Here is a 57,699-nt window from a genome sequence, read left to right as displayed (position 1 = left end):
ATCAAATATATATAAATAATCTATAATCCAGTTTTGAGTTCTCTCCCCAGACGCCTTAACGCCCACTCACATCCTGGGCCATCTGACCTCAGGAAATCACATGATAGGGTGGGGCCAGGTTTCACAATGAGCTCACCCGAAACCCTGGCTGATTAGGACCCCCACCCGCTTTCACACCTTGGCTCATGTGATTACGTAGAGGATCATCAGGGGGTCCTTTGTCCCTCTTTGGGGGGAAACTCCCACTGGGTTTAAATCTGGGACTCCCCACCAACTGACCTTAGAACTGAAGAAGCTTCTCAGATGAGAGGTGAAACGTCTTCAAGCAACTCAAAGAAGTCCAGACGCTTTTCTTTGCAAGCTCCTTAGTCTACAATGACTAAGAACCGTCACAGACAACTCAGTCCTATATTTTAGGTTATTCTGAATAAATCGTTCATGCCCTCTCTTTGGAAAGAAGCTGTTGTGGTTCCTGGTCCTAAATCTAGTTGTCCAAAAGTTCTAAACGACTTCAGGCCTGCTGCCCTCACCTCAGTCTTTGAAAAAATCATTAGACATGTGTTTATGGAAGACACTGAACTTCAGCTTGATTCAATGCAGATTGCACATAAGCCCAATAGAGGAGTGGAGGACGCGCTTTTGATTCTACTTCACCTGATTGTCAAACACATAGAGAGTAAAGGACTTCAGTTCATCGATTTCTCTGCTGCTTTCAATAACACAGCCCCAGATTTGAATCAAAAGACTTTTAGAGCAGTTTGAAATCCGGACAAACCTGAGCAAGTGCAGTCATATAAATATCTTGATGACAAATGCTATTATTTTTCTGTAAAGCAAATTGACCTAAAAGTAAAGTAACCTTGATATGTCAGGATGTAGATGCCCCACCCAAAAACGTCATCCAGCCCTGAAACATCGGTACTGCTCAAAGCAGCATTGCTGTCCACACGTCCATCAGAGTGTTTCTTTGGACTTCATGGTGTTGCTGCTCCCAGTATTCTCTGAGACAACCTCTGAGGCCGTCACAGAGCAGCTGTATTTGTACTGACATTACATTACACACAGGTGCACTCTATTTAGTCATTAGCACTCATCAGGCAATGTCTATGGGCAACTGACTGCACTCAGACCAAAGGGGGCTGAATAATAATGCACATAACAATTCTCTTCACTCTGCTGACAAGAGATTCAACCCCCACTATGAGCACCTTCTAAAGAGCACCATTGAGAGTATCCTCACCAACTGCATCACTGTGTGGTATGACTCCTGCACTGGGTCCTGCAGGAAAAATATGACAACGGGTAGTGAGAGCAGTGGAGAGGATTGCAGGGTCCTCTCTTGCCTCCCTCCCCAGGAGATCTACTGCGCCTGCCTCATTCGAAAGGTCCTCTTCATTACAGGTGACTCCACTCATCTCTTCAACAGCTTCTTCAGTTTGCTGCCATCAGGAAGGATACTGAAGAGACCTTTTGACCTTTACATTTTCGTTAATATCTTTAAAACAGAAGCAGCACAAACGACAATTTTAGCAGCACAAACCAGCACAAACGTAGCACAGTTGATTGACACCAGTTTTGTTTGATTTAATTAATGTGGGGGGGCTGGTTGACCTCTGGGGACCTCTAGAAATTTTCTTGAATATCTTTAAAATGATAGCAGCACAAACAAAAATTTTTGCAGCACAAACGTAGCATAAACGTTTGATACCACTTTTGTTGGATTTGAAGAAGGTGGGGGGGCACTTCATGTCAGTCGAGGGAAAAACCAGCAAAAGAACTCGAGCAGCCGGGCTACGTAAAAGGTGTAGGGGGGCGTGTTTGCGGTCACGTCCAGCGGGTGTGTGGGCGGGAGCGTTACACAGTCGCTCCACCTCAAGTCACTACTGCGCAGACTCTGGCTCCAAATTTGCAAGATGGCAGCCTCCACAAGCGGGATATTTTGCTTCATTTTTGCACAATGGGAGGAGGCGGTGTCGCGTCGTCCATCTTTTCTATAGTCAATGATTTACTCCAATAATAACCCCGTCACGGCGAAACATGAAGCACAATCTAACTGGAGAACCGGGGACCCTCTCCCCCGACGTGTTTTTCTCCCTAATTCAAAGCTTTCTTTTAATGACATCGTTAACATTTCTCAACAAAAACACATGAACGTGTCACTGATAATTCAACAATAAAATCGCTTCATGTTGTGGCCATCACACAGTGTTTTCCAAATTGATTCACGATCTGAAAGTGCGCAGATTTAACGTACATAAACCTTGGTTGGGTTTATTATTTTATTTCACACGTAAAACACATTTATAGTTTTATCCACCATTCCTGTTAGTTTTGGCTGCGCTCGGTTCCAACCAATCAGACTGTCCTGAATTCATATTTGAGGTGAGAGACAAACGACTGGAGGTCCATTGTGCGTCAAAACAATGATTTTATTAAAGCACATATATGTGGGAAGCCGAGCACGATCACTCAAACAGCACCGATCTTCCCAGAACAATAAATGGGGTGTCATATATATAACATAGTTGATGACGAACATTATGCGTCAAAGCAGATAAATAACATGCATCAATTCCAGTAATTCCATATTCTAAAAAAGAACAGTTCCGTCCTCTGTTCCTCGCCACCGCCAGATGCTTCCTGTTATTTCACTTACTGCACTTCAGAACAGAACATGAGCATGCCATTTACAAGCAAAACAAGTCTTTATACTGTGTGCAGGCAGACTATGTGTCTTGACCTCAGTGCATGACCTCACTCGACAAACAAAGACATTTTAGAAGTATACTTCCTGACTCTTTTTGAGTCATCTGTTACCAGGCAAACTCCAATGCAGCAGGCTGCTGAACACACACAGGCCTTTATTCTATTCCTATATAATATGTGGTGAATTGGAAGCATGTATGCAATCCTGTCGTGGCTCCAGGTCACCTTAACTTCCTGTTGATCGGCCAGACGTCGCGCTGACCGAAGCTTCAGACCATTAATTAACTTGACCGAGCTTCAACTCTTTAATTAGCACAAAAATGCAATATGTGTATAACATGATTACAGTTGCACCTGCAATGAAAGATTGTTATGTAATTATGCTCACACCTCAAATACAGACTTTAATGTAACATCAACAGTTTCAATAAATGCTCTGACGAAATGATAATGATAAATGATAAGTGATGCAACAGTAATAATAATGGTTATGAATAGTAACGGTAAAATAATATTCTCATCTCGACAAGACCAATTTAGGCTAACGGCGCACTAATCCCATAACTGCATACCCATAATCCTCAACTGCCGTTGCTATGGAAATGAAGACAATCAGCAGCTTGACGCTACCCGTTATTCCTGTATTTGTTCTAAAATAATAACCAGCGATAATTATCATTATAATACGAAAATAAACTGTCCCAGTGTTTAATGGTGTCATTACAAATTGGTCATTTTATTTTTTTTAATTATCATTTATTTATTTTCTATTTTTTTTTTTTTTTACAAATTGCAATATCTATCTGCAGCGCGCCTTTGTCAACAGATTTTAAGCAAGGCGATTGGATGGCTTTTACTGCAATGCATCTTGGGAGTCGTAGTAAATGTATGTTTCAACTCACGGTCCTGCTGCCAAGTGGTTTCTCGAGACGAGGCAGATCCTAGCTAAGTAAGTTGTGATAAACTGTTGGTAATTTGCATGTTCACTGAAAATATTAATCAGCTGATATCAAACTTGAAATGTTTTCATAGAGCAGTCTGTGTACCAAGAGAACTACTTCTGCAAAAGTTTATTTAATGTTTCCTTTTGTGATGTATTCTCCTGTGTAAGTCACTTGCTTGGCCACCCAGCTACCGTTAGTACTGCTCTATTTTAGCAGTGCATCTTTTCTGTAATTAATTCAGTATTTTTAACCCTATTCTCGCAATTTACTCAATATTTACGACTGTAATCTCTTAATTGTTTTCTTTTTTTCTAAATATGGTGTAATACTGCCTATTATTATATTATTTATTTCTTTGGTCACAAATTATTTTTGTAATCATTTCACCAAAACAGACCTGAAATAATCCCTACATGTTCCATTTTCATTTGCAGAAATGACAAAGCCAAAAACCAAACCATGCCCTTCCTGTCAGGCTGCAAACACCTGCAACAGGAAGACATGCAGTGGATGCCTGGGCAGCCTGAACGTAAAGGAGGGATTGAAAAAAAACAAGAACAGTTTAAAAACAGCAACTGGGCTGCCTCTGTTAAAAACAACAGAAATGCGAGCAGGGTGGTTAATTCAGCCCAGTTGTCAGTAAGTTTAAAAGTTCTGATCTAATAAGTGGTTGGTCTGCTAGACAATTCTTTATTAATCACAGTTGTCAATGTTTTCTTGTATATCATGAAGTAAGAAACTAACAAGACATGTATATACACATAAAATATTAATTTATAAAAGAGCATAAATAAAAAAGTTATTCACATCAGAATAACATCATCACACTAAAGACATCAAACTAGAAAAAACTTCAACTATTTTAATTTAAGCTACTTCTGATTTTTAATTTAATCAGCTAGTAACTGAGAGACACAACATTTCAAGATGGATTTGATCATACATTTACAGGTTTGGTCGCCATAAATACTTTTTAACTATCGACAACAATAAAACAACAAAGATGTGAAACTTAAAGGTTTGTTATACATCCGTTTGCTTACATGAAAGACTGGCTGCATGTTTTTCTTTGTTGTTCTTGCAGGTTTCAAAACTACACGCCCTGGACTACCAGCCAGTTCTGTTTCTTGGACAGTTTGACCGTAAGGGCCGTATAGTAGGGGACGTGATCACTCACATCGAACCAGCGGAAGGTGCTGCACGTGACATCCTCATGAAGATGAGGAAGCTTTATGAACACCTTCTGAGAAGTAAGATATGCTTTGTCCATTATCTGTAACCAGGTGTCCTTATCAGGTAGCCTATCCTAGCTGTCTTTGGGTGATACTCATGGTACACCCTAGATAAGTAGGCAGTTCACCACGAGGTACATAGAGACAAACAAGATGGTGAAGACGAGGATAGTTCAGAGTCACCAGCTATTCTATTCAACTCTACTCTATTCTGTTCTATTCTATTCAACTCTACTCTATTCTGTTCTATTCTATTCTATTATTCAGCCAAGGTTCAGACCAGTAACCTTCTTGCTGTGAGGTGACAGCTGCCCTACATGTCCTGTGGCTAACATGAAAATAGTGTTATATCTGCCTTATTACCTCCCCATGTGGTGTTCACATCACCAAAGCTAGCCATCGTGAACCTCTGCTGTTACCTGACTTAACAATTTTGTATTTGTGTGTGTGTGTATATTATGGTCTTTCACACTCATGTTTATACAAATGCAATTGTACAAATCTTCTCGAACACCACACCTGATAATTCTCTTTGAGATTTTCTAGTATAACAAGTACATGTAAACATGTTACCAATATGAACACAAAGATTCTTATACACTTATATACTTCTTAAGAGGTCACCTGATTACCTCCCTGAGGTCGTTAGCATCACCACTGTACAAAACTCTTAAGTCACAGTACTAGGTTGAAGTGTCAAATGTTGTGCACTACAAATTCAGGAAAGTCGTGTCATCAGAGGATAAAAGTCATTAGCTCTCTGGATTTATAGTCACACTCATTAATTTATTAATGTACAATGTAGAAAAGCACTACAGATGTCACACTACCCCCGAGGGCACTTGTACTGAATGATTTGGGTCAGTGAGGGTGTGAGATGACTTACTTGATGCCAATATTTACAAGTTGTAACTTTAGTAAAAACCTAACTGAAAACATGCAAATTACTACTTATTATGTGTTTATGTGTGCTGTACATTTTCAACCCCTTTTAATGAATATTTAGTATTTAAAATTTTGCAGAATTACAAGTTTCACCTCCTGCTAAAAGTTCTCCACCAGCAGCTGGACCATCCTCTGCTGACAGTGTGGATGCTGGACCAGTCCCAGACCCAGAGGCTCTAAACCAGCAATTTATTCTTCATTTAGAGCCTGAACCAACATCTTCCTCTGTCAGCCTCCTGCATCCTCCTCTTCATCTCTGCTTCCTCCTGCATCCTCCTCTTCGTCTCTGCTTCCTCCTGCATCCTCCTCTTCATCTCTGCTTCCTCCTGCATCCTCCTCTTCCTCTCTGCTTCCTCCTGCATCCTCCTCTTCGTCTCTGCTTCCTCCTGCATCCTCCTCTTCGTCTCTGCTTCCTCCTGCATCCTCCTCTTCGTCTGTTCTTCCTCCTGCATCCTCCTCTTCGTCTGTTCTTCCTCCTGCATCCTCCTCTTCGTCTCTGCTTCCTCCTGCATCCTCCTCTTCATCTCTGCTTCCTCCTGCATCCTCCTCTTCATCTCTGCTTCCTCCTGCATCCTCCTCTTCATCTCTGCTTCCTCCTGCATCCTCCTCTTCATCTCTGCTTGCTACTGCATCCTCCTCTTCCTCTCTGCTTGCTACTGCATCCTCCTCTTCATCTCTGCTTCCTCCTGCATCCTCCTCTTCATCTCTGCTTCCTCCTGCATCCTCCTCTTCATCTCTGCTTGCTACTGCATCCTCCTCTTCATCTCTGCTTCCTCCTGCATCCTCCTCTTCGTATGTGTTTCCTCCTGCATCCTCCTCTTCCTCTCTGCTTGCTACTGCATCCTCCTCTTCATCTCTGCTTGCTACTGCATCCTCCTCTTCATCTCTGCTTCCTCCTGCATCCTCCTCTTCGTATGTGCTTCCTCCTGCATCCTCCTCTTCATCTCTGCTTCCTCCTGCATCCTCCTCTTCATCTCTGCTTCCTCCTGCATCCTCCTCTTCATCTCTGCTTCCTCCTGCATCCTCCTCTCTGTCTCTGCTTCCTCCTGCATCCTCCTCTTCATCTCTGCTTCCTCCTGCATCCTCCTCTTCATCTCTGCTTCCTCCTGCATCCTCCTCTCTGTCTCTGCTTCCTCCTGCATCCTCCTCTTCATCTCTGCTTCCTCCTGCATCCTCCTCTTCATCTCTGCTTCCTCCTGCATCCTCCTCTTCATCTCTGCTTCCCGATCTTGCTTGCCCGATCTCATCTGATCTCGGAAACTAAGCAGGGTCGGTCCTGGTCAGTACTTGGATGGGAGACTGCCTGGGAATACCAGGTGCTGTAAGCTTTTGCACTTCCACACACAAACTGCAGAGGGCACTTCTGCTCCTGCTTGTGCTTAGAGGCATGAGAAGTTAACATTTATGGGTGATAAAATCCTTTTTCTATATTTTTAACATGAGAATATCAGTTTTCCATCTTGTGTTCCAGAGTAATCGGACAAAAGACAAACATAGAACAAGGAAAAAAGAGGCCAAGTGTCTCACCTATAAAACAAAATTACTGTTTTCTGAATAGTCTCACACAGATAAACATTTGCAGGGAATACCTTTTCCTTCAAAACAAACGTCACAGACTGTGTTTTTCTTTACTGATTGTATTTGAGTAGAAACTCAGATTAAAATGACATCAGTGCTCATAAAATGATTTAACTGTAAGAGTAGGTGTAGTGGATCACTTTGCATAGATCTAGATAAAAGTGCAGTAAGCAAAGACTACAGTGGTCATTGAGCAGCTGTTCCTATAATGTGAATCTGGGATAAAGGCACAGATTATTTGTTTGCCTTTGTTTCCTGGTTCTTTCTTTCTTATCCAAATGGAAAAAGAGAGCATAAAAGTACTGTTTACAAGCAGCTTATCTATCTCATTGTGCCCACTATCATAAAATCTTGGTTGACTGAGCACTGAGCCATCTACCACTCGAAATTGAACCTGTGTGGGACAACAACAAAGTCCAGTATACTAAGTTTCAGTAATGTGCAGTTTTTTCTGTGGAAGATGTAAATCTAAATAGATGTCCTATTGTATGCATAATATACCACTGAACTTTATAAAACAACTTCTAAAAGCAAATTTCGATTTATTTTAGATTTTCTCAAATCCAAACAGTGCTAAAAGCATACACACAGTCAAATATTTTTCATACGAGGTGCTGAAGGTTCTGCAATGTTCTGTCAGTGCGCCCCAGGGCAGCTGTGGCTACAATGTAGCTGCCATCACCAGTGTGTGAATGTGTGAATGACTGAATGTAGTGTAAAGCTCTTTGGGGTCCTTGGGGACTAAGTAAAGCGCTGTACAAATACAGGCCATTTACTTACTCAAGTGTGTGAATAAATTAGTCAGTTTTAAACAGTTGCAATTTAAACAGTAGAAGAGTGGCACTATATTTATATATTTATAAAGAATTTCAAACAACAATTAATTGATGCTCAAAGCAGGTTTATTTAATTAATATCCAGATTTCCAATTAGTTCCCAATTCATTCAGCAGCAAATCACATCACCAGTCACTTCAAGGCTGTATGTATTATTGTAAGGTAGACCCTACAATAATACATACAGAGAACCCAACAATCATATGACCCCCTATGAGCAAGCACTTTGGCGACAGTGGGAAGGAAAAACTCCCTTTTTACAGGAAGAAACCTCCGGCAGAACCAGGCTCAGGTCGGGGCGGCCATCTGCTGCGACCGGTTGGGGTGAGAGAAGGAAGACGTTTGTTGTAGGTCTGATTGAAGGACTGATGTGATGGTAAGTTGTCTGCTGCTCCGCTTTGAATATTGAGAGATTAGTTGATGGATTTCAAGCCAAATTGTGCCCAAGTTTAAGACCACATTCATTGGTTGTTTTTGTTGATGTTATTGTTTTGGGCTTTTTTTCCACAAGAATTTTCTAGCTCCCCTAGAATTCTGGCCACCCAAACGATGATTGCTGCTGAGAGAGCACAAGGTTTTGTCCCCCTGTACTATTCATGTCAGTGCAGGGGGTTCTCCTTGAGAGGCCAGGGTCGAAAAAGGGATGCTTCAGAACCTCCGAGGGTGTTATGCGCTGATTTGCATCCAAGGCCAACATTTCTTTGATTAGCCTTACAAATAATGTTTGGCCATTTTCCAGTCCTCGCCTAACCTTCAGCAGTTGTTCGAGGTCATCGAGACGCTTAAGTTTTATATATCGAGTTTCCTTGGATTGATAATCTGTCTCGTATTGAAATTGTTCTGGGGTCTTAAATGTCCAGCGCTGTTTGTTGTAGTTATCCTCGATGAAATAGCAGTCAGTGTACAAGCCAGACTCTAGAAGATGATCTGGTAGCTGACCCTGAGTTTCAATTATGAATTTCAAAACATCATAATCGTCTTCCCCAGGATAGAGAGGCACCCCTGTAGCAAGCTCCACAGCTACCAGCCCCAGAGACCACATGTCGATTGCTTTGTCGTATGGAATGCCAAGCATAACCTCAGGTGCACAATAACCAATTGTCCCCACATGGTCACCAGGAATCACTGCAGAAGCAGGACATGCGATGCCAAAGTCTATGAGTTTGACTTTGACGGGAGACTCACTGCGGTTCACAACCATGATGTTGACAGGTTTGAGGTCAGCATGCACTATTCCCACAGAACCCAGGTGGAACAGAGCATTTGCGAGCTGATGCAAAATTGGCCTGAGTTCTCTCATTGGGAGACCTCGGTTATTCCGGTCCCCAATGTAGTCCCACAGGCTTTGGTCGAGGAGTTCGAAATTCAAGCAAATGCGCTCTCCATCGAGGAAATAGCCGTTCCATTCGACAATGTTGCACCTGTCTGGATCCAAGCGTCGTAGCTGCTCCAGGATGAAAATTTCCAGTTTTGCCTGGAGCAGAATTTCAGGGTCGCTCTTGTTGACTTTAATAGCAACCGTTTTGTTGTTTTTTGTATCGCAACATCTGGTTACCAAACCAAAGCCTCCTTCTCCAAGGAAGGCCTCTACCACGTGGTGATCTCCTAAAATGGTCCCTTCTGTTATTTGAAGATCATCTTCAGAGGCAGATGGGTTGGCTGAGGTGTTGATGTCTCTTTTTTGAGGAAATTCAACTGAGTTTTGGAAACTGCAGCTGAATTTTTGCGATCCATGACTTTTCCAGCTTGAAGGCTGCTGAGAGAGCACAAGGAGTTCTCCCCCTGTACTATTCATGTCCGTGCAGGGGGTTCTCCTTGAGAGGCCAGGGTCGAAAAAGGGATGCTTCAGAACCTCCGAGGGTGTTATGCGCTGATTTGCATCCAAGGCCAACATTTCTTTGATTAGCCTTACAAATAATGTTTGGCCATTTTCCGGTCCTTGCCTAACTTTCAACAGTTGTTCGAGGTCATCGAGACACTTAAGTTTTATCGATCGAGTTTCCTTGGATCGATAATCTGTCTCGTATTGAAATTGTTCTGGGGTCTTAAATGTCCAGCGCTGTTCGTTGTGGTTATCCTCGATGAAATAGCTGTCAGTGTACAAGCCAGACTCTAGGAGATGATCTGGTAGCTGACCCTGAGTTTCAATTATGAATTTCAAAACGTCATAATCGTCTTCCCCAGGATAGAGAGGCACCCCTGTAGCAAGCTCCACAGCTACCAGCCCCAGAGACCACATGTCGATTGCTTCATCATATGGAGTGCCAAGCATAATCTCAGGTGCACAATAACCAATTGTCCCCACACAGTCACCAGGAATCACTGCAGAGGTGTTACATGCGATGCCAAAGTCTATGAGTTTGACTCTGACTTGAGACTCACTGCGGTTCACAACCATGATGTTGACAGGTTTGAGGTCAGCATGCACTATTCCCACAGAACCCAGGTGGAACAGAGCATTTGCGAGCTGATGCAAAATTGGCCTGATTTCTCTCATTGGGAGACCTCGGTTATTCCGGTCCCCAATGTAGTCCCACAGGCTTTGGTCGAGAAGTTCGAAATTCAAGCAAATGCGCTCTCCATCGAGGAAATAGCCGTTCCATTCGACAATGTTGCACCTGTCTGGATCCAAGCGTCGTAGCTGCTCCAGGATGAAAATTTCCAGTTTTGCCTGGAGCAGAATTTCAGGGTCGCTCTTGTTGACTTTAATAGCAACCGTTTTGTTGTTTTTTGTATCGCGACATCTCGTTACAACACCAAAGCTTCCGTCTCCAAGGAAAGCCTCCACCATGTGGTGATCTCCCAAAATGGTCCCTTTAGATATTCCAAGCTCATCTGAGCCGAAGGATGGGTTGGCTGACATGGTGTAATGTGTCTGTTTGCGCTGTGGATTGGTGAGAAACAAAACTGAACTTGTTTTGGTTTCTCTCGTAAATTGCTCTCAAAACTTCTCGAAAGGGTTTTAGTTGCTGCAGGTCAACGTCCGTTAAGCATAAAGTAACAGGTGAGCGCTCCTATTTATGGGTTTTGGGATCAAAGCAAAGTTATGACGTCAGAAAGGATCAAAGCAAAGTTACCGCATCACAAGCGATCGAAGTGATTCTAATATGTGCGCATGCGCACATATGAGAAGCGAGCGAAGGGATTCTAATGTGCGCATGCGCACACGTGCTTGCTTGTGTAATATTGTTCACACTAGACTTGACCCTAATCAATTTAATATCAGTCAACCAAAGAAAATGTTAGTTTTGGAAAATTTTAAAATGACATAACTGACAGTTAAAACATTTTTTGTTCATGTATTTGTATTGTCTTCGGGGGTTTTTTTTTGCATACCATGTCAAGCTTTTCTGTATATAGTCATGTCGTAGATTTCGGAGCAAACAAGAAATTGAATTGGATTTTAATATTGCAGTGCTTGGATTTCGGATTTGGTGCTTAAAACTTCTTGAAACTGTAACCGTATTTCATTCACCACAAATAACTATCTGATTGAATTGTTTTCTTATCAGATAGAGAAATAAAACGAGTCGCAAAGTCTAAAAGCAACATTTCTCTGCCTGGGCTGTACCTCTGCACGTTAGTCTGTTTCAATGTGTGACCCCCCACCCCCTCCCTGATCAGTCGGGGGTGAGTGCGCTAATGTGCCTGGAGGCCTGTGACGGAGTTACACCGTCCCGAGCCGCAGACAGCCGATCTGGGCGCATACACGCACCACCATTAGTTTCTACAATCACCGTGGCCGCGCGTCTTTTCGTCGACCGGGCAGATAAACAAAAGGGGTGAGGGGTATATGGTGAGCAGCGCAGAGGGTGGCCAACATATTTTCCCACTTACCTTTTAATAAAGCCGGTCGCAGAGACGCGCTGTGATCGCCGATTATGCGGGGTTATGCAAGCCGATGGCATAGTGTTCCGGGGTTTAAATAATGGGTTCGCGCGCGCTTGGAGGGTCACGTGAACTGCATTATTTTTTGGTTTGTTTTGTGTTATTGTGAAACACTGTAGGCTGCCTGGAAATGGCCATAAATGTCTGTATATACATATATGTATTGTAGGAATACAGCAGGAAATAAGCTGAGGGGGAAAGACTGTTTGATAAAAGAAATAATAAAGAGATGACCATTACGCCTAGTGGGAGGGGCTATGGGGTATAAGAGAAGGCGGTCAGGGCCTACCTGTGTTCTTCTCTCCAGAGAGCTGTTACCGAGAGGGTAACATGCAGACTGTGTTTTGTATATAGATGTTTGTTTGTGATGACTTAAGTCAGTTCTATTTTCTTTGTAAATAACTTCTTGTGCACCTGGGAGGCCGGCAGAATAAATTATCCTCACTGAATGCTTTCTGACTACGCCTGCATTTGTTCGGGAGAAGTTTAGGAGAGGACCCCGCGACATATGGTGTCAGGAGTGGGATGGCTAGTCGGAAGAGGAAAACGCGCCTCCCAGTTAAGCGCACAGGGCTGCGGTCCCAGCAGCATGAGCTTCAAGTGGAGAAGACAGCAGAGGAGCTGGCATGGGACACAGTGCCGGCGTCGTCTTCTTCAGCAGAGGAGGAGGAGGAGGTTTCCGGCAGGATTGGTCCAGAATTGCCTACAGCTTCGACCTCAGCACGTGACCCAAATGGAGAGCTGATTGCGATAATGAGGGACTTCCTGGCGGGACAGCAAAGGAGAGAGGAGGTTTTTTTGGCAGAACTCAGGGGGCTGAGGACTGTTTCCCCTCCCAATGCGCAGCTGCACTCAGATTTTGCTGGTCAGCAAAGTCCAGTTCAAGCACCAGCCAGAGCAAGCACCACAGCAGCGGCCACACCAAGCACTGCAACAGCAAGCAGCCCCAGAATGGTACTGCCTACACCTGCACGTCAAAGAGGATACCGGGATCCCCCAGCAGAGGTTCCCTCTCGTCAGTCACAAGCAGTGACCAGCAGCCTCGACCAGACAGGCTCAGAGGGGATGCGATCTGCTGGGCCAAAAATTCCACCCTATCAGATGGGGGAAGACATTGAGAACTATTTGTTGCGTTTTGAGCGAGTGGCCAGAACCTGGAGATGGCCAGAGAGTGAATGGGCCTGTCGTCTAGTTCCACTGCTATCAGGGAAGGCGTTGGAGGCCTACACTGCAATGGATGAAGAAAGAGCCCATCGTTATGAAGATTTAAAAGCTGCTTTGCTAACCAAATTTGACATTTCCCCTGAAACGTATCGGCAGAGGTTCCGATCCAATACAGTTCCACCTGGTGAGAGCCCCACAGAGACCTATTATCGCCTGAAGGGCCTCTATCGGCGCTGGATCCGACCAGAGCAGCATACGAAAGAAGAGATGGGAGAAGCTATCATCTTGGAGCAGTTAATCCGCGTGCTTCCAGGGGAGGTGAGGACCTGGGTGAGGGAGCATGAGCCAGCAGATGGACTGACCGCCGCTAAGCTGGTGTCACAGTACTTTAATGCGCGTAAAGGAGCACCACCTGCACGCTCATCTGGGACGCCACAGCGACCACCACTCCCATCATCGGGTCTTCTGAAGAGGGAGAGCAACCCAGAGCCACCCGAAAACCCCAAGGCATCCAACTTACGAGGGGCGGGTAAGGACTTTCTTTGTTATTATTGCCAGCAGCCAGGTCATAAAGCCTCGGTATGCCCTATCCGGAAGGCTAAAGTCACTGGTGCCTGCTATGCACCCCGGCTGGAGATGGAGCCCACAAGGGTCCCGCCAGTGGATGTGCAACGCTATAAAAAAGTGAAGGTCAATGGTCAGCAGGCTACTGCTTTGCTGGACACTGGTAGTTTTATGTCTTTAATTAAGCATAGTTTGGTACCAGTGAACAGTGTGGACTATAGCAGACAGGAAGAAGTTTTATGTGTGCATGGTGATAAACATCCATACCCAAAAGTGGAGGTAACAGTGACTATTAATGAACAGCCATACCTGTTATCAGTGGGGGTGGTACAGAACTTGCCTGTAGAGGTTATTCTGGGGATGGACTTGCCTGTACTCATGGATTTGCTGCAAGAAAAAGAAGAACAGTGGACAGAGACTGAGATGGGGGATAAGGGGATTGCTAAATTAAATGTGTCTGGCCCAGTGGTCACTAGAGCCCAGGCGAAGGCTGGATGCCAACCCTTGCCAGACTTTGACAGTAGTCTGTGCGAGGGTGGCACTAATGGGCCAAGAAAATCCCGCCGCCAACGCCGCTTTGAGAAGCAGCTATGGTCAAAGGGGCCGGACACTAAGAACATGAAATGGGATGTGCCAGAAAATATCACTTTGTTGCAAAGGGAGGATGAAACGTTGAAAGTTTTGTTTGCCAATGTGACTGAAGGGGGAACTGGGAAATGGGGAGGGAAAGAGAAGTTCATTGTTGACAAAAATGTGTTGTATGCAGTTGACGGTGACCACCAACGGCTTGTGATACCTTCTAGTTGTAGACCCCTCATTATGCACCTAGCACATACCCTCCCCTGGGCAGGTCATTTGGGTCGCCAAAAAACCTATATGCGAGTTAGCTCACGTTTTTTTTGGCCGTCAATGTACACAGACATACAAAAATATTGCCGTACATGTCCTATCTGCCAGAAAACATGTCCAGCTCGCAAGTCTGACAGGGCACTGCTACAGCCACTTCCGGTCATCTCCACCCCCTTCCGTAGGATAGCTATGGACATTGTGGGTCCTCTGGTAAAAAGTAGTCGGGGTCATCAGTACATTTTGGTGGTGTGTGATTATGCGACTCGTTTCCCAGAAGCATTCCCCCTGCGTGCGCTCACAGCACCCAATGTTCTGCGTGCACTGGTACAGCTGTTCTCCCGGGTGGGGATACCAGATGAGATTTTGACCGACCAAGGGACTAACTTTACCTCTAGGTTGATGCAGCTCTTCCACAATCAGCTAGGCATCTCTGCCATCAGGACGACACCTTACCATCCACAGACAGATGGGTTGGTGGAGAGGTTCAACCAAACTCTGAAGAGGATGTTGCAGAAGTTTGTGTCAGACACTGGGAAAGACTGGGACCAGTGGCTACCCTTCCTGCTGTTTGCGTACAGAGAAGTTCCCCAGGCTTCCACTGGTTTTTCACCATTCGAGCTACTCTATGGTTGGGATGTGCAGGGGCCGTTGGATCTCCTCCGGAAGGGTTGGGAGTCTCCTGCTTCTACTCCAAATGATAAAGGAGTGGTGCAATTTGTGCTGGAAATGAGAGATCGGTTGGGGAGATACCATGAAGAGGCTGAGGTCAACCTGCGAGAAGCTCAACGAAGCCAGAAGACTTGGTATGACCAACAGGCCCGGCAACGTGAATTTCAACCTGGTCAAAAGGTGTTGTTACTTCTCCCCTCATCCAACAGTAAACTGCTGGCGAAATGGCAAGGGCCATACACAGTTCTTCGCCGAATGGGGCCAGTGACCTATGAGATTCATCATCCTGAAAAGAGGAAACAGAAGCAGACTTACCATGTGAATCTCCTGAAAGAATGGGAAGAGCGTCCCCACCAGGCCCCTGCGAAAGCGCTGATGGCAAGAGAAGTGCCAAGAGAAGGGAAGACAGAACCCGAGCAGGGAGCCGATCCAATGTCTCCGGTGCTGACTCATCTTACCCCACAGCAGGCTGCTGAGCTATTCCAAGTCCTTTGGGAGACTCCATCTCTGTGTTCAGTTAACCCCGGCAGGACCACCCTTGTCGAACATTTGATACACCTAAAGGATGGCCATCCCATCCTCCAACGTCCATACCGGGTTCCACAACACTTAGTGGATAAACTGCGACAGGAGGTGGAGAAGATGCTGGAGCTTGGGGTGATAGAGCCGTCCTGCTCAGAATGGTGTAGCCCGGTGGTCATCATCTTCAAGAAAGATGGCTCACTACGCATCTGCATTGATTTCCGGAAGCTTAATTCCATTTCCGAGTTTGATGCCTACCCCATGCCTCGAATCGAGGACTTGCTGGAGAAGATCGGAGCGGCCAGGTACATCACCACCTTGGATCTGTGCAAAGGTTACTGGCAAGTACCACTGGAGGAGTCTTCTCGACCGTACACCGCCTTCCGGACACCTGCCGGCCTGTTCCAGTTCACGGTGATGCCATTTGGCCTACATGGGGCACCGGCCACCTTCCAAAGGCTGATGGACAAGTTGCTACAGGGGTGTGACCCCTATAGTGCCGCCTACCTGGATGATGTAGTGATCTTCAGCAACACCTGGGAGGAGCATCTGCAGCACCTGTCCGAAGTCCTGGGAAGAATCCATAAGGCGGGGTTGACCCTTAACCCCTCTAAATGTGAGTGGGCACGGCAGGAGACCCGCTACCTTGGCTACCAAGTGGGCAGAGGTGAGGTGCGCCCGCAGATGGATAAAGTGGAAGCTATCCAGAACTGCCCTCGGCCACGCACCAAAAAGGAAGTCCGGTCTTTCCTGGGGTTGGTTGGCTGGTACCGAAGATTTGTGCCCCAGTTTGCAACTATTGCGGCTCCCCTTACTGCATTGACCAGCAAGAACCAACGGAATCCGGTCATATGGACAGCGGAATGTGAACAAGCCTTCCAAGGGCTGAAAACCTGCCTGTGTACGACCCCAGTTCTCAGGAGCCCAGACTTCAAGAAGAGATTTCTGGTCCAGGTGGATGCCTCCAAAAGCGGCCTGGGAGCAGTGTTGGCCCAAGGGGACCCTGGAGATGAGCATCCGGTCCTATACCTAAGCCGCAAGCTGCTGCCCCGGGAGACCAACTATTCAACGGTGGAGAAGGAGGCCTTGGCCATTAAGTGGGCACTGGAGAAACTCAGGTATTATTTACTTGGAAGAGAGTTTGAGCTGGAAACTGATCATCGAGCGCTCACCTGGATCCATTCCATGAAGGACCATAACAGCCGACTGACACGCTGGTACCTTTCACTGCAGCCTTTCAGATTCATCATCCGTCACAGACCAGGCAAGCTCAATGTAGTGGCAGATTATCTCTCCAGGTTGCCGCACAACGCCAACCTCCGGGTGGAAGGGGATGATGTGACGGAGTTACACCGTCCCGAGCCGCAGACAGCCGATCTGGGCGCATACATGCACCACCATTAGTTTCTACAATCACCGTGGCCGCGCGTCTTTTCGTCGACCGGGCAGATAAACAAAAGGGGTGAGGGGTATATGGTGAGCAGCGCAGAGGGTGGCCAACATATTTTCCCACTTACCTTTTAATAAAGCCGGTCGCAGAGACACGCTGTGGTCGCCGATTATGCGGGGTTATGCAAGCCGATGGCATAGTGTTCCGGGGTTTAAATAATGGGTTCGCGCGCGCTTGGAGGGTCACGTGAACTGCATTATTTTTTGGTTTGTTTTGTGTTATTGTGAAACACTGTAGGCTGCCTGGAAATGGCCATAAATGTCTGTATATACATATATGTATTGTAGGAATACAGCAGGAAATAAGCTGAGGGGGAAAGACTGTTTGATAAAAGAAATAATAAAGAGATGACCATTACGCCTAGTGGGAGGGGCTAAGAGAAGGCGGTCAGGGCCTACCTGTGTTCTTCTCTCCAGAGAGCTGTTACCGAGAGGGTAACATGCAGACTGTGTTTTGTACATAGATGTTTGTTTGTGATGACTTAAGTCAGTTCTATTTTCTTTGTAAATAACTTTTTGTGCACCTGGGAGGCCGGCAGAATAAATTATCCTCACTGAATGCTTTCTGACTACGCCTGTATTTGTTCGGGAGAAGTTTAGGAGAGGACCCCGCGACAAGGCCGTTTTAATGAGTGTTTGCTGGAAAACGAAAAATACAAGAAGGATTTGTACGTTTTCACAACGGGGGAGTTTGCGTAAGTACTAGTAAATAATTTTCTCGAGTGTGTATGTTACACATGTTATTTGTTTAAACTTGGTATTATTATTTTGCTAGCTAGCAAACTCGCGGGATAAAGGATTGAAGTGCACTCAGTGCGATACAATACGGTGGCGCTATTCTAACAGTTAGTTATTGCAGGGTAACTTGTAGAATATGCTGTGAATTGAACCAAGATTACACAGCAGTAGCAGTAATACGAGTTACTTCCCTCAAGTGAAAGCGTTAAACGTTAGCCCGATGCTTAACTAGCCAACGTCAGGCTTTCTGATTGAAGGCTAAAAGCGACGTTGTCACCAAGTAAACAGAATATTGATGATATTTTTGTGTATCGCTGCAGCCTTTTCAAGTATTAACCTGGTGTCTTTGGGAACAGCTTAGGGGGAAATGACGGTAATATGACTGAACCGTATGGGAACAAAGAATAGGCACTTTTTTGTGCTACCGAAGTTTCCTCGCTTTCATTCAAAATCTGTTTATCATTAAACAATTGAAACATAATGGCTTCAAGCTGACATTGAGGCCTGTGGGGCACAATCAGCCACTGAGACAGTAGACAAGTGACTATTTCACACTTTAAGGCTGCCTGTTTATTTAAGGGAGATGAACAGTACATTATAACTGTACATAATAATATCAATGATGATAGATTAAATAAATGGGTTTTTGAAAGACGCTTGTGCATTTTTAAAGTCTAAAGTGTTGAATTGATCTGAGTATGTCATCTGTTCAAAGCCTCTCCCAGTCAGTGCTGTTCTCTATGCCTGTCTTACTCTACATGATGTTATTAGTACAAACACTTTAAAGGTGATAATTAGGTCTACAACAATAACACAGACTGCAATGTAGTTAAGCGTCTTACAGTTAGTTTTGAATGAATGAACTTAAAAAACAACACAAGCAAAGATCGGTCTCCTCCTGTTTTTTGTGTCACATAAGAAAGAAGCATCAATATCTGATGAGAAGACTTATTAATTTGGCCTTTCACGTGGTCTTATTCAGGTGATGCGAAGTGAAATATGCATCCTTTTTATGGTAATGTGCTGGAAAATGTTGAAAATGGACATTAAACGTGCTCACAAAGTGCTTGAATTTGACCCTGAAAGGTGTATGAAGCCAGAAAAAGTCACACTTGGAGTAAAAACCTCTCATAGCAAGTTAATCATATTCAATTGATTTGATGCTTTCAGCACAAAATGTAGCCACACAGTCAGGACAGCGTCTGATTTACCTTCATCGGTAAACGTGTTTATGCAGTACATAGTAACAGTGTGGCTGAGTCCTCTGGTTCAAATCAGTTCCAGTACATTTGGAGATGTAAGTCTTAACCTTTCACATGCATCGGGAAGGAAAAAACATTTGATCTTCACAGTACTGCCGAAGTGCAGCGATACATTGTGAGGTGCACATTTCCATTTCTTATACAGTACCGAGCAAAAGTCTTGAACCACCCCCTTATTTTTTCGTGTTTTGCCAGGTCAGTCTGTGTTAACGGTGTTATTAACTGCATTCTTCAACTAAAGAAGTGAGAACAAATGATGTGGGCTTTTGTTTTTTTGCAATAGGCTGCAAGTAAATGTGTACAGATACAATTTAAAATTGGTTCTTTGTTAAGTTTTCTGGTCCTTTCCGTGACTTAGGTGTCTGTTTATGTTTGAATGTTTCAGAGATTAGTGTGAAGGGTCTTAACAGACAAAAAGTGGTCAAATACAAGCCCTGGATTAAAAATCAGAAACACTTTAAAAAGCCTGGAGAGCTATTCCTTAATACCACTTTAAAGATTACAGGGAAGTCCGGATCCCTGGAAGCAAATGAGGGATGGCTCAAGACTTTTGCACAGTGCTGTACATGTCATGTTCCCTGTTTTATAGCTCAGCTCAAACTGACACGTTCTCACTAACTGCTTCTCATTTTCTCCACAGTAAACTTTGACCACTTCCAGATACTGCGGCCCATCGGGAAAGGAAGCTTTGGAAAGGTAATGCAGCCTCCATTTTTCACGCCACTTGTATATTGTTTGCCCTTAATTACCCACCACGGTCGTCATCTCTAAAGAATCAGTGCAAGCGAAGCGAAATGTGCTGGGATTACACTTTAGTTCTCGTGTGCTGCTGTTATTTAATAACAGTTATAAATGCAGCTTATGTAATTATTTCTATAAAGTCAGTTAGAGGAGAGCCGATTTCTATTTCATCTCACTCAATCTAGGTGGGAATTTTGACCCCACGTCTCAATTTAATTACACAGCACATTGAATGTCTGGATGAGACTTCAGTAATGAATTCAGGACTGTGTGTGTGTGTGTGTGAGATACACAATTGGGGCTGCAGAGATTGGAATAGTTTACCTTCATTTTAAATATCACTGCCCTGTGCACATTGTCGGCTTTAAAATTCAAACTTAAAGAGTTTGTAAGTAAACTGGCTGAGATGAGACAGACGATGCACCGGGTCCTCGTCTGAGTGCTGGCTTTCAGTTGTGCTGTCTCTCTTGCCCAGCCATGCACACACAGACACTGTGCTACACTTACACAGTGAGACAGATGCTCACAGAGACGTCCAGATACATTTTGTCCTCGCTGGAGGTCATCTTGTGTTTTTTGGCCCACTGTGGCCTCACACCGAGCTCCTGCTGTTTTTTGAACACTTTAACAGCTAACAACTTTTAGCTTCCTGTTGAACACACTTAAGTGGGGGAGGTGTTATTATTAGTGGTAAATGATTTGTGTATTTTTGGATGCACCTCAGAGCAACAGGAAACATGACACGACACGCTCCAGTAACCTGCAGTCTTTACAGTGAGGACACACAAACATTAACCCTCTGCTCCTTACAGAAACTCTCTAAATCCTGTAAGTTTCTTGACTGCCACTTGGAAAGTTGAAACTTCAGCTCCCTCCACAGATTTTCTACAGTACTGATGTCTGGAGACTGACTAGACCACTCCGTGATCTTATAGCACTTCTCCATTAGTACATACTCAGATCAGCTTGCTGTGACTCATTTTCCATTACAATCAAGTACCACCTAATGTGCGTGGGGTCATTACAGCAAAGCGGCCCGATGTCCATGTTGTCATTTATGAGCAACACGAATGCCACAACAAAGGAAGACGTCGCAGCGATGATGTATCTGTGGCTTTTTGTCACACTTGGAAACCACGGTGTTGTGCAGCTATTTGCCTTGTTGCAGGGTTTTAAAAAAACTGCAGTTTTGATTTTAGTGAAAGACACCGTCTCATGACTCATTGAGTGCCGCGACTGACGAGCCAATCCGTGGCCTGCAGTCTGACGATGTCACATTTCCTGACTGCTTGGAACCCCGACTAAGTCGTCCTGTAGCCCACATCATAATGTTTCCATCTCTCTGCTTGACTGCGGGGATGCTACTTTTTGCATCACACTCCTATTTCAAAAGGTCAGTTAAAGCCACATAATTGGAATTTCGCTTCATCTCCCCACAGCACTTTCTCCAAAGTCTTCCCTGAATCATTTAGATGTTCACTGGCACTTGAGATGGGCCTATACATGTTTCTCCTTGAACAGGTAGCTACCCTATGTTAGCCTAGCTTTCTATCACTGATGCTCTGTGTGTATGCTGCTGCCTCTCTCTCATGTTACTTAAAAAATTAACCCCACAGCTTCAATAACCGTATCTAAAAATCTCTCAGTGAAAGTTACGGTTGTAGGTTTGGAAACATTTTGGGGTAGCCAGTGTTAAATAGAGACAGGGCCACATTCTTTATCTAGTCATTGTAATGAAAGAAGCACATTAAAAACTATATGAGAGTTTGCTTTTAACAAGCATGTAATGACTCTACTTAGTTTAGGTAGTCTGTTCTTCAGTCTTAGGGAGTCAAACTGAAGGTAGCATTTTGTGGATGTTTTCCCTGCTGCCCGATCCCATCAGTCTCTTAAAGCATCATTGTTTATGCGCCCTGGTGTGACAGAGGTTTCATGGCGCTACAGGTTACCTGAGCACATCAGGTATATTACGGTTGAAAACGAGTGCCCGGCCTTCCAGTGGGTGTTCGACCCCTCGTGCACAGCTCAGGAGTCTAAACGACCCAGCAGTTATGGACATGTGTGTTTTTGGTGTGCTGTCCCTCGTTCTCCCTGCTTGCAGGTATATCTGTGTTTGTGTGTGGATGCCGGAGTTTCTGAGAGCACCTGTTTACAGGCACCTTCAGGCCTGGTGGGTGTGGCCCTGCCAGGTGGTTGGCCACCAGGGACGTGCAGAGAGGTTTAAAGGGGCGGGTGCTCAAAGTTAAAAAGGGGCACATTGAACCAGGCTGAATAACAACAACACACATTCATCAAGAATCTAATATGGGAAGGGCAGGGCTGTGTTGATCTGAGACTGTAGACATTAAAGAGTCCATAGGAGAGATGGTAGCTGATTAAACAAGGGTCATGAGATAATAACAAAATGCAAAGATTGGTGACAGCGCTTGGAACCATAAGGCAACAAAAAACTATGAGAAATAATTTAGGCTCTGCCTGTGAATCACTCTTTGCTTCTCTTCTTCCTTCCATCCCATCATTTCATATATCACTCTCCACTTGCTATGTGAGAACAAGGCACAACTTGCTATTGCAATAAACTATAATCTAATTATCCACACCTAACAACTCTTGCACTTAATCTATAATAAAATGATGACAGAAAAATGTTATAGCCCTGCCTTTAGTAGCCTCACACAGCTCCTGCTGTTTCCTCCTCATGTCCTTACCAGGCATGTCTGGACAATGTTATATCATGAGTAATAATTTAAAAAAATCCATCTAAATAAAACACACACATGCACACACACACAGTGACATTTTAGACCTTCTTCAGAATACTGTATATACTATGGGCATCATGGTGCTGATCCAGAATCCTTACATTATTATTTATTACTAGAGCTACAATAATAAAGCAATGAGGAGGGGGAAGTAATAAATATGAAATAATGTATTTAGCTGGAGGAGGTGGCTGGGGAGAGGGAGGTCTGGGCCTCTTTGCTTAGGCTGCTGCCCCCGCGACCCGGCCTCGGATAAAGCGGATGAAGATGGATGGATGAATGGATAATGTGTTTATGATGATTCCATTTGTTTCACTATCCACTCTGTGCAGGGGCAAAGCTTATTACATTTTTAAACTGTAGAGATACAATCATTTTACTGCTGTAAAATCCAAATTTTGTCTTATTTAAAATATAAATCTAATATAATCTGCTTCTTAATGTATGTTCTTTAAAATACAGCGTGTGTTTTTAATATATTATAATTATTATGTGGACATGCATATTAGATGGTTTTTTAGTGAAATATAATCCCTGCAGAAAGGCAGGAAAAGCCCGGAAACTTACTTTAAAACTAAATATGTTCCTAAAACGGTGACAGAGCTACAGACCCATGACAGCCTTACACAGGTAGCCAGCAGCTATGACCAGCACTACTTGTGCAGTTAATAAAAGGACAGGTAATGTTTGTCACGCTGTTGCACACACAGCACGCTCGTTTGTTTCAGTTCGTCAGTTGCAACAAGACAGCTTACCAACGTGTACGTAATAAGCTGATACTCCTGTGTGCTACACACTACAGTGTGCGCTGTACACCTACTTACTGGTTGTGTCGCATCAGTCTGTGTCTCTGAGTTAACTTGTGTTTCTCCTACAGCTCCGGACCGCTAAAAATGCGCGTGCTCTTTGTGAGCTCGTTCCCGGCTCGTAACCAGCGCGTTCTGCCGTCAAGGGCGATCATTGGTTAGATGTGATCATGTGACTGATGCAAGCCAGATCCTTTCATTTAGCAAAACTGTGATTAATAGTTAAATATTATTGTTGAGTATGGAACTCCAAAGTGTTCAAAATTAAATAAATAAATAGGTCAAGATGAAATAAATAACTATGTGAATAAATAAGACACAGATATGTAATGTGAGAATGATATTGTGAAATCATGGAACACATTTTGAAAAAAATGCTCATTATTGTGAAATATATTGCATTCTGCTATATAAATGTACTTATTATTGTGAAATATTATTTCATGGTCATTATTTTTCACAATAACAGAGATTATTCCTGAGGCATTTTATTTATTTCCAGCCGTTTTTAGTCCAAAATGACCTTTTTTCAAAGTCAGTCTTTATTTCAAAATCCCGTTTTTCCCGATGGTCTATTTATTTCATAATGCGACTTTTCAGCAGAATGACTTTGTCTGTCAATCAAGAGAGACAGGGCGGAGACAGTTGTGTGATTGGTTGCTCCTTTACTCAGACATAAGTAATAGCACATGAATTGTCGATTTAGGTTTAATGGTGCAATGCATAATGGTCCTATGCAGCTGGCGGCAGTATGCAGCTCAAAATAAACTTAAGGCACCGACAAATGCAAAACACTGGGCGCGAATAACGTTACAGGTGTATCAATTCTTGTGAAGGGCATGGCTGCAGGAAACAAGTCCGTTTCTGAGTTACTCAGAGAACTTGCTAACCGCTTAGATTGAACGTCTTCACCTCAGTCTGAGTATTGCAGCAGTGTACTGGAGATGAAGTGGTCCCTGGTCCAAGTTCTCATCACAACCGCACAGTATTAACGTTAGCAAATGCTAACGCTATCACAGCTAGCTCCACTCCACGAAACGCTGTTCAGGGTAAGTAATGATATGTTATTATTGCTTGGTTAGTCTGTCTGTCTGGCAAATATGAGCTTTTTAATCAGTTTAGTCACAGATTTTTTTTAATACTGTTTTTTATCATAGCAAAGAATTCTATAAATTAGGTAAGAGAAAATAATTGTCTTCTGGGTTAATGTCTGTATTACTATTTACATTGTTGTAGGCAATAGTTATTCATGACTGTTTTAAAGTGGCTTATCATCTGTGCTAATATGGAAGATAAGTAATCTATGTGAAAGAAAAGAAAGCAATTTTAGTTCAACGTAGTGATTTTGTAAGTGGGTATAATTTGAAAATGCTTTTACTAGTACAGTGGATGTTCTTTAAATACTTAACATTTAAAGTGTGTGTCACTTTACAGACTCCAACTTCAGTTTTGGTTTGGTCTCAGAGTTGTAGGTCATAACACAAACAAGTCGTCAAGTCAAGCAGCTGAGGAAAGGGCTTAAGGAGACTATGGTATGGCCGCTTCTGACAGAAAGATCAGACATCATTCCTCCTTTCTTACCAAGGGAATCAGAGACTGCTCCCTGTTGTGAGGTAAGGTCAGGTCACATCTTTTAACATCTGAATAGTAAAAGGTATTTGGTTAATTTATGAAGGATGAACATTAATTGTTGACACAAAACACCAATATACTGTTTTGTATGCTTGGGTTAGTTGAACAGCTGGGTTACATTTAATAAAAATACACCTAATGTTGCTGATGCTCTTAAGACTACAAGATAAGTAAAGCTATAAAATGACTGTGGCCTGCCACAGAAGATGAAGATGAGGAGGAAGAGGAGGAAGAGGAATGCTCTCTTGAGGATAAATGCAGAGTGGCAGGTTACCTTCGGTCCTTCATTGAAAATGGTAAGTCTGCTGCGATAGGTATTTTGCCATTGGTTTTCTCTGATTATACTTTGGTAAATTACATACAGTCCAGTGATCTTGGGTCATTAACAAAGTACACTATAGTAGAGCTGGGCGATATGAGATTTTTTCATATCACGATATATATATATTTTTTTTATAAAAGGACAAGAGCGGTGAGGTCTATCACAATAGTTTAATTTTTCTATTGAGAAAAAGTTATTTCGCAATACATATCGTTATCGTTCTATCGCCCAGCTCTACACTATAGTATAATTTTGTTTTGTTATTTGCTCCATGCAATACATAAGTGGTGGCATTATCAGTTGCACTAGAATTGTATGTAGACTACTTTTAGCTTTGTTAACATAAAAATATCTATAAAAGCTACAACAGCAATTTGAGTGGGGCAAAAATGTCTGGTGCCCTGTATGTAAGTGGTCATCTTTTATGGTATTTCTCTATAAAAGATTCAAAATAATGAATATAGGATGTCATTATAGTTTAAAACAATCTTCTGTTGCAGCATCTTGTGCACAACAAAAAGCCCTCATCAAGTTTTGGACAGGATGGGAAGTCTTGCCGAGAAATGACTGTGGAAGTGGTCAACAGCAATCTTCCAAAGTCTTCCACCGGTTTTGAAGTACTACGTCTTCCTGCACACTACTGTACCGATGAGTCATTTCTAATGGACATTCAGGTGTGTCTCAACTCTACTGACTCAGGTTTTGGTCTGGTTTACGATTGATTCCATAACCACATGGTAAAATTAGACCATTTCTTATTTCTTGCATCACATTACTGTACTCAGTGTTCAAAGAAACGGACAATCTAGTGAGTTCTAGTTCTTTTTAATACACTTGACAGTGAAAAATACACACTACAGGTGTGCATTTATGGCTTTTTTAATATAAACTGATGAAGAGTTCAGATATCAAAATCAGTTGTTCACTGTACATTATAAATTACACAATATGTTTTGTTTATACTCGCTACTGATACAAAAAAAATTTCTAGAAAAAATTATTTGAATTAAGATGTTACACTACTGTACTGTGTTCATTGTATTAAATCTGCTCAGAGCTGACATGTACTGTATATCCAACCAAGAAATGAATATCATTAAAGTGACAGCTGTATAAAACAAATCCTGTTTTATAGCCACTCACTGTTTTGTTGAAAATGAAATTGGTTATGCTGTTTTGAGTCAGTATTAGCTACAAAGCTGTAGAAATTAAAAAAAAAAAAAAAAAATCCTCCTGACATAGAAACTGATTAAATGTAATAATGTCTTTCTACAAGTGATTTTGAAGTATTGGTAGCACAGCAGGGTCTTGTTCATTCAGTGCATCTGGGAGCTGAATCTCAGGAATGGTGATCTCATTTGATGGGCGGCGATTATGTTGTCCTGTCCAGTCCACACCATAATCCTCATCAACCTGAAAGAGCATGCACATGTTTTAAATCTAAACTGAAGAGGTGTTTCCTGCAGCTGTTCCTAGATGGACTTATTGAGTCTGCCAGGGCCTATGTGAGTTGCTTAGGCATTGGCTACCAACTAATTATTCATTCACCCATTCTAGGTCAGGATTGGTTCTCTTCAGGTATAACAAATTTAACTTTGTTTAAAGTATTGCCATCTATACCTGACAGGTGGGATAAAAAAGAATGGCTTGGGAGACACACAGCAAATCTCAAAGTTTTCCAATTAATGCTGAAAGAACCATCCATCCATCCATCCATCCATCCATCTTCATCCGCTTATCCGAGGTCGGGTCGCGGGGGTAGCAGCCTAAGCAAAGAGGTCCAGACCTCCCTCTCCCCAGCCACCTCCTCCAGCTTGTCCGGGGGAATACCAAGGCGTTCCCAGGCCAGCCGAGAGATATAATCTCTCCAGCGTGTCCTGGGTCTGCCCCGGGGCCTCCTCCCGGTGGGACATGCCTGGAACACCTCACCCAGGAGGCGCCCAGGGGGCATCCTTGCCAGATGCCCGAACCACCTCAGCTGGCTCCTTTCGATGTGGAGCAGCAGCTGCTCTACTCTGAGCCCCTCCCGGATGGCCGAACTTCTCACCCTATCTCTAAGGGAGAGGCCAGCCACCCTTCGGAGGAAGCTCATTTCCGCCGCTTGTATCCGCGATCTCGTTCTTTCGGTCACTACCCACAGCTCGTGGCCATAGGTGAGGGTAGGGACGTAGATCGACCGGTAAATTGAGAGCTTCGCTTTTACACTCAGCTCCCTCTTCACCACGACTGACCGGTGCAGCGTCCGCATTACTGCAGCCGCAGCCCCAATCCGTCTGTCGATCTCCGGCTCCCTTCTCCCATCACTCGCGAACAAGACCCCGAGATACTTGAACTCCTCCACTTGGGGCAGGAACTCATCCCCGACCCGGAGTGGGCACTCCACCCTTTTCCGGCTGAGAACCATGGCCTCAGATTTGGAGGTGCTGATCCTCATTCCCGCTGCGTCACACTCGGCTGCGAACCGTTCCAGTGCGAGCTGGAGGCCCTCACCCGATGAAGCCAACAGAACCACATCATCCGCAAAAATCAGAGATGAGATTCTGAGGCCACCAAAGCGAAAGCCCTCCGCCACTTGGCTGCGCCTAGAAATCCTGTCCATAAAAATTATGAACAGAACCGGAGACAAAGGGCAGCCCTGGCGGAGCCCATCACCCACCGGGAACGAGTCCGACTTATTGCCGGCAATGCGAACCAAGCTCTTGCAACGGTTGTATAGGGATTGAATGGCCCGTAGCAATGGGCCAGACACCCCATACTCCCGCAACACCTCCCACAGGACACCCCGAGGGACACGGTCGAATGCCTTCTCCAGGTCCACAAAACACATGTACACATGCTGAAAGAACCAAGGATGTAAATGTATTCTTGTTTTAGCTTTGCCGAAGACACCAGAGAAAGTATGATATCTATAATGCTGCTGAAATAGACAAAACCATTTCAATAAACTCGCTATTTAACATCAACCTTGTTATGCGTTATCAGAGAACAATCAACTGCAAACAGCAATGAAACATTCAACTATGTACTATTTAAAGCACTAATGACCCTGTTGTCTAACAAGATGTGATAAGTAAGTAGACTGTGGAAAGCTGGTGGGTCTACTCTCTGTGTAAAAGGTTCCTACAGGCTCCACTGACCCCAGTCTCCGAGTTAACACACTAACAGCTAACACTGCTAAACGTGTCTCAACGCCGAGATGGCGCCGATAGCTTTAGCCGTAGCTGCCCCACTTAGTTTAGACAGTAAAAAAAAAAAGTAAGCAATAATAATTCATTGTCAAACGTCATAATTAAGGTCAACATCTAAACAATGCTGTGTACAGAATCACACAGGTGCTCAATTACAGCATAAACTTACCTTAGACCTTCCTCCGTCATTTCCCTCCTAATTGTGCTCGGAGACACAGAAAACGTATCGGCAATTACCCCGATGGTTATCCCGGACAGCACTAAAGTCCTGAGTGCTGCACCGGGATTTCTAGACGTGGACGGCCAACATTTGAAGACTGTTCTTCCTCGGCGTATTCCAAACGAACACGGTGCTGAATTGATCTTAAACCTTCGACAATGCTGTCATCGATGCTAACGTCTTGAAGAGCAATTATCATCCAGGCATTTCAGTACATCATCTAAACGACTCAAAACAGTATCTACAGGTAAATGATCCCTCTCTGATTTGCTTAAATGAGCAGAACTGGCTGAAGTTCACACCAGTCCGCCATCCTCCGTGACTTTTGACCTAGCACGCTGTTGCTAGCTGTAGCAGCCGTCCGCGGAGCCGGTATCCAGGAAAACTAGTCGATGGTAAACGATAAGCCAATAGGTGCAAAGGTCCAGCCCACTTACATTGATTGACAGACAAAGTCATTCTGCTGAAAAGTCGCATTATGAAATAAATAGGCCATCGGGAAAAACGGGATTTTGAAATAAAGACTGACTTTGAAAAAAGGTCATTTTGGACTAAAAACGGCTGGAAATAAATAAAATGCCTCAGGAATAATCTCTGTTATTGTGAAAAATAATGACCATGAAATAATATTTCACAATAATAAGTAAATTTATAAAGCAGAATGCAATATATTTCACAATAATGAGCATTTTTTTCAAAATGTGTTCCATGATTTCACAATATCATTCTCACATTACATATCTGTGTCTTATTTATTCACATAGTTATTTATTTCATCTTGACCTATTTATTTATTTAATTTTGAACACTTTGGAGTTCCATAGTTGAGGGGCACAGACAGGACTCCGCACGCGCACACACATAAAAAAATAAATAAATAAAAAATTTTTTTTTAAAAAGTTGCCTCAACAAAAGGGCACTTTGGGCAAACATCAGGAAAGGGGCGGGTGCTCAAGCCCCTCTAGCCCCCCCCTCTGCACGTGCCTGTTGGCCACACTTGAAGACCATCACACAGCTGATCAAGCCTTGTCGGAGGAGCTACTTAAGAATGCGGTGGCGCTCTCTCTGACGCTGGATCATTGCGTGACTTCACGTTAGTCTCTCGGCCAGTCAGTACGGATAGTCTGCCGCATTGTATGTGTCTTACGGCTGCCTGTTTGTTATCTCCCCAGGAGAAGCGTGGAGACGAGAGGGCAGCGAGCACGGGGTGCTCAGACACTGAGGAGCGGAGACAAGGAACACTAGCACTGGGAAGAGGACATTTCACGGGAGTCGGGAACGCACTGCGGATTTATTGTTATTTTGCATTCACTGTAAATAAACGCACTGCTTGCATTCAGAGCTCCGTGCCTGGCTCCTCCTTCCTCACATCCCCACGGTTGACACTGGCCAACCGTGACAAATAGCTTTTCTTAGATTCATTATTAGTTCAACATTGACAAATAGTAGTTGACTAATATCAGGAGCCAAAAAGAAAACAAAAAACAAACTAAATAAATATTTCAGACGCTGAAAATAAATTATTACGGTTGTTTAAATTTGCTGTCAGCAAGTTAGGTCTAATACATGTAGTCAATCTAATGAATCAATATTACATGTAAAAAGTACAGAACTGAAAATAAAACTGAAATATAACGGTAAATGAACTGGTTCTTGTATAAAACTTTTCTACTCTCTACAACTTGCCTCATTCATGCACTCACTTTTTTCTATGCTTTTTCTCTGTAAGTGCTTTCTATCTAACATTAATACGCATTCATCCTCCCGATGGATGCATCGGAGAGCAACTTGGGGTTAGCATCTTGCCCAAGGATATTTGGCATGCAGGCTGGAGCAGGCGGGGATTGAACCAGGAACTTTCTGATTAGTAGGTTTCCTGCTCTACCTGAGCTACAGACACCCCAATTTGTGGTGTTCTGGAAACAACACGTTCTCATCCCAACAGGTAACGATGCTATGTGACAAATCATCGGTATGTGTAAATGTGTTTTTTGTTCTAATCATGAATCGCTTTGTAAAACAAGACCTGATAGGGTTAAGGTTAAAGTTATGGTTAGAGTTAATGTTAGGGATAGGGCTGGAATGGACGGCTGGAGCCTCTCCTCCAAGTGTGTGTTACTGCCGCCATCAGCATTCTGTTGTATTCTGTTGTATGCTTTTCTCTGTAAGCGCTTCGAGCCTGTACTTTTTTGCTTTAGCTGAGTAATGAAGTTGAATCAGTACTTTCACTGGAACAATAGTATTTTTACTTCTACTTAAGTGGAGAATGTCTGATCTTTTGCCAACTCTGGCTGTCTCTCAGTCTTGGAATACCCACTTGTTGTCCAGCGGTGTCCTGGGAATATGGGAACTAGACAGACTGGGGAAACAATGGGAGGAGACACAAAGATGGAATCACTTTTACCATCTTTTATGTATTTGCTGGTCGTCTTATTTCTTCTATTTTGCAAGCACAGTGTTGCAATCATTGTCTTTGTGGTACAATGACACAGGTAGAATGCAGGTGTTTTCATGTAACACGATGCCAGAAAGATGAGTAATGTGTTTTGAAGAGAAGATAAAACATCATGTTTGAACAAAGATAAGCAGCAGACACGTCTGTGTGTGAGTTATTCAGGTTCAGTAAGAAGGTAATATGTCTGCAGAATTTGTAATTCTTATGAAGATATTGCTTGTACAATAAATAAAATCCCTTTAACTTCTTCTGGAGAGTGTCTTTATATATTTAGTCATTTTGGGGCGATCCTTTATTTAGTAGTAACTCTAGTCGGGGATATATATCAGAGTTTACTTTCAGATATGAGCATTGTGTTTCCTGTGGATGAATGAATGAATTATTTATTTATGTAATTTTTGAAAGACTGGCTCATGTAAAATATCTGAAAGTATGACAAAGCTCTCCTGTTACACTTTATGGACACCTGAGCTTCACCATGAGGGCCTGTCTTTATTCACTTTATTCACTGAAATCCACTTTTATAATCAATTCACAGTAATCACTGACACCTTCAGAGCATTACATTCATTAAAGACGTCTTCTACACCTACTCTTCCAGACGACCGACACATACTTCAACCACTGCAGGTTAACCAGCCACTCATCAGTAAAGCAAAAACTAAATGTAAATGTCCTCATGTGGAAAAGACTGAAACACAACTCCCATATATCACTAATGTAACAGATCCATTTAGGGAGAGTGAGAACACTAGGCTGGATGTGGTTTAATGCAGGAACATTCATCATGTCTTGAGTTCAACAAATCATTTACATTGAATATGTGAGCTGGATGGTTACACGATACAATGTGATTGTCAACAATAACTGCAATGAACGCTGGTTTGAGGGCGGAGTCAAGGAGGCTATTTACGTGAAAAGGGAAAGACCCTCTCTGAATCAAGGAGGGGGCCTAAGGGTACATCTGTCACCATCTTACAATGCTGTGATTGCAGCCGTTCTCCAACTCTCTGTGAATGGTACTCAAGACCATTGATCAGTGGTTGTTGATCAATGGTCATGAGAATTTGCATAATCATGATTAAGGAACTGACCTCCCAGCCCATTGTTCCTTCAGTCGGCTGGTTTCTCTGACTGAAAACGCTACGTCCAGAAGAACAGAATCAACTTTTGGAGATTTACTTCCCTGATGATTGAGCACGCATCAAGACCTTTTAATCAGGCCAACAAATATCTTGTACTCAATTTTAGCAGCAGCCATTGTGACACTGATGATAAAACTTGTGTAAAAGTGCGAAGCTGTAAAAAAGTAATTATAAAAAAGCGTTTTTGTAGCTGAATGTTACTGGATAGCTGTTTCATCTGTAACACATCAAAATAACCTGCTAAGGTTTAATAGGCTATAAGGAACACACTCACTTCCTGAGCCCTGGGCAATAAGAGACGTTTTGTGTTTTATAATTTATTGATATGTTTGATCCTTTCTGACCTGCGTTAATGAAGCAGCCATTAAAGCACCATGTCCGCTATAATAGTTCTGTAGTTTGATGCTTGAGTCGTTGCAGACTTGTTGAAACTCCCTCACCCGTCAAAGCAGCGTCTTTGTTATTCGAGTCCAGCAGATGGCAGTGTTTCACTGTCTGACGGCTGTCTGAAGCTTCAGCTGGATTATCCGTTTTCATGTGTGATTAGAGGTGTGTGTGTGTGTGTGTGTGTGTGTGGTGGGGGGGGGGGGGGTTAGCCACGAGTTGTCCACGATAAAGCATATTGAATGGCCTGTCTAATATTGTTAGAATTCTCCTTTGGGTTAGTTTCATTACTCAATCGGGACATTTATTTGGAAAAAGAAAAAAAGAGGGGAAAAAAAAGAAAAAAAAAGAAAAGAATTAAAAAATAAATCCTCATAGTTTACATTTACAAATACCAATACTGAATGTTACGTCCCTCTGCAGCTTCTAATCGTCTCAGTGTTTTCAGCTGGTGCTAATTGGCCACACCTAGTCAGGTGTGGATAAAAGCATACCTGAGGCAAGCTTCCCAGCAGTGCACTAGTCTTTGCCTTGGTGGCACCAGCCATTTTAGCCAACCTGGTTTTCCATTTTAGGATGAAACCTCTTCTCACCCACACTCTGTTGTTCATCTCTGTTTCTATGTTGCGGCTTTTGAGCCGGGTCGTAACATGAGTATAATCACACTGGAAGTACCAGCATCAGGAATGTGGTTTCTTGTTTTTGGATCTATAATATTTAGTCTGGTTAGTTATTGTTACTGTAACCAGTGCAAAATCTGCTCTGATGACTCAATGTTAATGTTTGAGCCCCTGAGCGCTAAAAGAAGTGTTTTGTAAAGTATTAAAACTACATTTAATGGAAGGAAAAACGGATCACTGCTTCCTATAAGAGTTGGTTTTCTCTGTGTGTGTGTGTGGCCACTCTGTGCCTGGTGGACTTGGCTGGCAGTGAGCGAATGGTGAAGAGCCAGTCTCAGGGTGACCATTTCAAAGAGATGACCGCCATCAACGGCTCACTGTCCAACCTGGGCGTCGTTATCGCCGCTCTGGCCAAAAAGGTCTGCAGCTGCAGTTTCTGTAGTCTTAGATGTCACACCTGCTTTCTTTACATTTACAGTATTAATGATTTTTTTGGCCTTTGTGTTCCAGGAGACTTGCGTAGCTTACAGGAACTCGAAGCTCACGTACCGCCTGCAGGGATGTTTGGGGGGGAAACGGCAAAACGTGAGTTTGTTGACATCACAAATCTTTATAATGACGACACATACAACTGAAGGAATTTATCCCCAAAAAATATTTAACAGCGTTTGATCTCATCACTTCAGATTGTGACTGTTTATTCTTTGGCACTAATTTTGGATGTCTTTATTTGCAGCTTGATGTTTGTTAACATCGCTCCGGAGCCCGACAGCTTTGGGGAAACTCTGAACTCATTGAGGTTTGCCAGCAAGGTCAGTGCAGTCTTGTTTCCAGTGTTCATTGGACAGAGTACATTAGTGATGTCCTTACATCAGCTGTTTATGGTAAACCAAAGCCATACTCCATATCCATTTTAATACCTTGGTATGTAATTCATACTCAAATTTTGTCTGAAGAGTAGGGATGTTCCTGGCGTCTTATTTACTAGTCGACTGATCGAGGGGGAAATAATTAGACTAACCAACTAATGTAAAACTAAGGAACATTCAGATATTGAGTTAATTTTCAGAACTGATTAATAGAAACTGTCAAACTAGACGCAGAGGTATCTTAAACCATTTATCACATTCTGTTAAATACAAATGAAAATGCGTTACTACAAAAGATGTTCTATTAAAATATGACAATCATTTGAGAATCTAAAAGTACGTCTAAGTGTGGCGAGAATGATTCAGGTAATACATTATACAGCCGTTTTCTAGTCAGGTTGTGGGGGCAGCAGGAAGGACCACTCCTGACCACAGCTGATAGATGTAAACTGGCTAGCATGACCAAGGATGCTGGGGCCTCCTACTGGTAGGACGTGCCCAGCTGGAACAGCCTCCTGGCCAAGGTGGCTGTCACCTTTTGATGTGAAGGAGTAGTGACTCTACTCTGAGCCCCTCCCCCATTGACTTAACTGCTCTCCTAAAGGAGAGGTTTTCCACCTTTCAGGAAACTAATTTCCTCTGCGTGTATCTGCGATCTCAGTGTTAACAAGAAGATCAGGGTAGATTAATAGATTTATGGCGTTTCTCAACAACAGTGCACCATCTGGTGGTAGATCGCTGCCTAACATTTAGAACACAATGTACCAGCATTGGGCATCAATTAAAATGTTAACAATTAGATTGAACGACTGGTAAGTCTGATACAGACTAGTGACAATTAGTCGACTAGTCACATAAATCCCTGATAGAGCCCACAGAAGTGGCCTGCACCATGTGCGTGGCTTGCTTTGCAGTTTAACCACCAAAACACTCGTCTGCAGTGGAATTTCTTTGAGCTAATCGATTCATTTCATCTTCTAATTGATGTGGAAAATGGTGGCAAAGGTGGATGAAATAAGTGATTCCTAGAGTTACATGTCAGTTTACAGCATAGGGATTAAGTTTACAGTATAAATACCACTGAATTGTACAAGGATTTGAAGTTTCACTGTAACTTTAACATTTTTGACTATTTTGTTTTGTTTTCTCCCCCACAGGTGAACGACTGCATCATCAGGACAGCGACTGCCAACAAAAAGTAGAAATTATTTTAAAAAAAAAAACCCTGAGTTTTCTACTTTTTAGGTTCATCTCAGGTTTCCACGCTGAGTTGGTCATGACAGTTGCCATGTGTGATGGCATGCCACACATGGTAAGCTCCACACCTCACCACCCGTTGATTCACTTTAGTTTAATTTACAGTCACTACTTTAAAACATTCTATTTATTGTTCAATATCGTTTCTTTATTAAATGTATTCATTTTTCCATCACACCTTCCAATGTTTATATGGCGTGCACACATATTAACCTTGCAAGGTCAAAGCTCTGTTTTATGTTATATTAATACATCTTTGTTTGAGTTACCTGGGGGTTGGTGTCTCCTCCTGTCTGGCAAAGGGCTGGGAGACCTGAAGTACTACTGACAGCCTAATTGGATTGCACCACATGCAGGTGAACGACTGCGTCATCAGGACAACAAAAAGTAGAAATTATTAAAAGAGTAACTTTTATATATGTGCGTTTAAAGCAGGGTGTCAGTTTTTGTTTTTTGGTTTTTTTCCCACCTATGTTGGATTATGTTTCTATATATACACTTTGTAAAGGGTATTTTAAATTAATGAAAATGAATAAATATGATTGTTTCTTTTACCTGTTTCGTTGTCTGCCATATCATTAGTATGTTTCGTGGGAATTAAATGTTTATTTAACATGTACGCTATTACATTTACTCTACAAATAAAACCAAATTTAAAGGCTGTTGCATTTTATTGCCTTTTTTCTTTCCTTTTCTTAAAGTTATGAAGGCATCTTGGATGCCATTTCAGTGAGTGGGGGTTAATGCCCCACACTCTTTTCTGTCACTGCTTTGAATGCACAGACTGGTCTTAATGTTGATCTTTGTAATCTTCAGTGTTACGACCCGGCTCAAAAGCCGCAACATAAAAACAGAGATGAATAACAGAGTGTGGGTGAGAAGAGGTTTCATCCTAAAATGGAAAACCAGGTTGGCTAAAATGGCTGGTGCCACCAAGGCAACGACTAGTGCACTGCTGGGAAGCTTGCCTCAGGTATGCTTTTATCCACACCTGACTAGGTGTGGCCAATTAGCACCAGCTGAAAACACTGAGACGATTAGAAGCTGCACAGGGACGTAACATTCAGTATTGATATTTGTAAATGTAAACTATGAGGATTTATTTTTTAATTATTTTCTTTTTTTTCCCCCCTTTTTTTCTTTTTCCAAATAAATGTCCCGACTGAGTAATGAAACTAACCCAAAGGAGAATTCTAACAATATTAGACAGGCCATTCAATATGCTTTATCGTGGACAACTCGTGGCTAAAAACCCACACACACACACACACAAACCTCTAATCTGGGATTTCATCAAGAGACCAAATCTTGGATCTGCTCCGCTGGCAATGAATTGGAAACTTACATGGTGGATTGCGTAGTGACTGTCTGATCTTTGCTCTTAAGTCAGTAACTGTAGACACAAGCAGAACATATCTCGAATACCTTGTAAAAAACCAAAATTCCTGGGAACTGTTCTGAGTGTGGTCAGTAACATAAATTGGATCAACAAATGTCAGTTCTGCTTTCTGTTTTGGAACTTTGAGAGCAATGAATTCCCAGGCAGCCCGCTGGAATTCCTGACATGTCTCATGGGCGAGATCAAGTTGGATCTCTTTAGATTAAAAATCACTTGAGGCATTAAAAGTAAGCCAACAGTTTCATAACATACAAAACCGCAGCAGAGAGCGATTCTACCGCCAGCCTTTATTTTAAGAGCACATATATGTGCAAGAAGCTGCAGATGAAGGACAGATGCATTAACTTTCCCAGTAAAACTCACTTTGGACATAAAATCTAATGCCATAATCTCTCTAAGTAACTCTAGTGACGAAGGAGACTGGTGAGCAGCCGCGTGTTAACATCAAAAAAGCAGTTTTCGCCATGTGAGGTTCTACAAGACTCATTCATTCAGTGCAGCGAGTGATACTCGTGTTGTGGTGGCCAGAGGTGGCAAAGCAAGGGAGGCTCTGTTGTCAGATACAAGGGGTCACTTTGATCTCTGAAAGTCCCCATCTTTGGCTTTGTTACCTGGATTTTCAATTAGTGAGCCTGCATGGGAATCCCCTGACAAGATCAACAGTACACAGAAAGATGTGACAATACAACAAGGCCAGGAAATAACTTAAAATCAGCAACTCCCTTCAGAGGAATTCTGCTTCTTTTTTAAGCCTGTGTCTTGTCTATGATATCATAGACAAGACAACATCTTTTGAAGTTAAAAGGTCAAAATGCCTACATGTAAAAAGCTTTTTTTTCCATGTACACAGAGCTCACAATGGATCCACTCCTGTCCTCCTCCTCTCAACCTCCCACATATGACAGCACCTAATGTTTACCCCTTCAGTGCGCATGCGACAACCAGCGTGCAGCCTGTTACAGTCGCTCCTGCTTTTCTCTTAGTTTAGCTCTTTTTTCTTACGTATTCTTTTTTTTTTTCTGACTTGTATTTTCATCCGTTTTCTATCTCTTACTCAATCATGTGGATTGAGAGAGTTTTTGTTCTTCTGGTGGCCGTGGAACTGTTACTTTTATCAAGGAACGGGACCACGGCACATCTCCTACACCCACGGACTGTTTACTCCAGAGATCAGCTGATCGCCCTGACGCCGGCCGGTGTTCCAGATCAACTGGCGTTTAGATCAACTGGCGTTGGTCGAACAGATGTGTGGCAGTCTTGCGTTTCAGGAGCTCCCACCGACAAACCAGCACAAAAACGCCAAATGTGTCATCTGTGACACATGTGAGGTTATCACAAACACACTCCGACAAAATTTGATGCTGTTGAACAACAAAAATGTGGCGAGTTTACCTGGTGATATCCTCATGCGCGACGCGATCGCGAAAACAGCAAACAAGTAATACCACGCCGATGTTGTCCACAGGACAGCAAGAGTAAACGATCGGGAGACTACTGTCGTCGTTATCGTTCCCCTCGCACGGTTTATTTCTCCGGTTTCAGCGTTTTTGCTTCACAACTACAGCGTGCAGTTGACTTTGTGCACTAACATGGAGTCGAGTCAACCAGCGCCACCTCTGGCCACGTGCCACAGCCTACAGCCAGATCAGCCTGTGACACACATCTGCACCAAGTTTGAATTCGTTTCATGCACATTTGTACCTTTCAAATTTGTCTGTTTGTGCGTCATGCAAATAAACCTTTGAAAAGAATGAAATGACACTAATATTTCACTAGTGTTGTAACATCACATGTCGTTAGCGTAGTCTGTCTGCGTCTTGTGTGGTTAATCTAATAAACATTTGTAAGGAGATGGCAGTTACTGTGAATGTACAGCAGTTACACAGTGATTAGTAATAAACAGTCAGACAATGACTCTGACAATCCCATTCAATCTTGCAGACTGAATGCACCTTCTGTGGAAAGTGGTACCACACAGTGTGTGTGGACTTCCCCTGTGCAGAAGGCGACTACAAATGTTGTGGGTGCTAAATAAACAGTAAAAAGTGATCCCTGTTGTCTTTGCTTACTGATTGTTTTTAGTGTTGACAATCCACATTGCTGGGATTGCATCTGTCAACATGTTTGTGGGTAGATCTAGATGTACCAGGGTTTAGTGCAGCCAATCAGCCTCTACTCAATGTGATCATAGCAGCAGGTGCAGATGTGTCACAAGTTAATCTAGTAGTAGGCTATGGTAGTAGTGGACTGACCTCCATTTGAAACTGCTCCAGCTGCTGTGTGATAGTGGATCTGCAACAAATTGAAGATCATAAGCAAGTTTTGGAAATGAACCCTTGTATTATGTTGAAAAACAAAAAAGTGACATTGATTTTGTTGCGGGTCATTTTGACCCGTACTGTGTAAATCCACTCAGAATTGTCAAGAAACTGCAATAAAACAATAGCAACTTTATTTCCCATCAGATAAACATGTAGAACACAGACATACAACAGTTAGACTTTCCATAACTATTTTAGGAACAATTTGGTTTTTCGTTCTTACAAACACATTTCTTTTGAACTTGCCCAACGTTCTCAGTTTTCCAATGTTCAACATTTACAATTTTGTCCACATGATGGACAGAATGTAACTGTGTGCTTTCTGCAGATGTACTTCTTGCATTTCTCACAAAAAGTTCTTGTTTTCAAACAGGAATCTTCCTAACTAAGACAAAACAAAAGATTTCTACGTCTCCTCCAGTCTCACAAACAGATGACAAACCAAGCGACACACCTGAGTCACTGACTTTCTTAAATCCACTCACTCTCACTGGCTCTGTTTATTACTGATCACCTGCTGTACATTCACAGTAACTGCCATCTCCTTACAAATGTTCATTAGATTAACCACACTTATACAGACTGTATATAACAACCAACTCTAAAATGTTTGTTCGCAGAGAAAAGACACAGACAGACTATGCTAACGACATGTGATGTTACAACAATAGTGAAATATTAGTGTCATTTCATTCTTTTCAAAGGTTTATTTGCATGACGCACAAACAGACACAACTGAAAGGTACAAATGTGCATGAAACGAATTCAAACGTGGTGCAGATGTGAGTCACAAGTTGATCTGGCTGTAGGCTGTGGCACGTGGCCAGAGGTGGCGCTGGTTGACTCGACTCCATGTTAGTGCACAAAGTCAACTGCACGCTGTAGTTGTGAAGCAAAAACGCTGAAACCGGAGAAATAAACCGTGCGAGGGGAACGATAACGACGACAGTAGTCTCCCGATCGTTTACTCTTGCTGTCCTGTGAACAACATCGGCGTGGTATTACTTGTTTGCTGTTTTCGCGATCGCGTCGCGCATGAGGATATCACCAGGTAAACTCGCCACATTTTTGTTGTTCAACAGCATCAAATTTGTCGGAGTGTGTTTGTGATAACCTCACATGTGTCACAGATGACACATTTGGCGTTTTTGTGCTGGTTTGTCGGTGGGAGCTCCTGACACGCAAGACTGCCACACATCTGTTCGACCAACGCCAGTTGATCTAAACGCCAGTTGATCTGGAACACCGGCTCGCTGGCCAGGCCCGCAGAAGTACCAGCTGAAATTTGGAGGAAAACACATCGGGGATGCAGAGGTCAAGGACAGAAGAGAAGAAAAAAGGTGACGGTGAGACAGCGGAGGCTCGAAGCGAGGAGAAGGTATAAACCGTGTCTGCCGTCTATCGTGATGGGAAATGTGCGATCGTTGGCAATTAAAATCGACGAGCTCTCAGCACTGGTACGGAGTCAGAGGGAATACCGAGAGTTTGTTTTTGTTTTTGTTTTTTCCACCAATGTTGGATTATGTTTCTATATATATATATATATACTGTTATGTATTTAGTAAAATCAGTTTATAGTTTGTGGTACTACTTTCTGTTACTGAGTGGAGAACACAAAGTGTGGCGTATGCGCGCATTGATATGCCTGCGCCTTGTTTCCTTAGACTGGTTATTAAAGTAAATTCCTACGACTAAAGAAGGCGTCGTTACTTACCAGTTAAGTTATAAGAGAATATAACAGACTGGCGACGAGGATTAAAACGGATCCCCGATGTGCATTGGACGACAGAGAGGGGGAAATCCTTGTGAAAGTGGCCAAAAAGACACGAAAAAGGTTAGGGCCAAAACAACTAACCCTCCGTGTGGATGCTAGCTCACCTGCCTGGCTAAAGAGAGGACGTGAGTAACATCAATTCTTTTAAGTGAAGGACGCTTATAAAAATACCGAGAAAATGTCAGGAGGCGTTGGACAAATGGACGTTTTTGATAATGGCACAGAGGATTGGACAACATACGTAGAGAGAGTTGAACAGTATTGTCGAGCTAACAAAGTAGAGGACGAGAGGAAAGTTGCTGTGTTACTGAGTGTGATGGGAGCGAAAACATACAACTTGTTGCGCAGCCTCATCACACCGATCAAACCAGCTGACAAAAGTTTCAAGGAGATCACAGAAGTGCTCCAAAAACATTTCCAACCGAAGCCACTGGTTATAGCCGAACGTTTCCGATTTCATAAACGAAATCAACTAAAGAATGAGTCCACATCGATTCAATTCAATTCAATTTCAATTCAATTTTATTTATATAGCGCCAAATCACAACAAAAGTCGCCTCAAGGCGCTTCATAGATACAGAGAAAAACCCAACAATCATATGACCCCCTATGAGCAAGCACTTTGGCGACAGTGGGAAGGAAAAACTCCCTTTTAACAGGAAGAAACCTCCGGCAGAACCAGGCTCAGGGAGGGGCGGCCATCTGCTGCGGCCGGTTGGGGTGAGAGAAGGAAGACAGGATAAAGACATGCTGTGGAAGAGAGACAGAGGTTAATAACAGATATGATTCAATGCAGAGAGGTCTATTAATACATAGTGAGTGAGAAAGGTGACTGGAAAGGAAAAACTCAATGCATCATGGGAATCCCCCGGCAGCCTACATCTATTGCAGCATAACTAAGGGAGGATTCAGGGTCACCTGGTCCAGCCCTAAATATATGCTTTAGCAAAAAGGAAAGTTTTAAGCGTAATCTTAAAAGTAGAGATAGTATCTGTCTCCCGAATCCAAACTGGAAGCTGGTTCCACAGAAGAGGGGCCTGAAAACTGAAGGCTCTCCCTCCCATTCTACTTTTAAATACTCTAGGAACAACAAGTAGGCCTGCAGAGCGAGAGCGAAGCGCTCTAATAGGGTGATATGGTACTACAAGGTCATTAAGATAAGATGGGGCCTGATTATTTAAGACCTTGTATGTGAGGAGCAGGATTTTGAATTCAATTCTGGATTTAACAGGAAGCCAATGAAGGGAAGCCAAAACAGGAGAAATATGCTCTCTCTTTCTAGTCCCTGTCAGGACTCTTGCTGCAGCATTTTGGATTAGTTGAAGGCTTTTCAGCGAGTTTTTTGGACATCCTGATAATAATGAATTACAGTAGTCCAGCCTGGAAGTAATAAATGCATGAACTAGTTTTTCAGCGTCACTCTGAGACAGGATATTTCTAATTTTAGAGATGTTGCGCAAATGGAAGAAAGCAGTCTTACATATTTGTTTAATATGTGCGTTGAAGGACATGTCCTGGTCAAAAAGGACTCCAAGGTTCCTCACCGCGTTACTGGAGGCCAAGGTAATGCCATCCAGAGTAAGAATCTGGTTAGATACCATATTTCTAAGATTTTCAGGGCCGAGTACAATAACCTCAGTTTTATCTGAATTAAGAAGCAGAAAGTTAGCGGCCATCCAGGTCTTTATGTCTTTAAGACATTCCTGCAGTTTAACTAATTGGTGTGTGTTATCTGGCTTCATGGACAGATAGAGCTGGGTGTCATCAGCATAGCAGTGAAAATGTATGCTATGTCTTCTAATGATACTGCCTAAGGGAAGCATGTATAATGTAAACAGAATTGGTCCTAGCACTGAACCCTGTGGAACTCCATAATTAACCTCAGTGTGTGAAGAGGACTCTCCATTTACATGCACAAACTGGAGTCTATTAGATAGATATGATACAAACCACTGCAGCGCAGTACCTGTAATACCTACAGCATGTTCTAATCGCTCTAATAGGATATTATGGTCGACAGTATCGAACGCTGCACTGAGGTCTAGCAGGACAAGCACAGAGATGAGTCCACTGTCAGAGGCCATAAGAAGATCATTTGTAACCTTCACTAAAGCTGTTTCTGTGCTGTGCTGAGCTCTGAAACCTGACTGAAACTCTTCAAATAAACCATTCCTCTGCAGATGATCTGTTAGCTGTTTGACAACTACTCTTTCAAGGATTTTTGATATGAAAGGAAGGTTGAAGATTGGCCTATAATTAGCTAAGACTGCTGGGTCTAGAGATGGCTTTTTGAGTAAAGGTTTAACTACAGCCAGCTTGAAGGCCTGTGGTACATAGCCGATCATTAGAGATAGGTTGATCATATTTAAGATCGAAGAATTAATTAATGGCAGGACTTCTTTGAGCAGTTTTGTAGGAATGGGGTCTAAAAGACAGGTTGATGGTTTGGAGGAAGTAATTATTGAAGTTAACTCAGAAAGATCAATTGGAGAAAAAGAGTCTAACTTAACATCAATGGTACTAAGAGTAGCTGTAGATAATATTACATCTGTGGGATGATTATTGGTAATTTTTTCTCTAATGATAAAAATTTTATTTGTGAAGAAGTTCATGAAGTCATTACTAGTTAACGTTAAAGGGATGGTTGGCTCAAAAGAGCTCTGACTTTTTGTCAGCCTGGCTACTGTGCTGAAGAGAAACCTGGGGTTGTTCTTATTTACTTCAATCAGTGACGAATAGTAAGATGTTCTGGCTTTGCGGAGGGCTTTCTTATAAAGCAGCAAACTATTTCTCCAGGCTAAATGATGATCCTCTAGATTTGTGACACGCCATTTCCTCTCCAGATTACGAGTCATCTGCTTTAGGGTACGTGTTTGAGAATTATACCACGGAGTCAGGTACTTCTGATTTGAGGCCTTGGTTTTCACAGGAGCTACAGTATCCAGAGTCGTACGTAGTGAGGAGGTGAAATTATTAACAAGATAATCGACCTCTGTTGGGGTAGCGTTCAGATAGCTGCTCTGCTCTGTGTTGGTACAGGGCATTGGAGATGATAACAGTGGGTGGATTATATTCTTAAACTTAGTTACAGCACTTTCAGAAAGACATCTACTTTGATAAAGTCTACTCTTCACCGCTGTGTAATCAATTATTGTAAAAGTAAATGTTATCAGGAAATGATCAGACAGGAGAGGGTTTTCAGGAAACACTGTTAAATGTTCAGTTTCTATGCCATATGTTAAAACAAGATCTAGAGTGTGATTAAAGTGGTGGGTGGGTTCTTTTACATTTTGAGAGAAGCCAATTGAGTCTAATAACAGATTAAATGCCATGTTGAGGCTGTCATTTTTAGCATCTACATGGATGTTAAAATCACCCACAATAATTATTTTATCTGAGCTCAGAACTAAATTAGATATAAAGTCTGAGAAATCAGACAGAAACTCTGTGTAAGGCCCAGGTGGACGATAGATGATAACAAGTAAGACTGGTTTCTGAGTTTCACAGCTGGGGTGGACAATGTTAAGCATCAGGCTTTCAAATGAATTAAAAGTCTGTCTTGGTCTTTCATTAATTAATAGGCTGGTGTGAAAAATTGCTGCCACACCGCCCCCTCGGCCTGTGCTTCGAGATTTCTGGTAGTTAGAATGACTCGGGGGTGTTGATTCATTTAAACTAACATAATCATCCTGCTGCAACCAGGTTTCTGTAAGGCAGAGTAAATCAATTTGTTGATCAATTATTAAGTCATGTACTAACAGAGACTTGGAGGAGAGAGACCTAATATTTAATAATCCACATTTCACTGTTTTACTCTTTGGTTCAGATGTGGATACTGTATTGTTCTTTCTTTGTAATTGTTTATGTTTAAGTTGTTTGTTGCTGGTTTTTAGTTTGTTTTTTGTCTTTTTGGGAGCTGACACAGTCTCTGTGGAGATGGGTTTTTTGGGGGGTAGCAGGAGGAGAGAAGCTGCAGAGAGGCGTGTAAGACTGCAACTCTGCTTCCTGGTCCCAACTCTGGATAGTCATATTTTGGGGGGTTTAATAAATTTGTCCATGTTTCTAGAAATGAGAGCTGCTCCATCCAAAGTGGGATGGATGCCGTCTCTCCTAACAAGACCAGGTTTCCTCCAGAAGGTTTGCCAATTATCTATGAAGCCCACATCGTTTCTGGGACACCACTCAGACAGCCAGCAATTTAAGGAGAACATGCGGCTAAACATGTCACTCCTGGTCTGATTGGGGAGGGGACCAGAGAAAACTACAGAGTCCGACATTGTTTTGGCAAAGTTGCACACCGATTCAATATTGATTTTAGTGACCTCCGATTGGCGTAACCGGGTGTCATTACTGCCGACGTGAATTATGATTTTACTGAATTTACGTTTACCCTTACCCAGCAGTTTTAAATTTCCTTCAATGTCGCCTGCTCTGGCCCCTGGAAGACAATTGACTATGGTTGCCGGTGTCTCTAGCTTCACATGTCTGAGAACAGAATCGCCAATTACCAGAGTTTGACCCCCGGCGGGTGTGTCGCCGAGTGGGGAAAAACGGTTAGACACATGAACGGGTTGGTGGTGTACCTGGGGCTTCTGTTTAGGACTATGCTTCCTCCTCACCGTGACCCAGCCGCCCTCTTTCCCCAGCTGCTTGGGATCTGCCGGGGAACAGCTAGTGGGGCCTACGCTATCTTCGGCTGCACCAGCTACAGGGGCCTGGCTAGCTACGGGTGAATGAAGGGTGCGAAGCCGAGTCTCCAATTCAGTAATCCTGGCCTCCAGCGCTGCAAATATGCTACATTTGTTACAGATATCATTACTGCTAAAGGAGGCCGAGGAGTAACTAAACATCTGACACAATGAGCAAGAAAGTGCAGGAGGGAGAGGTGAAGTAGCCATGGTGCTAATGAGTTGGCTACGAGCTAAGCTAAGCTAGCGAGACAGTACAGAGACAGTGAGTGAATACTTTGGCTATAAATTAGGTAGTGAGTACACAGAAAGTGTGCTTCGGATGAAGCACGTGAAGATTATACTATGAAAGAAGAATGTATTTAAAAGTTGTTAATTAAATTGCTAAGCAAATAAGCTACTCAGAAACACCACTGTGTTTGAGCAGGAACAGGAAGTGATACTCTACCACAGAGCGAGCGAACACCAAGTGACCGGAGTACATCGCGGAACTCTGGCGGCTGTCGGAACACTGTCAGTTCGGGGAGGGGCTGTCAGGGGACTGTCCTCTCCCCCTTCCTCTTCACCCTCTACACCACAGACTTCAGCCACTGCACAGAGACCTGCCATCTTCAGAAGTTTACTGATGACTCTGCGGTGGTTGGATGCATCAGCAGGGATGATGAGACAGAGTACCGGGCTGTGGTCGACTCCTTTGTCATGTGGTGCGAGCAGAATCATCTGCAGCTCAACGTGGCAAAGACCAAGGAACTGATCGTGGACTTCAGGAAGACCAGGAAACACTTGACCCCTGTTTCAATCCAGGGGGTCAGTGTTGACATTGTGGAGGACTATAAATACCTTGGAGTTCACATTGACAATAAACTGGACTGGGCTACAAACACCACAGCACTTTACAGGAAGGGCCAGAGTCGTCTCTATTTTTTGAGGCGACTGAGGTCCTTCAACATATGCCGGAAAATGCTCAGGATTTTCTATGAGTCTGTTGTGGCCAGTGCGATCCTCTATGCTGTTGCATGCTGGGGGAGCAGGCTGAGGGTCGCAGATGCCAACAGACTTAATAAACTAATCCGTAAGGCCAGTAATGTTGTGGGGATGGAGCTGGACTCCCTCAAGGTGGTGTCGGAGAGGCGGATGCTGTCCAAGATAAAGACAATGTTGGATAACACCTCCCACCCACTCCATGACATGCTGGTCAGTCACAGGAGCAGGTTCAGTGAGAGACTGAGATTACAGAAAAGCACCACTGAACGACACAGGAAATCTTTCCTGCCTGTGGCCATCTCCCTGTACAACGCATCCACTTAACACACTGTTTACTGCTACAGCTACACATGTTTCTTTTCCAACTATTTATTTATGAGTGACTTATGTATGTATGTATGTATTAGGGGTGCAACGATATTTGTATCGATATTGAACTGTTCGATACAGTGCTTTCGGTTCGGTACGCATATGTATCGAACAATACAACATTTGTAATTTATTTTATCAACTTTCCTTCCGACGATGCTGTCTGTGTTGAGCGCTCAGTGAATCTGCGTTGGACTACTCCGCCTAGGCTGCACTGTCGAGCGCAGATCCACTGAGCGCTCAACACAGACAGCATAGTCAGAAGGAAGAGCGCAGGGCAAGCTAGCAAGACACATGGACCTCCCCCACCCTCATTCAGATCTGGCGTTTGGAATTATTTTGGTTTTCATGTGACGTATGACCCTGAAGGTAAGCGAGTCATGGACTAAAGTAAAACAGTATGTTGGATGTGCCATGCAATGCTCAATTACATGGGTGGGAACTAGTGTGTTAGCGCAGTTAGCTCGTTAACGTGTTGGCCGTCTAGCCCCACACACGGGGCGATCGGCGGTAGCTCGTTAACGGAGATTTGCCGTGTTGTGGCGTTAAGGTCATTTCAACGAGATTAACCTGAAAGCACTAGTGGGAACACAACGAATATGACAGCACATTTACACCGACATCATCCTAGTGCAAAGACCAAAACAACAAGCATGCTACTAACTTTAGCTGAGTCATTTAGGCAGCTGTTAGCACATGATTCTCCTTATGTTTAATATGCTGCTGAGAATATAGCCCAGAAGAAGCGGATAGTATAGCTTTTATTTTGGAAAGAGACATTTCTCTGTAATAAACTCTCTTTTCCAAAGATGAGTGATTCCTCAATCAGATACAGGGCTTGCAATATCGCTAGCCCGACGTCCTGGAGCTAGCGATTTTTTTCAGTCGGGCTACCAAAATCTATCTCTGCCCTGCCCGTCGGGCTATTGTAGGAAGGAAAAATATATGTCAATGCTTTTGCATTCTTTCAGAAATGTAGCTGGGTAATTATGTCATTGGCATCGGTGAGCCACTGTCAATATGTGACATATTGAAATCGCGTTTGAATTTGCGCTTGTTTTTTTGCTTTCACTTTGCAATTGTGCGAACTGTGTATAGAGAGCGACAGCACTGATCTGTGAGTGATGATAATTTGTGCACCAATTCCTCTGACATCGTCTTATTAATCGTTAGCTTACTATGCAAACATGACAAGTGAAATCTCCCGCAGCAAGCTTAAACATGTGAGAGGTTGATTGCACAGAGAATCGCTGAGCTTATGTGAGTGCGTGTGTAAAAGCAGCAGGATATATATATTTTAGTTCTGCTGAGCCAAATAAGACAGGTCAGGGTGAAGAAGTGACAGCCAAAGAAAAGCTTACCACAAAACGGAGAAGTTATGACAAATCAGACTATAAGGCAAAAAGAAAGTGCAGCTTTATGGTTTCATGGACAAAAGAATTTCTGTGGCTGCAATATGACGAGCTATATAACCAGGGCTGCACATAAGTGGCCCGCAGGTGCGCATTCGCTGTCAAAATAAAAAACACGCACAAGGGTTAGGGTTAAATTTAAAAACTGTACTTTTGAGTTAAAATATATATTTATAATTTTAATAAATGACAAATTAAAAAGGCATGAACATTTTTTTTGTATCGAAAAAATATCGAACCGTGACACCAAAGTATCGAACCGAACCGAACCGTGAATTTTGTGTATCGTTGCACCCCTAGTATGTATATATATGTATATATTGTACTATTCTTAGTTAGTGTATTGTCTGTCTTGTCTTAATGTTGGTTTATAATGGAGCACTGTAACAAAAAATAATTTCCCCCAGGGATCAATAAAGTATTCTGATTCTGATTCTGATTCCATCACGCGCATCCTGTTTGTATCATCATCGTCTGCCGCTTTGTTTCTGAAATCTACCTGAGCATGTAGAAAACACTCGTCCTGTCTTGGCTGTTTTCAAGAAGTGTCACGGATACCATGAAAGGGATCCGCACCCATGTGCTTTTGTCTGTTTTATCATACCTTAAGTGTGTGGAAAAAGTGGGAGGATGGAAAATATGCTGATAAATGCAGCACGCAAAAAAAAGGCACACAAAGATAGATATTTTTGGACTTGGCCTGGCGAAGTAGTTAAATGTGCTTTTGGAAGTCCAAGTGGAAGAGGACAAGAAACTAGGTACGTACTTGCCTGCTAAAGGGGGACCTTTTTGGAGCAGTACCCCAAGTGATGTCACATTGAAGGAAGTGCTTCGAAGGCGATGAGGGCACAGCTACATCCAGGCATCACAAAGCAGTCTTTTATTCCAGCACCATCACAAGGACATGACGCTATCCCTGTAAGGAGTGGGCTTCACAATGCACTGTATATGTTTGCTATAATGTGAGCATCTTGATGGGGGTCCTGCCAAAGTGGGCTATCAAAGTGATGCGGATGTGTTTGTGCAATCAGAGGTTGGTAAACAAATGATTTTAGCTTTGTATCTTAAAAAGAATCTTCATGTTTCACGATCCGCTACATAGTGAAGGAGTGACATGGCTTTATTTTTCCATCCACGATCAGAATTCCAGGTGAGAGCGATAATGCCACGTCCATAAAAGTGTATGCACCAACAATATAGCAAAGTGTAAAAAGGATTCTCACATAAATTGAGAAGTTGTGTAACACCACCCTCTAGTGTCTGGGCCCTATTTCAGGAAGCCGGTTTAGTGCAAACTCTGAGTAAGTATACCCTGAGTTAACGAAAACTCTGGGTTTTCGGTTTCACAAAGCGAGTTTAGATCAATTCTGAGTGAGTTACTATGACGACACACTCCGTGAAGCTAACCTGCCCCCTAGCAGGTTTACTTCAACTAACCCTGACTGTCTCCGCCCCGTTGTCGGAAACCTGACTGTAGGAAGTGTCAGACATGGCGTGTCCCTTCCTTGAAGAGCCAGTAGATGTTGAAGCCCAAATTCTCTGCAGAGCTCTCCGCCGGGAGAGAGTGATTAGAGCGCGTTCGGACATTTTATCATTTCCTGATGATTTCCTGTGTGAACGTCACCGTTTTTCAGCACAATCTATAATTTATTTGAATAACATCCTCAGGCCTAATATTGCTCATGTGACACATCGCGGACATCCTCTCAGTTCTGTACATATTATTTGTATTGCACTTCGGTTTTTTGCAAACGGGAGCTTTCTGTATAATATTGGTGACGCTGAGCACGTTTCCAAGGCTACCGTCTGTCGGGCAGTCAGGAATGTTACAGTTGCACTGAAACATCTCCTGTACTCGTTTGTGGTGTTCCCCGGTCACAGACCCACAAGATTTATCAAAGAGGGATTCCACAAAATTGCAGGTATCAGGATGACCAAAACTTAATTTATGATGTGGTGATACTTGGACTACTACTTAAATTTTACATTTATTTTCAGGGTTCCCAGGCGTGATTGGCTGTATAGATGGCACTCACATTCCAATCATTGCTCCTTCAGTAAATGAAGGAGACTATGTGAACAGGAAGTCTTTCCACAGCATTAATGTACAGGTACATAGTTCCCTGTAGCATTTCAAACTAACATATTATTTCATTATAGTAATGGATGCTAATTTGTGTTCTCTGCACTGTGAAGATCATATATGATGCTGCCAACATTATCACAAATGTGGAAGCCAAGTGGCCAGGCTCTGTCCATGACTCACAAATATTCCGTGAATGTACACTGAGCACAAAATTTGGACATGGTGAGTTGAGAATACTTTAAAATATATAAAGACCAATTGCTTCAGGGACATTTGAACTGAAGTGTATCCTTCTGTCTTAGGAGAGTTCACTGGCTACTTGCTTGGTGATAGGGGGTATCCATGTTTACCCTATTTGCTTACCCCTTACCCTGACCCTGAACCGGGCCCACAGCAGCGATATAATCTGGCTAATTGCAGGACAAGAGCCAGAATTGAAATGACTATCGGAATGCTTAAGGCCCGGTTCCAGTGCCTGCAAAGACTCAGGGTCACCCCAGAAAGGGCATGTGACATTATTGTGGCCATGTGTGATTCTTCACAACATTGCCACAATTAGAGGAGAACACTGTCCTTCTGAACCAAACATCAGCAGTGATCCAAACCATGAACATCCTGACCCTCCCACGGACATACAAGATGGAAGCGCAGTCAGAGACACCATATGTCACAATCATTTCTTTTGACCCATCACCTCAACATGTTGAAAGAAGAATAAACAGATTTTGTGTTCAACTGGCTTTATTGGTCGCCTGTGTTTCCTGTACACAAAGTATTAAAAGATGTAAACCTCATAAAGTGTCTCTGTTGCTTCCTCCTCTGTAACAGCTGTCAATGTTTCTTCATTATTTTCCTGTAGTGAAGAAATAAACAACATTGCTGTTCTACTGTAAACTCATGTAATCTGTGGAGTATTACTCACAACTGCATGTTGGTCTGGCTCAACAGGAGGCTGCACCAGATGCAGTACACCACCACCATCAACTGATAGTATATGAGGTTTATACAGGTCACTTATAACTTACAAGGGACCAAATGGCAATTAACAAACATACCAATCACCTTACACTTCATTGTCATATTGCTCTCAAAGACAACCAAGACTGAGGGAAGGCAAAATCAGTAGGAAAATGACTTCACTACAAAATAATCCATTATGGTAAAGAGTTTATCAAATGAATGAGTAGCACTGCAAAGGTGACTGTGAAGACAGGATGTATGCACATCATGTCTTATTTTGAATTTACCCCCTATGTAGGCACTTGTGTCTTGCAGGGTTATTGACTCAGAGGATGTCCCCGCAGAGATGCCTTCGGCCACAGGGCGCCCACTGTTTTGGCTGAGGGCCAACTGCTCAGCCTCTGTGAGTGGTGGTGGTGGAGGACCCCCACCTGTTTTTCGGGCCTCCGCTTTTTTTCTGTTGGCTATAACGGGTCACATTTGAGCATACAGAGTAAGCAAATATGTACTTGTAATGTGCTCAGATAATTTCAATAAGTGCTTACAGAAAGAAAATTAATGTAGCCTCTAACTGCAATTGATTTACATCGAACAAACAGACCAAGCACTATGGCTCGTAATACAATTACACCTCACCTGTTTGGACTATATTTTTATATTTCATTTTTACTTGCTGCCAGAAACGTTTGGGGCCTGTTGGGTTGCACCTGCGCTCACATCACATCACAACATAAAATGTATAAAATAAAAAATAAAATATAATAAATAACGTGTTAAATGGGTGGAAATCCCTAGATCAATGTTTAAATTAACACTCACGCATTGACTCTGTCGGCTATGTTTTGCCATGCATGCTCCCGTTCTTTTGCAGCTGAGGCTGTGTTACTTTTTTTCTGCAAAATTTGCATGTTATCGGCATATGCCGCCATCAGAATTTCGGCGTCAAGCGCTGTAAAATACATTGACCGCGCCTTCTTTCCCTCCGTCTCCATGGTGACTCGCTTAATCTGTGCTCCACTGATCAGGGCTTTATGTATCCTCGTGCGCGAGCTTAACTTGGGGTTAAAGCAACTCCGCGTTGATTGAACTACTTGTTATCAGCCTTTCTGAAACCGAATATTCAGAGTTGGACAGTTCGGGGTTACTCAACCCTGAGTATCGTTTTTCACTCTGAGTTTTCTAAACCGGCTTCCTGAAACAGAGCCCTGGTGTCTTCATTTTTTTAAGCCATGTTGTTGTTAGTCAAGCTTTCTTAATCCCATGTAGCATGCATGTGGGTATGTGTAAGTATGGGTGGAGTTAGATTTGATTAATGTGTCATTAATGAATTAAAAATTGAAATGAACAGATAAATAGTTTATTAAATGTTAAAATGAAATAAATTGATATTTGATTAACTGTGTATATAATTAACTAATTTACTCATTTTTTTCTCAAATGTTCTGTGAGTCATAGGAGTCTACTAACATTTCCATGATAGAACAAGGCTGCAACCTTTGTACACTATATAAGGCAAAGAACTAATTAGCCTCATTTTGTTTTCATTCTGAGGCTTGTTTTATTAGCACATACAAACAACTCTTCTTATGAGAATATTAGGAAGCGTCTTGTATATGATCGGCTCGCACATGGCCCGAAGATTGGTTTACCTTCTGCCATGTTGAGGCCAAAAATCATCAAAAACCCTGAGGACAGAAAAACAAAAAAAAAAAACAAATGGTAGGTTGTCTCTGTGTGAGAGACGTTGGCATTATACCCGATATTTTTAAAAAATGCAATGTGTGGATTTCTTTTACAGACAACATCTGCCATGTTGTGGACCGCTCAGAGTCTCCCCCTCCAGCACTGCTAATCCAGATGTTGGATCTGTGTTTCCACAAGCCCCGCGAATTCTAGAGACTTATTCATCATGAAGAAAACAAGACAGTCGATCGATCGATTATTTGCGCAAGGGAGGCCACCACGAAAATGACCTCCAGATCCTCCTCCTCCTGCTGCCTTTATTGAGAGACCGTTCACACAAAACACGTCAGAACAAAGCCACGCCCAGACAAGGCATTGTATGTATATGTGTGAACTTCTGTAAGAATGTGTGTGTGTGTGTGTCAGACCTCCTGCTGACCAAAGGGTCGTAAACGCAGGAAGGTTACATCAAAAGAAGCACAAGGATGTGTCTGTGATAAAAGACTACAGCCCCCCACCTTGATCCTCGAGAATCTGGGGGGAAGGACAGTGGAATTTCTTTCATCAGAGTTAAAACAATGTACAAATGGTAAACATAAAAATGACAAACATTTAACAATTCACTCTAACACCAGACCCCACCGACTCCGCCCCCCTCTCCAGGATGCTCACAGGACTCTGCAGGATCACACCCGTCTGAGGAAACGGAACTCAACATTAAACTCGCAACCTTCCACCTGCTGTCGACGGCACTGAATGAGTACGTGCAGGAGATATGTTATGGATGCCAATCCGGTCACCCCAGCCAGTTACAACACAGTTGCCTGTTTGAGCTGCCTGTGTTTTTCTTCGAGATCTACTATGATGAGGTGATGGAAAAGCTCCGGACGCCCCGATTCATCCCAGCCATCCGTCTGTTTGTTTGCTCATACAGCGTCAGTGAGGCTAAAGCACAAATCATCAGCACTGCAGAGCGTCTTCTGTGTGAACTGAGATCAGTGCCGCACATTGTTTGCACCACTGATGAGAATGTCGGATACCTGCTAAATACCAATCATCACAGCCGCGGAGTTAAATCAGCGCTGCTCCACATGATTGGAAACTACTGGTCTGGGAGACACAAGACTGAGGCTTTTGGTGATATTCTGAGAGAGGGCCGTGTGCCTGAAAAACTCCAAACAGATTTAGGGAAGGAATTTTATAATAAACATTTAAAAAACTAACGGAGCAGCATAACATCACACATTTTTCAACCTTTAGTGAAATGAAATCATGTGTGGTAGAGTGTTTTAACCGCACCTTAAAGGGGAAAATGTGGAAATACTTAACATCAGTTAACTCGCCAAGATATGTTAATGTGATCCAAGATCTTGTACAGTCCTATAACCTGTCTTATCACAGCTCTATCAAAACGACCCCCACCGAGGTGTGCAAAGATAATGAGAAAGCAGTCTTTAACACCCTGTACAAAATGAAACCCCAAAAACCGGTGACTTTTAAATTTAATGTGGGCGATACAGTGAGAATATCTAAACTACGAGGCATATTCTGAAAGGGTTACCATCAGACCTACACAGACGAGTACTTTACCATAAAGGAGCGTTTAGGAAGAGACCCTCCCGTATACAAACTAGAGGATCTCACAGGAGCTGCAGTGAAAGGTGTATTTTATGAACCTGAGATACAGCAGGTGACTATTGACAAAAACAAAAGTTTTAAAATAGAGAAAATACTTGGCAGAAAAAAAGAGGACCGAAAAAAGTTAGCGCTGGTCAAATGGCTCGGTTGGCCTTCTCATTTTAATTCATGGATCCCTGAAAAAGACATCGTTGAAGTGTGATTAACAGAGACGCCGCAGCTCTGCATACTTTCATTCTGCACTAGACAAAGACTGAGGAAGGAAGGAAGGAAGGGAGGAAGGAAGGAATGGATAAAACGAACAACAACAACGCAGGCTTTTATGTGAGCCTCTTCTGGAATGCTTCAGCACATGTTTATCCAGGCAATAAGAAATCTAATTTTAGAACTGTTACAGGAAAATGATTCTATGTTTCTTTACCTTCTTTTAAATGTACAAAGATGCCCTTTGTCTGCCCTTTGTCTATGGTTAGATTAGTTTAGAATTATCCTTTTAGACTTTTTTTTTAGACTTTAGACTTTCCCAGCAAAGACATATTGTTTTGGGACATATTGTTTTAGATTGTTTTATCTCTCACAGCTCTCTCCCAGCTCTCTGCTGACGAGACTAGCACCACATATGGAGTTGTTTATTTTATCTGTTTATTATTTTCTTATCCTGTTCCCACTGTCTCTCCTATAAAAAGTGCCAAGCCTCTGTTCATGGTGTGAGTTGTTCTTGCAGCTCACCCGTGTACACGTTTAGCAAAGAAAGTAACTTTGTCTCATTGTGTCTTTATTTCTCCTGGGTCTTTTGCAGACTTTTCCCCCAACAAGAACAAAGCTAGCAAAACCTATTGTTTTAAATGAACCATATGAGGTCGGTGTTATAGAATTTCAATACCCAAGACTATGGTTGTCTTTTCCACAATCAGATTCGCGAGTGGAAATTTATGATCCAGTCAAAGATGGAGCATTGTCCATAACCGTGATTGAGCTGTCTGTGGGGCATTATGCATCTGTGGCGCAGATAATAAAACATTAAAACATAACACCGACATTAAAACACAATACAGTGAAGTTAGTAACTATGTTAGTGTTATGGGCCCTAGGGGCACAGTTCTCACATTTAGAGGGAGACTGGCAGGAATCTTAGGATTCAAATCAGAAGACCCGTTTGTACTTCATTATAAAAACACATACGCACCACATCCTGCAGACGTATACGGCGGAAAATAGAACATTTTTATTTATGCAGATATCGTTGATTACCAGCTTGTGGGTGACGCCCATGCGCGGCTATTAAGAGCAATAAATATAACAGACGATGACCGTCGGGGATCCATTCTTCAATTTGACAGCCCACACTACACACCGGTCTCGAAATCCTTAATCGATGACATAGAAATTGATTTGATAGACGACCAAAATCAACACATACCCTTTTTATACGGGAAAATGGTAAATGGTAAATGGCCTGTATTTATATAGCGCTTTACTAGTCCCTAAGGACCCCAAAGCGCTTTACACATCCAGTCATCCACCCATTCACACACACATTCACACACTGGGAAGGTGTTTGTCAAGTTCAACTTCTGACCCATAAGACACCATCTTTAAAAAATAAGGATGTCTGTCTACAACACAGATGAAGCAAAATATGTAAGATATTATTTAAATCAGGCTGGTGGCGAATTGAATGGTTATATTGGGACCAGCACGCAATGTGGCGCAGGTCTGGGAGGTTTGTTCAGCAGCCTGTTTAGAATTGCTGTACCGTTGTTTAAAAAAGGAGTCAGCATAGTCAAACCCCACCTAAAAACAGCAGCATCAGGCATAGTGTCTGATGTGATATCCAACATAACCAAGCCAACATCTACTAAACAGGATGGCAACGGCTTGTATGTGTATACACCCAAACCTTCTAAGACCCCTCCCACTGCACGCATGCGTGATACGCTGCCGCCTAAAAAGCGTAAAACAACAAGACCTGCCAGGAAAGCCACCAAACGGAGACAACCACGCGGAGTGAAAAGACCCAGAACCAGTCGTTCAAAAACTACAGCATGTGACATCTTCTAAATGGCTCTGTTACACAACCAATCAGAGAATGTCTAAAAACAGAGCTCGATCTTTTTACTGTCCCATACACACAAACGTCCATAGAGAAAACGACCTTTATTGAAATTCCGCCAGTTTCTGCAATCACAGACGGAGGTCCAATCGAGTTTAAATCTCATCGTCCGGAGAGGATTACCTGGATCTAAACGATTCCTATATCTACACACGAGTAAGAATCACAGATGCTGACGGCACAAACTTAGGCAGGGATGCAAACGTGGGACTTGTTAATTATCCAGGTTGCACCTTATTTAGTCAGGTAGATGTAAATTTGGGGGATCGCTTGATGAGCCAATCATCCAACACGTATCCATACAGAGGCATAATAGAATGTCTTATCAATTATAATAAGGAGACTTTAGATACACAGTTCAGCAGCGCTTTATTCTGTACAGACACAGCCTCGCACATGAATGATACATGTATAGAAGGGGAGAGCCAGGGTCTGGTGACCAGAGGTACTTACACAGCGAATAGCAGTATTGTTGAATTGATTGCTCCAGTACACGCAGACTGTTTTTTCAAGAAAAATTATTAC

At 42.9% G+C, this 57,699-nt stretch overlaps 3 protein-coding genes and 2 long non-coding RNA genes across 5 annotated transcripts in view; 4 read left to right on the top strand and 1 right to left on the bottom strand.

The window, feature by feature from the left end:
• Nucleotides 1–7,303, top strand: part of LOC120733281 — a 38,048-nt gene extending 30,745 nt beyond the window's left edge. Inside the window, exons 4-8 of the mRNA XM_040031379.1 lie at nucleotides 4,085–4,289; nucleotides 4,735–4,900; nucleotides 5,906–6,118; nucleotides 7,096–7,110; nucleotides 7,299–7,303. Of these exons, the coding sequence (XP_039887313.1) occupies nucleotides 4,085–4,289; nucleotides 4,735–4,900; nucleotides 5,906–6,118; nucleotides 7,096–7,110; nucleotides 7,299–7,303 (604 nt within the window). The remainder of the gene's footprint in view (nucleotides 1–4,084; nucleotides 4,290–4,734; nucleotides 4,901–5,905; nucleotides 6,119–7,095; nucleotides 7,111–7,298) is intronic.
• A 1,443-nt stretch (nucleotides 7,304–8,746) lies between these two features.
• Nucleotides 8,747–11,388, bottom strand: LOC120733282 (homeodomain-interacting protein kinase 1-like). The gene has a single exon (XM_040031380.1). The coding sequence runs from the start codon at nucleotides 11,102–11,104 to the stop codon at nucleotides 8,768–8,770; it is 2,337 nt and encodes a 778-aa protein (XP_039887314.1). The 5' UTR covers nucleotides 11,105–11,388; the 3' UTR covers nucleotides 8,747–8,767.
• A 21,862-nt stretch (nucleotides 11,389–33,250) lies between these two features.
• LOC120733286 lies at nucleotides 33,251–35,701 on the top strand. Its single transcript, XR_005695775.1, has 4 exons — nucleotides 33,251–34,040; nucleotides 34,132–34,206; nucleotides 34,358–34,433; nucleotides 35,648–35,701. It is a non-coding gene; the product is annotated as an uncharacterized LOC120733286 (long non-coding RNA).
• A 2,376-nt stretch (nucleotides 35,702–38,077) lies between these two features.
• LOC120733288 lies at nucleotides 38,078–40,827 on the top strand. Its single transcript, XR_005695778.1, has 2 exons — nucleotides 38,078–38,342; nucleotides 40,729–40,827. It is a non-coding gene; the product is annotated as an uncharacterized LOC120733288 (long non-coding RNA).
• A 12,604-nt stretch (nucleotides 40,828–53,431) lies between these two features.
• Nucleotides 53,432–55,557, top strand: LOC120733283. Its single transcript, XM_040031381.1, has 2 exons — nucleotides 53,432–53,597; nucleotides 54,059–55,557. Exons 1-2 carry the CDS (start codon nucleotides 53,457–53,459, stop codon nucleotides 54,644–54,646), a joined length of 729 nt encoding a protein of 242 aa, XP_039887315.1. The 5' UTR covers nucleotides 53,432–53,456; the 3' UTR covers nucleotides 54,647–55,557.
• The last annotated feature ends 2,142 nt before the right edge of the window (nucleotides 55,558–57,699 follow it).

This window comes from Simochromis diagramma, unplaced genomic scaffold, assembly GCF_900408965.1.
Source record: "Simochromis diagramma unplaced genomic scaffold, fSimDia1.1 OVJJ01000435.1, whole genome shotgun sequence".
Classification (NCBI taxonomy): Eukaryota; Metazoa; Chordata; class Actinopteri; order Cichliformes; family Cichlidae; genus Simochromis; species Simochromis diagramma.
Note: the sequence above shows the minus strand (reverse complement) of the source record. Positions and strands in the feature narration are given on the sequence as shown.

Excerpts from the sequence above, each read along its gene's own strand:
- LOC120733283 (XM_040031381.1), top strand. The coding sequence starts at position 53,457 with ATGGTAGGTTGTCTCTGTGTGAGAGACGTTGGCATTATACCCGATATT. Across the intron at positions 53,598-54,058 it reads CTCCAGCACTGCTAATCCAG|ACCCCACCGACTCCGCCCCC; the intron begins ATGTTGGATCTG and ends CTCTAACACCAG.
- LOC120733282 (XM_040031380.1), bottom strand. The coding sequence starts at position 11,104 with ATGTCAGCCAACCCATCCTTCGGCTCAGATGAGCTTGGAATATCTAAA.